This window comes from Apus apus, chromosome 4 (assembly GCF_020740795.1).
Source record: "Apus apus isolate bApuApu2 chromosome 4, bApuApu2.pri.cur, whole genome shotgun sequence".
NCBI lineage: Eukaryota > Metazoa > Chordata > Aves > Apodiformes > Apodidae > Apus > Apus apus.
Window position 1 is genome coordinate 34,439,160 of NC_067285.1, and position 69,566 is coordinate 34,508,725.

Sequence of the window (69,566 nt, forward strand, 5' to 3'; positions counted from 1 at the left end):
CACCCTCTGAACATCTCTTCAGCCCTGTTTGTACCCTTGGGGAGCTCCAGGGGAACCAGAGCAGAGGGAGGGCTGCACGGGTCCAACACTAAAACCAGCAGGAATGTGCTGGGGCCTCCACTCATTTGGATCCCAGCAGATACCATCCACAACCCCAGCCCCACCAGGCTGGCAGAGGGCTTGAAAAAGGAGGGCAAACCCTCTGAGATGCCCTCACCTCCAGTTTCTTGTAGATCCGCCCTGGTACCCACAAGCACTGGAAGCTCCAGGCTCCAACAGCAGCTCAAACACCTGAAGAACTTGGCTCCTAGAGATGCCTCAACCTGCTCCTGGGATGCCCAGGGAGTCTTCCTCCCCACCAACCCTCAGCCCACCACAAGGAGCCCACCTTCCCCTGCCCCCACATCCTCCAAGGAGCTGGAATGCCCTCAGCTGGGGGGGCTGCAACCCCTTTAAAGCATAAAAACCACAGCAGCCCCCTTGGGGACACCCCCTGGGGACACCCCCTGGGGACAGTGGGAGGCTGCCTGAGCCCCCCACATCCCCCCCCCCACTCCACCCCAGACCCCTAAAGTGCTGTGCATAGATTTAGTACTTGGCACAATCATATTTAACACACCCCCCCCCCCATCCCTGCGACCCCCTCCCAAACAGATCCATCACCCCTCTCACCTTCCCTTGGTCCCAGCCCCTAAAATCCATTCCTGGCTTCCCAGTCCACCCCAGTTTCCCCAGGGAAAGGGGTTGCTGCCCCACCAGCACTGCAGGGATCAGACTGGTGGTGGCTCCTGGGGGTGCTGGGCATGGGGATCAGCTCAAGGCTGGCCAAGAAGTCACCTCCAGGTGACAGACTTTTTTTTTTTTTAAAAACCCATCATTTTGGGGGCTCTGACCTTCTCTTTGCCCACCTGAGAGCTGCCTGGCCCAGCCCCTGCTGACCCTGCAATCCAAGACACCAGCTGCTCCCTGGTTTTCCTGCTCCATCCATCCCCCCCCCCACCCCAAGACACGCTTCCCAAAACCCTCCAACCCAAATGGGGACCACCCAGAGCAGCATTTTTTTACCCATTTCCCACCCTTCCCAACCTTCTCCCTCCATCTCTGCCACCTCTCCTTGCCCTGGGGCTCCCCAACATCCTCCCAGTCCTAACCCCAACCTCCAGGGCTGCAACCACAGAGCCAGGACCTTCCTCCTCTCCAGTACATCTTGTCTTGCTGCTTGGGGCAGGGAGGGAAGGGGGGGGGGGGGGGGAAAGCGACATGAACCCCCCACCCCCTTGACCTCTCTCCCCTCCCATCAATCTTTTTAGCACCTAGGAAGGCAGCAGCCCCACTGCAGGGTTCCCCACAACCAAGCTGCTGCTTTTTTTTTGGGGGGGGAGGGCTCCTTTTCACCTCTTTTCTTTCTGGGGTGGTGGCCAAAACAACCACACCAGGGTTGGGAGGGAGGGTGGGAGAGGTTTGTGGGGTTTGTTGGTGGTTTTTTTTTTTTGGGGGGGTGGGGTTAAATAAAAGCAAACCAAGTGGTTTTCCCCAGGAACTTCTGGGGGAGCCAGGTCATTTCCAAACCTGGCCAGCACCATCATCTGAAAACCACTGCTGAAAGTGGGAAGAGGAAAAAAGAGGGGAAGGAGGAGAGGGAAAGGGGGGGAGAGGTCTCGGCGGGAGGGGGTCCCCCCAGGGGGTTACCTGGCTGCCACCACCCTGCCCACCTCACTGGGGGCTGGTAGCTCCTCTGGGGAAGTTCCACCCTCTGGAAGCCCTCCCTTGGGGGTTGGCTCAGCTGGAGAAGCTGCTGTGGGGTCTCCAGGGGGTGTCCCTCCCCGGGCAGGGCCAGTGGGATGTGAGGGGAGTGATGGAGAGGAGCTGGGAGCAGCACTGGGGGAGGTTTTCCTGCCACAGGATTCACAGCAGAGCTTGTTGTAGCCAGGGATGGAGCAGTAACGGGCCAGGACCTCCATCTGGCAGAAGATGGACTTGTCCCCAAGGCAAGGCTCTCCTGGAGAGGGACAGAGCAAGAATCAGGCAAAGGTCCATCAGGCTCCCACCCCTTGCAACCCTCTTCCCAGGGGTCCCAAAAGGAACATGAGGGTGGTCCCCTCCCAGGGTGCTGCTCTTTCTCTCCACCTCAGGGCAAGGATTTTTGGCTACACGTGGGTGGGAATGGAGCTGGGAAGTGAAGCCAAAGCCCTGGAGGTTTCTAGGAACTGGAGGAGAAACCAAGAGGAAGGGATGCTCCAACCCAGCATCTCAAAAGCTGATCCTGATGGGTCTTGTTCCAGCTACGAAGAGGTCTAAGCAACCCTTGGCTTGGAATGAGGGGGGAAAGCCAGAAGCCATCTGCTCTCCTCTCTCAGGAGGTGGGGGGGGGTGGAAAAAAAGGCCCAGGGGCAAAGGCAAGGGCATCAACATCTGGGAATGCAGTGAGGTGCCCAGGCAAGGACTGCAAGATCTCCACGAGATGGCAACCAAGGAGCAGGCTGTGCAGGCAGAGCCAGCAGGGATGCAGCAGCAGAGGGTAAAGCTCCCCAGAAGCCCTGCTGGGTCTGCAGCCCCACTCTGACCCACCCCCAGCTCCCACCAGGAGCTGCAGGAGCCCTTGGGAGTGTCCCCTGCCCTTAGCCCAGCAGGGAGACTTACTGGAGGAGATCTTGCTGACAGGGTTTTTGGGTCCATCCTGGGGCACCCGCCGCCCCTCGGGTGTGCCGTGGTCACCCGTGGCGGTGGTGATGCCAGGGAGCTTCTCTGTGGAGGGAGCACCAGGATGTCATGGGGGCTTGGGTGCACTCAAAATACCTCAGGAGGGTGGGGTGGGGTGTTTGTTTGTTTTGTTTTTGGGGGGGGGGGTTGGAGTTTTCCTGCTTGAAGGGATCACCTTCAGAACAGGGAGTGCCTGGATGACCCAGCGCTTGAGCCACCCAAAACACCCCCGAGGTGGGTTTGGAGATGGCCAGGGTGCCCCCCTCAGCACTGTACCCTCAGCTCATCGCATCCCCAAACTGCCAGAAAACCCCCAAACCACCTCCAGCAAGTGTCAGAGAAGGGCAACACTTTGGGGGTCCTCGAACCCTTTCTCCGCCTGCAGCGCCAGCGACGACCTTCCCGTCCCACCCGCTTCGGGGCATCCCCCCCTGAAGCTGAGGTGGTGCCCTCTGGTGGGACCCCAACCCTGAGTGATACCACCACCACCACCTCGTAGAATCATTAAGGTTGGAAGGGACCTCGAAGACCATCCAGCTCCAACCCCCCTGCCATGAGCAGGGAACCACTAGACCAGGTTGAACAAATCCTCGTCCAACCTGCCCTGAAAAACCTCCAGGGATGGGGCATCAACAGCCTCCCTGGGCAACCCATCCCAGTTCCTCACCACCCTGAGAGTGAAGAATTTCTTCCGAATATCTCACCTCAATCTCCCCTCTCAGTTTAAAACCATCACCCCTTGTCCTACCACCATCTTCTCTGATGAAAAGCCCCTCCCCAGCTTTCCTGGAGCCCCTTCAGGCACTGGAAGGTGCTCTAAGGTCTCCCTGGAGCCTTCTCTTCTCCAGGCTGAACACCCCAGCTCTCCCAGCCTGGCTCCAGAGCAGAGCTGCACCAGCCCTTGGATCATCTTGGTGGCCCTTCTCTGGACCCTCTCCAACAGGTCTATATCTTGTGCTGAGGGCACCAGAGCTGGACACAACACTCCAGGTGGGGTCTGACCAGAGCAGAGGGGCAGCATCCCCTCCCTGGCCCTGCTGGCCACACTCCTTGTGATGCAGCCCAGGATGCAGTTGCTCTCTGGGCTCAAGGACACACCGGTGGCTCACGTCCAGCTTCTCATGTCCTTCTCCTCAGGGCTGCTGACAATCCATTCTCCCCCCCCAGCCTGGGGGTTGCACCAACCCAGGTGCAGGACCCTGCACTCCGCCTGGTTGAACTTCATGAGGTCGGCACTGGCCCTCCTCTCCAGCCTTGTCGAGGTCCCTCCGGATGGCCTCCCTGCTCTCTTGGGTGCCCACCTCACCCCCTCCTCCCTCCTCCTGCTCTCACCTGGGCAGGTGACCAGGTGGCAGCCCCTCACGGCCTCGGGCTTCTCGCCCTCGCAGCGCCCGCCGCTCTCGCTGCCCTTGCAGACCACCTGCCTCTGCTGGACACCTTCCCCACAGCTGGCCGAGCACTGGGCAGACAGACAGACAGACAGACAGACAGACACCAGTCTGGGGCAAGGGAGCCAGCACACGCTCGGGACGATACTGGTTTCTGAGCGCCAAACCCCCCATGCCCTCCAGCAGGATGAGATTCCCTCTCTGGTCTGGAGTTTCTGAAGGAAACTCGAGGAAAAACATCATGGAGTGATGGTTGGGAAAGACCTTTCAGATCATTTGAGTCCAAGCATGAAGCCAGCCCTGCCAAGGCCACCACTGCCCCATGTCCCTCAGCACCACATCTACAGGGCTTGGAAACCCCTCCAAGGATGGGGACACCCCCCCTGCCCTGGGCAGCCTGGGCCAGGGCCTGACAGCCCTTGCCAGGAAGGAATTGTTCCCAAGATCCCATCTAAACCTCCTCTGGTACAACTTGAGGCCCTTTCCTCTTGTTCTACCACTTGGTCCTTGGCAGAAGAGACCAACCTCCCCCTTGCTTCAGCCTCCTTCAGGGAGGTGCAGAGAACAAGAAGGTGTCCCCTCAGCCTCTTCTTCTCCAGGCTGAACATCCCCAGCTCCCATGGATCCAGCCTCTCCAGGTCCCTCTGCACAGCCCCAACCCATGGATCCAGCCTGTCCAGATCCCTCTGCACAGCCCCAACCCATGGATCCAGCCTCTCCAGATCCCTCTGCACAGCCCCAACCCATGGATCCAGCCTCTCCAGATCCCTCTGCACAGCCCCAACCCATGGATCCAGCCTGTCCTGATCCCTCTGCAGAGCCCCAACCCATGGATCCAGCCTGTCCAGATCCCTCTGCACAGCCCCAACCCATGGATCCAGCCTCTCCAGGTCCCTCTGCACAGCCCCAACCCATGGATCCAGCCTGTCCTGATCCCTCTGCAGAGCCCCAACCCATGGATCCAGCCTCTCCAGATCCCTCTGCACAGCCCCAACCCATGGATCCAGCCTGTCCTGATCCCTCTGCAGAGCCCCAACCCATGGATCCAGCCTGTCCAGATCCCTCTGCACAGCCCCAACCCATGGATCCAGCCTCTCCAGGTCCCTCTGCACAGCCCCAACCCATGGATCCAGCCTCTCCAGGTCCCTCTGCAGAGCCTCCCCACCCTCATGCAGACCCTCACTCCCTCCCACCTCGGTGCCACCTCCAAGCTGACCAGGGCTGCTCTCCATCCCCCTCACCCAGACCATTGAGCAAGACATGCCAAGACAACCCACCCCAACCCTGAGCCCTGGGGAACCCCGCTTGTGACCAGACCCCAACTGCCCCACCCCACCCCTTACCCACCCCCAAATCTCCACCCCTGGGTCCCTCCTACCCCCCTGGGAGGTCTCCAAGCCCCCTCCCCAGCTCACCTCAGACCAGGCACCCGTTCTCCACTGGGCAGGGCAGGGCAGGCGGCCGCAGGGCCGGCGGGTGTCGGGCCGGGGCCCGGGGCAGGATTTGGGGTGCAGGGTGCGGTTGGTACCGTCCTTCAGGTGCTGCAGGCACTGCACCCCACGGCTCTGCACCCCCAGCTTGCCGCAGGACCTGCTGCAGGCACCCCACTCCTCAGCCACCCAGCTGGGGTGGGATGGAAACAGGCGTTAGAGGAGATCAGGAGCACCGTGGAGACCCTCCCACACCCCACATCCTGGGGAGGGGATGGGAGCAGATGGGTGCCCAGGTCCTTCTGCAGAGCCCCAACCCATGGATCCAGCCTGTCCAGGTCCCTCTGCACAGCCCCAACCCATGGATCCAGCCTGTCCTGATCCCTCTGCACAGCCCCAACCCATGGATCCAGCCTGTCCAGGTCCCTCTGCAGAGCCCCAACCCATGGATCCAGCCTGTCCAGGTCCCTCTGCAGAGCCCCAACCCATGGATCCAGCCTGTCCTGATCCCTCTGCAGAGCCCCAACCCATGGATCCAGCCTCTCCAGGTCCCTCTGCACAGCCCCAACCCATGGATCCAGCCTGTCCAGGTCCCTCTGCACAGCCCCAATCCATGGATCCAGCCTGTCCTGATCCCTCTGCACAGCCCCAACCCATGGATCCAGCCTCTCCAGGTCCCTCTGCAGAGCCTCAGCCCATGGATCCAGCCTGTCCTGATCCCTCTGCAGAGCCCCAACCCATGGATCCAGCCTCTCCAGGTCCCTCTGCACAGCCCCAACCCATGGATCCAGCCTCTCCAGATCCCTCTGCACAGCCCCAACCCATGGATCCAGCCTCTCCAGGTCCCTCTGCACAGCCTCAGCCCATGGATCCAGCCTCTCCAGGTCCCCCTGCACAGCCCCAACCCATGGATCCAGCCTCTCCAGGTCCCTCTGCACAGCCCCAACCCATGGATCCAGCCTCTCCAGATCCCTCTGCACAGCCCCAACCCATGGATCCAGCCTGTCCAGGTCCCTCTGCAGAGCCTCAGCCCAGGGATCCAGCCCCAGAGGACCCACCTGGGCTGGGAGCACTCCTGGAGGTTGCAGCGCCGGCGGATGGGCTTGGGCTTCTTGGTGGTGTCACAGAAGCTCCTCTGCACCATCCGGCTGTCGCTCCTGCGCCGGCAGCCGTACTTGGTGTACTGGATGCCTGGGAAGGGGGGGTGGCAATGGGTGAGGTGGTCTCACTCAGTCCTTCTCCTGCAAGCCCCACCGGGTTCACCTGCCCTCGGGCATCACCGGCCGGAGGGGACCAAGCAGGTCCTTCATTCCTGAGGATGCTCAGGTGGGTGCTGGACACCCCCAGGCTCCTGGGGTCAGCCTGGCTGCCATGGGGTGCATGCAGCAAGAGGGGTGAAGGATGGAATCATGGGATCATCTCTGGCTGGAAAAGACCCGTGGTTTTGATGATCTGGAAGGTCTTTTCCAACCAGGGTGATTCTGTGACCTGTAAGATCATCGAGTCCAACCATTAACCCAGCCCTGCCAAGGCCACCACATACCTCAGCACCACATCTCCAGGGTCTGGAAATCCCTCCAGGGGTGGTGACTCCACCACTGCCCTGGGCAGCCTGGGCCAGGCCCTGACAACCTTTTCAGGAAAGACATTGTTCCCAAGATCCAACCTAAACCTCCCCTGGGAAACCTGAGGCCATTTCCTCTTGTTCCATCACTTGTTACTCAGGAGAAGAGCCTGTCCCCCCTTGGTTCAACCTCCTCTCAGGCAGTTGCAGAGCCAGGTGGTCTCCCCTCAGCCTCTTCTTCTCCAGGCTGGACACCCCCAGCTCCCTCACCCACTCCCCATCAGACTTGAGCTCCAGCCCCTTCCCCAGCTCTGTTGTCCTTCTCTGGACATGCTCCGTGTCCTTCTCATGAAGAGCCCAAAACTGACCCCAGAATTCCAGGTGTCCCCTCCCCAGTGCCCAGCACAGAGGGACAATCCCTCCTCTGGTCCTGCTGGCCACCACCAGTGCTGATATAAGCCAGGATGCTGGTGGCTTTCTTGGTCACCAGATTTCTCTTGGCTTTTTTTTTCTCCAGACAGGAGAAGGAAAAGCAGCAGATCCCAGGCCCAGCCAAAGCACCAGCGTGACCTGTCAAAACAAGGTGTCCTTGCCTGGGAGCAGACCAGATGATGGTCCAGGGAGCCAGCAAGGGTTGGTTTTCCAGCCCTGCAACTCCCACTTCTGGCCAACACAAGGTAGAAGCGTGAGGTCTTCTCCATCACTGGTAGGTTGGGTGACCTCTGGAGGTTGCAGGTCCAGCACTGGCTCAGAGCAGGGCCAGCTATGAAGTCACCCCCCCACCAGCCATACTGAGGGCCAAGGCTTTCTTCAGCAAACCCTTGACACCAGCATGAGGGCACACGTGCTTCCTCCCAGAGGGACAAACCCACCAGTGGCTCCACCAGGAGCTCACCCGTGCTACCTGCTCTCCAACACAGCACCTCCCAGTGTGTCCACACCTATCTCCAAGGCCAGCTTGAGGAGCAACCACCTGCCAGATCACTACTGCTTGGCTCCAACTGGGCTAAGAACACCCCATGGGCTCAAAACTCCCAGAAGGGAGCTGGGTGGACAGAGCAAGGTGTGCACCCTTGACCCAACAATGTCACCTAAAACTGCTCTGCAGCCATGGTCTGCAACACCCATATTCTCATGTGGTCAATCCCCTGATGGCAGAAACAGCAGAGAACAGGGGTGTGGGTGTGGAGAAGAAAGCCAGGGCACCACAAAGCACCAGCTCCAGCTCTAAAGCCTCATGATGTATGATCCTGGGGAGGAACCATCTCAAACAGCATCTCCACCTTTCCAAACCAGAGATGTCCCAAGGGGCTCAGGCACATCCAAGCATCCTCCCAAGCATCCAAGCACCCTCCCAAGCCTTCTATGAAGGGAAAGCTACCTCCACCACAGGCCTTGGAGCACTGAGACCAGCTCTTGAGGGCCCACTCATAGGAATCCATCTCCTCGAGCAGGACATTGTTGTTCCCAATCATGGGCAGCAGATCTTCGTGGATGATGTACCGGTACATCAGGCTGCTCCTCACCTCCTCCTCCCGAGGGATGACCTGCAGGCAGGAAGAGGACAACTGGAGAGGGGGAAGGAGAGGAAGGAGTGAAGCCCTGGGAGAGGGAAGGGAAGAAGAGACCATCAAAGAAAACCAGAAGGGAACACTGACCACACGGTACAGGAGACACAAGGGTAGGAGGAACAAACCCCATGACTACCTCCAAAATCATCAGGTGGGCTCTGAACACATTCCCTTCAGGAATGTACCTCTCCACTTGTGGAGAAAAGACCCTATCCAAGCATCCCACCTCAGATGGCATGCCCCTGGCCTCTCCTCTGAGCTGCAGGACCACAGTGTGCACCTAACGCCAGCACTGGCCACAGGGATGGACAGAAGTGAAGACACTGCCCTTCCCTGGTGCCTGGGGAACCCAGTCCCTAATTCCCACCACACCAGTGTAGGCCAAACAAGAGGTGGAGTCACAAACAACTGCTGCAAGGAGCAAAACACAGCTGGACTCAGAGGCCAGCACCCAAGGTCTGTGTCCTTCTGTCCTTCTGGCACACAGCTCATTGTCCCTTCCACCTGGCTACCTCGTTTCCCTGGGTTTCATGCCATGCCCTAACACCCTTTCTCTACCAAAGCCCTTCCATCACCTCCTCCATCCCATCCCAGGTCAACTCTGGGTGATGGTGGGACCCACCAGCCCCTGAGGAGGCATCAGCCAGGCTTACCAGAACGCTGATGGCCTCGTGCAGAGGACCACTGGTTTTCAGGCTCTCCTTGCCACGCTCAATGGTGTATTCCCACTCCAAGCCCATCTCAATGAACACTTGGCTTTTGGCTTCTTTGCCCTTGGCCTTCAGGATGAAGTCACCCGTGGCTTGGTTCTTAACAGCTGGAGGAGAAAGGAGGCGTTTCAACATCATTTCCTCTGGTCACTGCCCTCGAAGGATGGGAATGGCACAAGTAAGACACCTCTGGGTGGGAGCTGGGGTTGTTCAGCCTGGAGAAGCCTCCAGGGAGACCTTCTCATGGCCTTTCAATACTTCAAGGGGGCTTAGAAGAAAGATGGGGAAAGACTTTTTAGCAGGGTCTGAAGTGATAGGACAAGAAGTGATGGTTGGAAACTAAAAGAGGGGAGATTTAGACTAGATGTTAGGAAGAAATTCTCTACAGTGAAGGTGGTGAGAGAGTGGCACAGGTGGCCCAGAGAGGCAGCAGAAGCCCCATTCCTGGAGTCATTCCAGGTCAGGTTGGACAGGGCTCTGAGCAACCTGATCTAGTCGAAGATGTCCCTGCTCACTACAGAGAGGTGCAGAGAATCACAGAATTGCTAAAGAGTTGGAAGGGACCTCCAGAGATCATCTAGTCCAAGGACTAGGACTAGGTTCGACGAGATGACCTTTAAAAGGTCCCTTCCCACCCAAAGGTGACTCCACAAGTTGTCAGAACAGGGCTGAGGAAGAGGCAGTGGAGAAGGGAGAGGTGAACAGCAGCTCCCTCACCGATGCTGTGGGATGCTGGCTCCACCTCTTCTATCTGAAGGTGCCTTGCCCCAGCTGGGATCTCAAACATCTTCAGAACACCTGCTGAACGGGAGGGAGGGAGGGAAGGATGGAAGGAAGAGAAGGAGCAGGTTCACTCCACTTGGCCACACACCCAGGTGTGAATCCAGCTGACCCTGCCCAAACCCAGACTCCCGACCCCTCCAGCTCACCTGGCTGCTTGGGGGTCTTGGCCAACGTGCCCTTCACTGTCCGGCAGTGGGAGTTGTCCCCCCCACAGACCCCACACTTGTCATCCTGCTTCAGGGACCCGACCTCCTTGTCACAACCAACGTGCTGGCACCCGCGGGGGAGAGAAGACAAGCAGGGGGGTTACCACCCCCCCCCCCATGACCTTGCCATCCCCACCACCCACACGGGGTGGGCTAGAACATGTGTCCCCGAAGCGGGGGAGCAGCCCGAGGGGATGCAGGTGTCTCCTGGGTGGGCAGAGGGTGGGGACAGAGGGGTGACAGCTCCTCACCACGCACTCGCCCCGGACACAGATGCTGTAGGGGTCTCGGTAGCTGCAGCGGGTCCCATCGTGGACCACCTGGTTCATGAAGACCACGTCCCCTGTCCCCTCCGACCGGCAGATCAGCTCACACTTCTGAGCATCTGCAGGAGCAGGAAACAGCAGAGAGGGGTCAAAAAACAACAAAAAACCCAAAGCAAAAACCCCAGGGGGTGTTGTGGAAAGACCTCAGGGGGGCTGAAGAGAGAAAGCCACCCCAGCTCGCACCCAAAGCTGTTATGATGGGCCTCCTTGCTCTCTCTACAGCTCCCCAAAGGGAGATTGTAGGGAGGTGGGGGTTGGTCTCTTCTCCCGAGGAACTGGTGATAGAACAAGAGGGAATGGCTTCAAGTTGCTCCAGGGGAGGTTTAGATGGGATGTTAGGAACAATTTCCTCACTGAAAGAGTGGTCAAGCACTGGAACGGGCTGCCCGGGGCAGCGGTGGAGTCACCATCCCTGGAGGTGTTCAGGAAACATGGAGCTGTGGCACCTCGGGAGATGGTCTGGTGGGCATGGTGGTGTTGGGTTGGACTTGATGACCTTAGAGGTCTTTGCCAACCTATATGATTCTACGATTATTTTGCTGCTGAAGAGCCTGTGCTTTCACCCAAGCAGACTTGAAAGAGCCAAAGAGAAGGCAACTGGGAGGGACACACTACATGACACGGCCATGCCAGACACTTGGCCCCATGCTGGAGGAACACCAAGCCAGGCAGGTGGACCTGGCTCCCACCCAGCAAGAGGGCAGCTCCATCATCCCCACCATCTCCAAGGAAAACCTCTGCCTGCCAAAGCACCCAGAGAGCAAACTCATCTCCGGCTACCGTTACGAGGGGCTCTCCTCTCACAGGAGGGGGTTTCAACCTGGGCTGATCTTCTCAGCCCGCCTCTGCTGCACTTCAAGACAGCAGGAACCAGAGGGACCTCTGAGATTCCTCTACACCACACCTGAAGGCAAGCACAAGAGATTGATTTGCAAGCCCAGGCTGATGCTGGCCTTCTTTCAAGCCCAGTTCCCAGCTCAGGAGCCTCCCACGCCCCAAGGTCTGCGCAGCTGGCACCATCTCCACCCCACACCCGTGGCCACCAGCCTGGCCTCCTCTGGGAGAGGAGACCTGCAGCTCCTTGACCAGGACCCTGGGTGGCTCACCATCGTGATGCTCATAGGGCAGCCAGGAGTGCTTGCTGTTCTGGTGGGTGTAGTAGGAGTTGCGCTTGGAGCACTGCTGGGCACGGAAGTCCTGGTAGGGCCCTGGGCACTCCTCAGAGTTGCACACTTGGTACTCATAGGTGGCTCCTGGGCAGTGGTGCCCACTGTAGGCTGGCCTGGCAAAGAGAAAGGGTGGGAGAGGAGAAGGTTGAGGGGTGGGATGCTGCTCAAACAGGACACGGGCCGGCGCCCGAACGCAGGAGCAGATGTCCTCGTCCCTTCCCAAGAGAGAAGGAGAACTTGGTTGCTCTTTGGCCACCTGCAGGGTGACCTGGCTGAGGGCAGGGAGGTGGCCCCAGACGTACGGAGGGTTGTCACAGCTCCGGCTGCGCCAGCGAACGCCTCCCCCGCAGGTCCTGGAGCACGAGCCAAACTTGGACCAGGAGCTCCAGCCACCATCCTGGCTGTACGGCTGCTCCGACGTCTTCCAGATGCAGTGACCCTTAAAGCACCACTGGAAGGGAGGAGGAGAAGGTGGAGGAGCTCCATTGGCAAAGCACCAGAGGAAGGTGCTCTTCATGCTTTTAGAGGCACCAGGGTGATGAAGGGAGTGGAACATCTCCCTGATGAGGAAAGGCTGAGGGAGCTGGGTCTCTTGAGCTGGGAGAAGAGGAGGCTGAGGGGCGACCTCATCAGTGTTTACAAATATGTTCAGGGTGAGTGTCAGGAGGACAGAGCCAGGCTTTGTTCAGGGATGTCCAAGGACAGGACAAGGGGCAGTGGGTGCAAACTGGAGCAGAGGAGGTTCCACGTGAATATCAGGAAGAACTTCTTTCCTGTGAGAGTGACCTGGCAGGTCTTGTTTTCCAGACTCCTGCTCTCTCCATCTAAACCTTTTGTAACCAGCTGACCCAGAGGGTCCAGTTCGCAGAATCCTAGGGGTTGGAAGGGACCTGGAAAGACCACCCAGCCCAACCCCCCTGCCAGAGCAGGGGCACCCAGAGCACATCACACAGGAACGTGTCCAGGGGGGTTTGAATGTCTCCAGAGAAGGAGACTCCACAGCCTCTCTGGGCAGCCTGGCCCAGGGCTCTGTCACCCTCACAGGAAAGAAGTTCTTCCTGATATTCACATGGAACCTCCTCTGCTCCAGTTTGCACCCACTGCCCCTTGTCCTGTCCCTGGACATCACTGAACAAAGCCTGGCTCTGTCCTCCTGACACTCCCCCTGAACATATTTGTAAACACTGATGAGGTCGCCCCTCAGCCTCCTCTTCTCCCAGCTCAAGAGACCCAGCTCCCTCAGCCTCTCCTCATCAGGGAGATGTTCCACTCCCTTCAGCATCTCTGTGGCTCTGCCCTGGACTCTTTCCAGCAGTTCCCTGTCCTTCTGGAACTGAGGGGCCCAGAACTGGACACAACACTCCAGATGTGGCCTCCCCAAGGCAGAACAGAGGGGCAGGAGAACCTCCCTTGACCTACTAACCACCCCCTTTCTAGCCCACCCCAGGATCCATTGGCCTTCTTGGCCACAAGGGCACATTGCTGGTCATGGTCACCCTCCTGTCCAGCAGGACCCCCAGGTCCCTTTCTCCTACCCTGCTCTCCAGCAGCTCAACCCGCAACCTGTCCTGGCCCATGGGGTTGTTCTTCCCCAGATGCAAGACTCTGCACTTGCCCTTGTTGGATTTCATCAAGTTCTTCATCAAGAACCTCACCCAACTCTCCAGCCTGTCCAGGTCTCACTGAATGGCAGCACAGCCCTCTGGTGTGTCAGCCACTCCTCCCAGTTTAGTGTCTTCAGCAGAGGAGTAATGCCAGGTAAAAACCAGGCACCTGCTGCCCTCGTGGGTGTCCCCCCCCAAAAAAAAAAAAAAAAAAGGAGGGGACAGGCAGGACCAGCCCCTCACCTTGCCTGGAGAGCACTCAGTCCCATCCAGGGGTGGTCCCTTCTTGGTCTTGCAGAAGTAGGGGTTGTCCGGGTGGCTGCACCACAGCTGCTTGCAGGGGTCGAAGGTGCGGAACTGGGGAGCAGAGAGGAGCCGGGCTGGGACAGCAGTGGGGACGACCTGAGGGGGTGGTGGCACCTGGCCCCCTAGGGGTCCACCCTGCTGGGGTGGGAGGGCCACCAGTCTCAGCTCCGGACTCACGGCCGTGCAGGTTTTGTAGCCCACGCCGAAGTCGAAGCGGCACTGCTCGTCCATGGAGTAGTTAATGCCTGGCAGCTTGGGGAGGGTGGGCCACTGGTGCTCAAAGGGGTCGTCCAGCAGGCAGTCATAGGAGCTGCAGAGACACAGGGGTGGGGAGAAAGCAGAGGCAGATGTGGAGGATCCTCACCCTCCAGCCCTCGGGCCAGATTTCAAGAAAACAGTTCAGCCCGGAGAAGAGAAGGCTCCGGGGAGAGCTTAGAGCAGCTTCCAGTGCCTGAAGGGGCTCCAGGAAAGCTGGGGAGGGGCTTGGGACAAGGGCAGGGAGGGATGGGACGAGGGGATATTGAAATCACAGAACCACAGAATGTCAGGGGTTGGAAGGGACCTCCCAAGATGATGGAGTCCAACCCCCCCTGCCAGAGCAGGACCAAAAAAACGAAGGCAGGTCACTCAGAAATTCATCCAGACAGGTCTGGAAAGTCTCCAGAGAAGGAGACTCCACAGCCTCTCTGGACAGCCTGTCCCAGGGCTCTGTCACCCTCCCAGGAAAGGAGTTCTTCCTTATATTGAGGTGGCACTTCCTGGGCTGGAGTTTGAATCCATTGCCCCTCATCCTAGATGAGATATTAGGAAGAAATTCTTCCCTGTGAGGGTGGGGAGACCCTGGCCCAGGCTGCCCAGGGAAGCTGTGGCTGCCCCATCCCTGGCAGTGTTGAAGGGCAGGTTGGATGGGGCTTGGAGCAGCCTGGGCTGGTGGGAGGTGTCCCTGCCCATGCAGGGGGGTTGGAACTAGATGGTCTTTAAGGTCCCTTCTAAAACCAAACCATTCCATGACTCCATGAAATCTGAATTCTCCTGGCACTGATGCCAACTTCGCACTGCTGGAAAACATGTTTTCCAGCAAAAACTAACCACACTTTTTTTTTTTTTTACACTGAGGGTGGTGAAACACTGGCACAGGCTGCCCGGAGTGGTGGTTGATGCCCCATCCCTGGAAACACTCGTGGGCAGGTTGGTTGGAGCAACCTGATCTAGCTGAAGATGTCCCCTGCTCACTACAGGGAGGTGGGACTTGATGACCTCTCTATGTCCCTTCCAACCCAAAGTGTGTTATGATTCTATGGGGTTTGTGTGGCCAGGTGTTGGTAGCAGGGGGGGGGGTTACAGGTGTGGCTTCTGTGAGAAGCTGCTAGAAGCCTCCCCTATGTCCAACACAGCCAAAGCCACCAGCTCCAAGCAGCTTTCCTGCTACTCTCCTTGGCCCTGAGGCCCAGAAACCCACTGCCCTGCTCCTACACTTTCTTTTTCATGCAGCACCCACCGCTTCCTGGCCCAAAGGCTAAACCACCCAGGCTGCCCAAAAGCAGGTGGCAAGAACATGGAAGATCTAGATCTGGGCTTCACCAGCAAAGACCTTCAACAAACGATTGCTCTGTTGACATCTCCAGCTTTGATCAGGCTCCTAATTTGTCTCTGCAGCCCCAAACCAGCCCAGACCCGGGCAAGGAATCCAGCTGTGACACGAAAAAGGGAAAAAAAATCACCTTCCAAGGACTTTGGGTTTCGTTGTTCTGGCCAAAACGAGCAATTTGGGTTGGAAGGGACCTTCCAGATCATCTAGCTGCCCAGGTGAGCTGGGACAACCTCCCATTTTAGAGCAGGTTGCCTTCCAAAGAGGAGAACACCCCCTCCCTCCCAGGTGAGGAGGGACTTACTGGATGTAGCGGTTGAGCTCCTGCTTGCTGCAGCGGGACCAGTGGTAGCGGTGGAAGGCAGCCTGGACCAGGGGGGCCATGATGCTCCCCATGCTGGTCTCATCAGCACAACGGTTGCCCTGGCCATCGTGCTCCATGCCCAGCCTGTTGGGAGAAGCTGGTGTGAAAGCAGGTTCTCCAGGGAGGGGATGGATCGACACCAAGGAAGGGAAAGTCCCGTCTTTTGATAAGGGTCAAGGGGAACCACCACGTTGCTGGTGCCCCACCTCATGGGAAGGGGAAAAGGGGAAAAGCCCAAGGTTTGTTGTTTTTTTTTTTTGGGGGGGGGGACACTCACACGTGGCCAGTCTCGTGGGCGACGACGAAGGCAGAGGAGAAACCATCTTCATGGTTGAGGGTGCAGCTGCGCAGCGGGTGGCACATCCCGGTCACCGGCGCGTAGCCTGGGGCCAGAGAGTTGGGAGGGAAGGAGAAAGAACCTTTGAGAGAGATGGGGGGGGGGGGGGGGGGAAGGGAAAAATCCAGAAAATAACCCCCCAACCCCAACCCTGCAGCCTGGCTTGGGTGCAGCAAGAGGAGGAAACCAAGAGGATGGTGATGAAGAGGAGGAGCCCCCCCCAACCCCTCAGAATGGCCTCCCCCACATTCTCCTTTCTTAGGAAAATAAAAATCCAAGCAAGGAAGAGAGAGAGGAAGAGGGAGAAGGTGTCCCCCAGACCCCTGCCACAACTCCAGCCTCCCACCCCACAGGCTCTGGGGGGGCTCTGGCCATGCAGCCCCCCAGCCCTGGGCCCTCGATCAAGTGCAGTGGGGCAGAAGCCTTCCCCATCCTGTTCAGCCACCCCTCTTCTCCACCCCCACTTCTTCCCCCTCTTTTTCTCAATCATTGTTATCAACCCAATTAATTCCTTGGCACCTTCTAGAATTGACTTCCCAATTTTCCTATCTATCTATCTATCTATCTATCTATCTATCTATCTATCTATCTATCTATCTATCTATCTATCTATCTATCTATCTATCTAATCATGGAATCACTAAGGTTGGAAGGGACCTCAAAGACCATCCAGCTCCAACCCCCCTGCCATGAGCAGGGAACCACTAGACCAGGCTGCACAAAACCTCCTCCAACCTGCCCTGAAAAACCTCCAGGGATGGGGCATCAACAGCCTCCCTGGGCAACCCATCCCAGTTCCTCACCACCCTGAGACTGAAGAATTTCTTCCTAATATCTCACCTCAATCTCCCCTCTCAGTTTAAAACCATCACCCCTTGTCCTATCACCCTGGTAACAAGCCCCTCCCCAGCTTTCCTGGAGCCCCTTCAGGCACTGGAAGGTGCTCTAAGGTCTCCCTGGAGCCTTCTCTTCTCCAGGCTGAGAGTGGCCAGCAGGAATTTGCCATCACCACAGCAAGCTGCTTAGATACCATCAGTGAACATAGGCCATGAGGAAATACTGGAGGTGCTGTGGTCTTGGTCTGGTCCTTCATTTTGCTCAAGCTCTGAGCTGACCAGGGATGATGAGGAGCTGAAGGATGCTTGTGTGAGGAAAAGAGGCAGGAGTAAGCCCAGTGTCACTATTCCAGCAGCCAAACAAGAGGGCAGGCAAGGACACAGCAGCCATGGGGACTTCTGCAGAAAGCAAAGGTCCATCCTGGCCACGTGTGGGAAGCAGGGAGCCAGATCCACATGGAAAAGTGGAAGGAACTGGAAGGAGCATCCCTAGAGCAGTGCTACTCTATCAGTCTCACAGCTCCTTTCTACCAAAGGGGAGTCCAGCCAGTCTCCCTCTCCTGCCAACGTGCCACCAAAGGTCCTCTCACCAACGCTGCTGGACACAGTCACTTTGCCAGGAAGGGTCTAGAAAAAGGAAACCAAAACCTGGTATTTCACCCACATTGCCACCTGACCCAAGAGGAGGTGCCCAAGGCAGGTCAATGGCTCAGCAGGGAGGCTGTTGTCACGACCCAAGCTCTGCTCTTTGATGGCCAAGAGCACGCTGAAGAGGACACTTCCAGCTGGATGTCTCCTGTGGTTCACCCACTGCTGCAAGGAGAACCCTTCCAGGGAGGTAAAGGAGATGAGGACAGGATTTCTTCTCCATCTCTCCTTCCACCCATGTGCACCAGGACTAGTGCTACGAATCAGCCTGATGATCAGCACGTTCACACCATCAAAGGGAGCTTCCTGATGGGCAATTCAGACCTTGCCAGCAGTGTGGGAAGGAGGAGGTGGCAATTTGGAGGCAGAGGGCTCAGGAGAACTGGGAGAAGAAGCCACCTCTCATGATGACCCCAAAGCATCCACATTGCTGAAGGTGCCATGAAATACCAGAAGCTTCTCCTGCAATTTCTTCCTGTTTTCTTGCCTAGGTCTCTAACTTCTCAGACCACACCAGCACCAAGAAGGTGAGAAGCCTATTGCCCTCGTTCCTTCCAGCCTCCTCTTTGGCCCAGGCTTTACCCAACACTTCCACGTCCAAGTTCCAAGAGGGCCAAGAAACTAACCCATATAAAACCAGCTTTTAAAGGTTCTAAAGATCCTCCAGAGGACAAAAAGCATCAGCCTCACGAACCTCCTTGTGGGATTCCATCTTTTTTTACATGATTTTTAAACCGTTTAGGCCACTTTGGGACAAGGGGAGGGTTGGTGCATGAAACCAAGGTCAGGGCAGAATGAATAAAGGTGATTTTTAAAACAAATCTATATATATTTTAGGTTGATATCCCGGATTCATTCTTTCTTCTCCATATACATAAAATAATCCTAATTTTTATGACCTTTTCCTGGACCTTGCTGGCCAAGGAGCAGACTGGGCTTGCAAGCAATCCTCTCCCCTTGCTGGCTGCACATACCTGGTGGAGATAAATACAGTACCTTGCATACCTGCAGGACCAAAATCTTGCCTGGTGAGGAAGACAGCGTGGTCGTGGTACTCGGCGTGCGCCGGGTCGGAGCGCTGCTGCGAGTGCGCCCAGCGGCAGACCTGCTCCAAGCTCCGAGATGGGTTCCCTCTCTCTATCAGGCTGACTGACTGGGTAAGGAATTCCCAAAAAGAAAGGATAAAGGAAAGGATGGGGGAGCTGGAAGGGCTGAGGAAGGAGTTGGGGGGGGGGTCAGGAGGACACCTAAAGGGGCGGCGTCAGAAGCGTCGACTTCCCGCTCGGTGTCTGCGAAGCAACTCGCAGGGTTTTTTGCACTTAAAACCAGCAAGGGAATCAGTCCCACCAACGGGTGTGGTTTGGGACAGGAGGGTATGAGACACTTTTTGGTCAGACAAGTGCTGGAAGCAGCAGTAGATGAAAGAGGAGAGGAGCTGGGAGGCAAAGGGGATCGAGATTCCTCTTTGAGCCACCACAAGATGCGGATGCTCAGCAATGCTCCCCCTGTCAAACTTGACCCACAGAGACCAAAACCCCAGTGGAAAACTGGTGGAAGTGTCCAGGACTGATTTACAGCAGTTTGGGGTGGGTTTTTTTTTTATGGTTCAAGATTAGCATCTTGCAAAATGATGCTCTAGAACTTCATTCATACTCTAGTAAAAAATTCATGCTCTAGAAGACAGATGATGGTCTAGAATAGAAACGTGGTCTCAGGTACCTGCTGAGCTGCAGCCATGGGAAGAGCCCTGGTAACCCCTCTGGCTTGGCACCAGATGATCTTTTAAGGTCCCAAACCATTCAAGGGTTCTATGAAAGCAGCCAAAAAGCAGAGGCCAGTTTGAGCAGCACCCTCTCCTGGCCAGGTCCCAGTGCTGTACTTACCTGGCGATATCCCACCATGATCATCCTGACCAGCACAATGTTGATGTGAACCCCCAGGGACTCGTCGTGGTAAATTTCATCCACCTGAAGAGAGGAGGGAAATAAAACAGAGAAGCTGAGACCATCCCATTCTCCACGCTCAGCACCTTAACCCACTTTCCAAGACCGCACAGGATGCAAAGATCTCACCTTCCTCCTCCAACCTCCAGCTTTTGGGGTTGGTTGGGTGTTTGGGTTTTTTTTTATACTTTCCCACTGTGTAAAAGCCACAAAGTCAAAAAGCCAAGCTGGAATGAGCCACATTTTCCCAGGATGGGTGGTTTGGATGGTCCATGACATCACCCAGCCCATCAAGGTTGTGGGAGGAGGGCTGTGCTTCCCACCAAACATCTCTCAACGAGCCATTGCTCCCTTTGGAGCAGGAATTCCTCAGATGGAAGGAAACACTTGGGAGTCCAGCATCTTTGTGATTGGTGGAAGAACAAAGGGCTTTTTGGGGAGAGGCAAGAGAACATATCAAAGCAAGGGATTACTCAGATAAACCAGTGAGTCAAAGCTGACCTACTGCTTCAGAAACCCCAGGAGAAGACAAGACCATGAGAAGAAGAGGGAGGGCTTGTGAGTCAATAAGTATCCAGCAACGTTGGCTACTAAAAATGCCTTTGGAAATCACGAGCTATAATCTTTTCCTTCTGTGTTTCTAGGAAGAATAAACAAATTCTGCTCCCAGGAGAAGAAGACATCCAGATGAGGAAGGCCCCACCAAGCTGAGCCACCAAGAGAGGCACAGAGAGCCACAAACCCAGGCAAAAACAGGAGATCCTGCACCAGCCTTCACCCCCCTGCACAGCATGTGTGAAAATACAGCTCAGACACACCAAACAGCCCTGGTTTTTAGAGCACAGGACCTTCCTCTTTCCCAAAGGCCCTCCCAAATGAGCAGTGCCACAAATGGGGGGTTCAGCCCAGAAGTTCAAGAAGTCAAATTAAAACCATATTTCATATTGACTAGAATGAATGTTTGAATTAAAACATGCTTTTTTAAACTCTGTCCAAGGGAGAAATGTTTTGCCTTTGTTCTATCATACCTTGCCAGACTAGATGAATATTATAAAGCCAGGTTTCTGGAGCTTTTCTCCTCCCCTTCTTTTTAAGGCTAACATTTGAACTTGAGGCCTGGGGGACAGTTCAAGGGAACAAGGGGAAAACCATGGGGTTGGGGTCCCCAACACCAGAAGGACATGGAGCTGTTGGAGTGAGTTCAGAGGAGGCCACAGAGATGATCCAGGGGCTGGAGCAGCTCTGCTCTGGAGACAGGCTGGGAGAGTTGGGGTGTTCAGCCTGGAGAAGAGAAGGCTCCAGGGAGACCTTAGAGCACCTTCCAGGGCCTGAAGGGGCTCCAGGAAAGCTGGGGAGGGGCTTGGGACAAGGGCAGGAAGGGATGGGACAAGGGCTGATGGATCAAAACTGGAGGAGGGGAGATTTAGGTTGGACATGAGGAGGAAATTGTTCCCTGTGAGGGTGATGAGACCCTGGCCCAGGTTGCCCAGAGAAGCTGTGGCTGCCCCATCCCTGGCAGTGTTGAAGGGCAGGTTGGATGGGGCTTGGAGCAACCTGGGCTGCTGGGAGGTGTCCCTGCTCGTGGCAGGGGGGTTGGAACTGGATGTTCTTTAAAGGTCTCCTCCAACCCAAACCATCTGATGATTCTATGAATATGTTCCATGGACAACTCAACCCCTCAGCACCCTCCCAGCACTGCACACTCTTCCTCAGCCTTCCTAGGGAAGTGACTATGGACATCAGCAGATTCACCAGCACCTTCAAAACAGGTCATCAAGGGACTAAGACACGACAAGGTGCGTTACTCCAAGATGGGATTTCATCCCCTAACTCTGCCTTCTCGAGGAGTGCTACATCCCCCTCTCCCCCAGCTCACAGGAACTCCCCCAAGGCAAGGGGGTAGCCCCAAACCCAGGTTCCATCTAGCAGGGTCTGTACCTAAGAGATGCCTGCTCAGCAATGACCTTTGTGGTTCACTCAGAAAGCAGACGTGGAACCAGACTGCCCACGGCTACAGCCTCCCCTTAACAGCCAGATAGAAATGATTGATTGAGAGGGGCGGGGGGGGAAATAAAAGGATTTGCTTGCCTGTCAGCCACCCTGGAGCTGGTTCAAGCTGGCAGAGGGGATGGAAACAGGCCCAGAGAGCAGTTTGCAGCTTGGCACAACTCCCTCTGCGGATGCCGTTAAGCGAGTCGAAGTCTTCAAAGAACACCCCTCCAGAAAACCCCAGGGCACCCCCCATCCCCAGAGACAGCTGGGATAAAGACCATCTCATCCCTCCTTGCAGATGCCCAGCCTGTTTCACACCACCACCTGGCAAGCGCCACGCTCTCCTGTTTCATTTAAAAGAGGATCTTTTTATCCCCCCCCCTCCCCTCCTAAAACCAGCCCAGCTCTTCAGGGCAAGAACAACTCCAAAGCCCCCCACGGGGATGATGCTGAGAGAGCCCGAGAGGAGCATGCCCCTCTCCAAAAAAAAGCCTGATGGATTTGCCAACGGCACGGGTGACCCCCCCCAACCCCCCCAAACAAAAAAAAAAAGCCCCTCACCAGGCTGCCTACCCAAATCCCTGCCAGTCTGGCCAGCCCCGAATCCGCCGCCCCAGACGCCAGATCCCGACAGTCAAACCGCACCGGCCACGTCTAGACCTCGCTGTTCTTCAGGGAAAGGAAAACAAAAGAGAGAGACACGAGAAGAATTTGCCAAACCAGCAGAATAGCTGACATTTCAAAACCCCAGATCGCTGGCTCCCAACAGACCAAGTCATCACTGAAGCTCCTTCTCTTTTGATTCCCCTCGTTTTCCTGCGGGCGGATTCACCCCAAGGCCCTTCTCTGGGGCTGAGGGGGTGGAGAGGGAGGCAGAAAGTCCCCCCTGACCACTTCATGGGGCTACACCCTCTTGGATCTCCTGCAGGGACACACACACACTGCTGGGAACACCTGCACGAGGGCTGACCCACATCATCTACATCTTCCCTAGAGGGGAATGGAGGAAAGGAGAGGTTTGCTCTGCAGGGCAAAGCTCTCAGTTTTATCCCAGCCCTCCCTACAACAGGCTGTGTTGTCCCAAAACCAAACACCTCTGAGCAACAAGCACATGAATCTCCCCTGGTGGGGGTGGGAAAAAGTGCTTAGAGCCATAGAATCATTTGGGTTGGAAGAGACCTTGGAGATCAGCAAGTTCAACCATTCATCCAGCACGCTGCCAAGGCCACCACTAATCCATGTGCGTGCAGAGAAGTGCAAGTGTGTGCATGGAGGTGCCCAAATCTGTAAGGGAGACACCAGAGGTCATTTTTGTTATTATCAGCCACAAGGAGATGGCTCATGAACCACCCCAAAACAAACCCAACCACCAGAAGGACTGTAATTTGCCCATTATTTCACCCTGACCACCCTCCTGAAATGCCACCAAATCAGTCTCTCAAGCAATCCACGCTCCAGTTTGGCTTTTTGGATAAACACAGGATCATTCTGGTTGGAAAAGACCTTTAAAATCATCAAGTCCAACCACAACCTAACTCTACAAACCATCACCTACCTCTACAAACCACAACCTACCTCTACCAAGTCCAGCACTTAAACCGTGTCCCTCAGCACCACATCTACATGACTTTCCAACACCTCCAGGGATGGTGATTCAACCATAATCCCAGGTTCAAAATAAAGCCAGAGGCTTGATTTTTTTTCTTGCCCTAAACCTCTCCCTCATGGGGTTTCTTTGTCCCAGGGGAACAATAATTCAGCAGATGTGCTGGAGAGGAGTCAGGCAAGTCCCAGCCTGGGCTGAGCTCCGACTCACAGGGCTTCCCTAGTAACCTGAAACAGTGAGAGAACACAGTGTACCTTTGCATCCTGACTCAAACCACGGGCAATAAATCCTACAACAACCCCAGCAAACCCGTTGATGACACCAGGGCTTGGGTCTCCTCTGAGCAGGGCCAGCCCCAGGCTTGAGAACATCAGGGACGAGCGGTGGGAAGCTGTGGCTGCCCCATCCCTGGCAGTGTTGAAGGGCAGGTTGGATGGGGCTTGGAGCAACCTGGGCTGCTGGGAGGTGTCCCTGCCCAGGCAGGGGTTTGGGACTGGATGAGCTTTAAGGTGCTCTCCAACCCAAACTAGTCTGTGATTCTGTGGTTCTATGCTCAGACGCATCTTCTCCCGCAAGCAATGGCAAAGGGGTTTGGTGAGCCAAACTGCTGATTCTTGGTGCTGAGGCTGGCAAGCAACTCAAATCTAAGGAGGTCAAGCCCCCACCAAGCCTACCCTCAGCAGACCACAAGGGAACAAGCAGAAAGCAGGAAGATACTGATGTCAGGACACGTTCCCCGAGCCTGCGATCCACCTAGTGCCACTCGCCTCAACCTGCCCCTGAATCCTGGTGCATCCCCAGAGCCAAGGAGGGAACGACAGGCTGGGAACGTGGGCCAGGAGCCCACAAGGGGCTGGCAGCCTGCAGGGAAGCTCTCTGGTGCACAAAAGAAGCAGTCATCTTCCCAGCAGCTCCCCAGGACGGACGCGGCGCCTGCCGCCCGATGAAAAGCTTGGCAGCCACATTTCTGGTGACAAAAACAGGGGTTGGGGTTTTTTCTTTGTGGTTGGTTTTGGTTGGGTTTTTTTTTAAAAAAAAGTTCCCCATGACAAATCATTTCTCACTGAGCTTCAGCTGACCCTGAGCTCCTTAAAAAAAGGGGTTGTCTGGGGAGAGCCCCAGCACCTGACCTGCAGCTGCATGAAGTTCAGCTGAACCCCGGGAATAAGAGAGTGTCCCACCACCCCCTCAGCACCCAACAGGGACCCCAGGGAAGGGGAAAGGAAAGTTTCTAAAGAACTTCCAAGCTGGCTGCCCTTGGGATATATCTTGAGAGGAAAATTGGCTCCCATCTCCCCCAGGGCATACTCCAGCCCAGCTCATTAAGTCCTCTCCTCCTCAGAGGGCTGGCCAAGCCTCTCCTCCTTCCCCTCACCTCCAACTAATGAGATTAGTGCTCAACTGGGTGGTCCCAGCACCTTCCTCTCTCTCCCCTCTGCCATCCAGGCCTGAAAGCTTTTTTAATTTCTTAATTCTTCTTTTTTTCCTGCTGAATCAGGTATTTGAAGGCAACCTGAGCCAGGAAGGAAACGAGGCGGCGCCGAGGGAAGAGGAGGCGGACGGAGGTGGAAAGCGAAGGCACCAAAAACCAGACAGAAAGAAGGGGAAAAGGGGGTGGGGGAAGAATGCTTAGAAGGAAATAATACTTGGGAGAAGTATTTGCTGTGTGCATTATCCCTAAGGTTTATTGATGCTGCTTTTTCCCCCCCACCACCACCACTCTTTGGATTTAATTCATTAAAGTCTCCGCCTGGATTTGAATAGACAAGGGTGCTGCCTTCTCCCAGCCCAGCATCCCCTCAAAAGTCCTGCCCGTGGGGGCAGAAATCATGAAATGCTCCTGAAAACCACCTTTTTGATTAGAGCTGACCAGGCCCTCCCCCCAAGAATGAGAAAGGAAAAGAAATGTTTAAAAGATTACATCATCTGCCAGTCCCGTAAGGTGGGAAGAGCTTCGGGTTGGAATGGGGAACCCTGGGGTTCCTACCATGGGCATCAGGATGATGCAAAGTGGAATTAAATCAAATAAAATAAAAATATGAAGCCATTTGCTGTTTAAAACCAACTTCTTGGCTTACTCGGGGCTGGCCACACTGGCCTCTGATCCCACAAATCCTCACTCCTTCGGGTGATAATTTCCCCCGTTACCAGCTCTGAGCCCACCTGCCAGGCCAGAAATAACACCCAAACAAGCCACCAAAAAACAAGAGCATCTTTAAATCAGGGTTATTCCTGAGCTGGAGGTGCTTTTCAAACACTTCCCATCACTATGCAAAAAAAAAAAAAGAACTTGAATAAAACCAAATAAATAGAGGAGAGGATAAAGGCTGGAAAAGCAAACACAAATTGGGAGAGGGCACGAAGAGAGATCTTTGAAGGTGGACCCTGTTTGCAGACATCCAGGTGCTGGCAGAGCAAACCTCCTGCAAGATGGATAGCTGAATAAATATTAATCCTTCCACGTCTCTCCAGGCTTGGGGAATATGGAGGTTTTTCTCTTCCAAAGGAAAGAGAAGCAGAGTAGGGAATCAGAGCAGGTTGCCCCGTGCCAAGGGTTTTCCAAGGAACGTGAAGGAACTTCTGAAAAGCTACCCCAAGTCTTCCTCCCTCTATCAACAGATGTTCCTCAAAATGAATAATAACCATCTACTACAAAATAAAACAGCTCATATCCTCGTTTCAAACAAAATCAACAGCAACCATCCTAGAGCTCACTGAGATTGCAGCCATGAGGAGGAGGTGGCCTTGGCCAGAAGCAGAAGAGGCGCTTGGACTCGGGTGACAGAAAGTGACAGTGACCAACACTGGGCAGGGAATGTCACAGAGATGAACATAAAAGGGCTCTGCTCTCCATCACTCTGATGACCACAGCTATGAAATCCCAGAGCCAGCTGTCCCAGGGGAGAAACAGCCCTTCCTGCAACACTTCTCCCTCCTCGAACCCACTGTTTTTCCCCAGGATGAGGGATTTGCAGCGCCAGGAGAGCAGTCAAACCAGGGAGGGGTGGGAGCCACGGCCCCCCCCCCTGAGCCAAGCCTTACTATGTTCATGAGAGTGAGGACGTAGTTCTGGACGTGCTCCTTCCCATGGAATCGTACCACCGAGTCATCCACTGCCAGCAAGACCTCAATGTTGTAGTCATCCTTCCTGGTGTGACGCCTCTTGCGCTCGGCGTCCCCCCCGAGTCGCCCCGTCACCATCTCCAGGGAGTTGGGGAGGTCACCCACCTGCACACCGGGCACTGGGCAGGAAAAGAAACAGCCATCTGAGGTGACCTGACCCCTGTGGTGCCACTCCGAAGACGACAGGAAAGTGAGCAGGGAAAAAAGACACATCTAGGTGACAACGGACCTGCACTGTCTGTAGGGTGGTGGTGGGACAGGTGGGGAGGTGGTGGGAAGCTGGGGACGACATGGGAGAAGTGGGGGGCTGCTCCTGGAGAGCAGAGAGCTGCACTCTGAGCATCCCCCACCCTTCAGAGCATCCCCCACCCTCCACCCTTACGAACGCTGGGACAAGGAAGGGCTTCCATCAGCTGTTAAAGTGTCAAATCAGTGCCACATGTCACAACAGAGAGGTGACTAAAACAAGGCTGCAGCAGCCACACCTCCAAGCCACAGCCAGCAGCCAAGCTGGACCAAGTCTGGCTCCTCCTGACCCTTCTGCTCCTGAACCCCAACTCCGCTTCCCATCCCCAAGGCCGACGTGATCATCCATGGGCTGATCACACCCGTCTCAGAGACTGAGAGAATCACAGAGCAGCCAGTTGGAAGGGACCTGAAGGATCATCTGCTCCAACCATTCTTGGCAAAAGCAGATTCCTCCTCTGAAGAAGAGGAAGAGTAACCCAGAAAGTTCGTGGAGTCTCCTTCTCTGGAGACGTTCAAAACCCACCTGGATGCAACGCTGTGTGATGTGCTCTAGGCAATCCTGCTTTTGCAGGGTGGTTGGACTGGGTGATCTCTAGAGGTCCCCTCTAGACCCTGACAACTCTGAGATACATAACTCCTCTCATTTTAACCAAATCTGGAAGGATTTCAGAGTTCCCACCAAAAGCCCAGTGGTTTCTTCCACTTCCTCCTCGCCCACCAGGCAGAGAGGGTGAGGTGGTACCAGCCAGGAGGGCAGGTGGAAGGGAGAAATCCTCCCGCCCCCCCCCCCCCCAGGGGACACAGTTCTTATTTGCTGGGAAAGGCTGGATTTGAGGAGCCCCTACCTTGGGGGTGAAGGTCTTGGTGGGGTTGGGCAGCATCCTGCCGGATGGCCGAGCGCCGATACACCACGTGGGCCCTCCCGTGCTCCTCTGTCTCCTGCTGCCCCCTCTCCAGGGGCTCGATGAAGAACTCGTTGCTGTCTGTCCGAATCAGGCCAGCCTGGACTCCACAAAGACATAAAGGTGGGGGGTGAAAAAAAAAAAAATGGGGGTGTTTTTATGTCCACACACGGGTTGATCCCGAGTCATTAACGGCTGATGGGAGAAACGTGCAAGGGGAAAGAGCATCCCAAATCAAGCAGGGGTCTTGTTGCTACTCCATGCATGATACTGAGATGGTTCCATTTCCATGATGACCCTCAGTTTCTCCTGTAGGTGGAGAAAACATAAAAAAGAAGAGGGGAAAAAAAACAACCAATCCAAAAAAAAAACAACACCAACAAAACCCAACCTGGCCACGATTCAAGTCACCTCTTTATATGGGCAGGAAACTCTGCTCCTTCTCATCAGTGATGAGTTTGTCTGCCCAACCTGGAGTATCAGGGGATACAGGGGCTCCCCATCCTGCCTCCCCAGCCCAATCCTCACCCCCCCAGTGCTGGGAAGAAAACCAGCAGGTTCACCAACACTAAGGTGATGTCACGGTGAGAAGGATGGAAAAAAAAACCCCTGTGGTCTTCACCCCGTGAAGTTCTTGGGAATTAAGGCAGGGGAATCCCTTTGGAGGAGAAGCTGGAAAGCCTTACAACTCCACCTCCCAAAGGAGGAGAAGATGGCAAACAGCCCTGGATGTGTTGTCCTGGCTGCTGACCTGCTCCTCATTGCTCCCACCAAATCCCCCTTGACATCAGCCTGAGCACTGGTACCCTGCAACACTGGCCAACTAGGACCTTGGGCAAGGAAAAGGGTAGTCAGGATTTGGCTCCCATCATATGGTCAATGCCCCCCATCAATCCCAGGATTTTCCATAGCTCCTTTCTCCTGTCATTGCCTGGAAAGCACAGGCAGAACATATGGATCTGCTCTTATGGCAAAGCCTTCAGCAGCAGGTACCCACTGGAGTCCTCATCAAGGCTGGGGGATTGGAACTGCTCTTCTCAAACGAAATCAAATCAAATCTATATATAAATCTATCTATCTATCTATATATATATTGCACAGAGTGGTACAGAGACGTGAGCTGGGCTCTGTACACAGCCAGGCCAAGCTGGGGCTCTTCCAAACCTGCCTGGGCCATTGGATCCCTTCACGTTCACGTTCATCGTGGCACCAGCCAACCTGGCTCTGTTAGACTTCATCAAATTTCCTGCTCCACTTGCGTTTTATTAGCTGCTGAACTTCTCTGGAAAGCAGGTTTTTGGCTGGTTTTGCTTCATCTCCTTCCTGAGGAATCCAAGGAGGGGCAGCTGTGCTAGGATCAACTTGGCTGACACACGTATCTCAGGTCCTTCCTGCAGGAGACGTCCAGATCCCCAGGGAAGGACCTCTCCACCACCCCCCAGCCAAAGGAAATGAAGCTCACAGACAGGTCCAACCAAGAATCTGGAGCACCAGGCAAGGCGGCAGTGACCAGGCAGAGATCATACCCAGGGAATCAACCCACAGGTCAGGTCTACTGATGGCTGGGCAAGTCCCCGACGATGGACCAAGCCTCTGCTCTTGATCACAAACAAAGAATCCCAGACTTGGTTTGGGTTGGAAGGGACCTGCAAGATCGTCTAGTTCCAAACCCCCTGCGTGGGCAGGGACACCTCCCACTAGGTGGGGCAGCCATAGGGTTCCTGGGCATCCTGGGCCAGCATCTCACCACCCTTAGATGCTAAGAGAAGGTGGGCATCCATTCCTGAACACAAAACAGAGCAGCAGAGCCCTGGGCGTTGGACAACAGACCTCACCAACGCTCTCGGATCCCTAAGAGCTAATTACCCTGACGATTCCCCACCAGCTAACGAGCTTCCAGCTTGCATCCTCCTTCAGCCCAGCCACCCCTGCCCCAGGAGGTCTGCTGGGACACCCTTCCTACGAGGCTTTTCCCACAGGACCAGACACCCCAAAGCCGCTTGATGGGTTTAGGGCGAAAGCCGGAGCCTGCTGAGTCAGGAGAAAAGGCTGGATTAAAGTATGAAAGAGGCTGGTCCTGAGCCACCAACCTGCTTGGGTTTGCACTGCTCTGCAGCTCGTGATTAATTAGGGGTGGCTCAAGAAATAAAGAGGCCCAGACTTGCCTGCCCGTGGCGTTTCTCCTGAAGGAGGGAAGCGACGGGGCCGCTGGCTCCAGCCAGGGCTGAGGGGGGAAGGACCTCAAAGCCTCGTGTGCTCAGGACCTCAAGGACCTCAAGACCTCAGGGGAGCAAGACCCCACCTGCTTCCCACTCCACAATTTTAGAACCATAAACTGGTTTGGGTGGGAAGGAACCTTAAAGATCATCTATATCCAAACCCCTGCACGGGCAGGGACACCTCCCACCAGCCCAGGCTGCTCCAAGCCCCATCCAACCTGCCCTTCAACACTGCCAGGGATGGGGCAGCCACAGCTTCCCTGGGCAGCCTGGGCCAGGGTCTCACCACCCTCACAGCCAAGAATTTCTTCCTAATGTCTCACCTAAATCTCCTCTCCTCCAGTTTTGATCCATCCCCGCTTTTCCTCTCCCTCCCTGCCCTTGTCCCAAGTCCCTCCCCAGCTTTCCTGGAGCCCCTTCAGGCACTTTCCACAGCTTTCCTGGGCAACCTGGGCCAGGGTGTCACCACTCTCATGGTGACAAACTTCTTTCTAACACCTAATCTGAACCTACTCACCTCTAGTTTTGATCCATTCCTCCTAGTCCTACCACTACCCCACCTCCTAAAAAGTCCCTCACCAGCTTTCTTGTAGACCCCCTTAAGATACTGGAAGGCCACATTTTATTCAGCTTAATCAATCAAATGAAGTCTGGGACTGTCCCTACTGACAGCTCTAACATGAGATGCTGACTGCACCTCTTGGAGAAGATACTTCCCAAACTAGAAAACAGCCCTTTGAAGACAATTCCACCAGGAAGAGGAGGAAACAGACTTTCTTTTAAGAAAATCACCAAACTCACTTCCTGCCAGAGGGAGAAGTCCCTGTTTCTGCATCTCCCCAGGTTATGGGACAGATGAATTGGCTTGGTAACAGCCTTGCTAAGAGGGGACACCCCCCCAGCACCCCAGGTAAGTGCCTCCTCCATCACTCCTGGGCAAAAGATCTCCAACTCCCACAGGAATCCAGGAAATTCTGATACATCCAGGCAGCTGAAACATGGCAAAAATCATCAAGCTGCTCCACTCAGCCAGAGAAGCAAAGAGCACCGAGGAGGGGGACATCCAGCTGTGTCCAGGAGGTCTTTCTTTTTCCTACACGACTCACACTTCATTTGGACAAAGAAAAAGTCCCAGAAAGTTGGGCTGAGTGAACGTTGGCACCATCACCAGCCCCTGCTCCTCTTTCATCCAGAGATTCCCTAGGGAGGGTGGGGGGGTGAGGAGAAGGACACATCCAGCCTGGATGGCACCAGGTCACTGCCAGCAGCAGCACCGTGTGCGTGGCACTGGGGCATGGTCACTGGTTTGGTGACCTCTCCATCTGCAAGGTCACTGGCATCACGGGGGAAGAGGGAATTAAGCAGGATAATTACTGAGGCTTGGGCTCCAGGCTCGTTACCAGGCACGTGGCTGAGTGCTGCAAGATGCTAAGCAGGACACAGAATCATGGAATGGTTTGGGTTGGAAGGGACCTTCAAGATCATCTAGATCCAACCCCCTGCCATGGGCAGGGACACCTCCCACCAGCCCAGGTTGCTCCAAGCCCCATCCAACCTGCCCTTCAACACTGCCAGGGATGGGGCAGCCACAGCTTCCCTGGGCAACCTGGGCCAGGCTCTCACCACCCTCACAGCCAAGAATTTCTTCCAATGTCCAATCTAAATCTCCAGAGAGAGCTTTCCACCAGTGAATCTGGGGGGGCACAATACCACCTTCAGCCATATTTGCTCCATTCCTATTGAGAGCAACATCTGGAGGCATCTCAACCTCCAACCACTTCAACCAGCGTCTCCTTTCCTTCCTGAAATTAACCCTCCAGTCCATATGAGCTGCAGGGAAAATCCTGGAAGACAAAGCCACGCTTTTTGCCCTGGGGCACCATTCCAGGGACTGTTTCTCCTTTCATTCCCCATTAATGACAGCTCCTGAGGGCTTTTGTGCTCTGCTTATCTGCTTATCACCCATCTGAAGCAGGCCAGGGATGCAAAACGCTGGCTCCACACTTTGCAGCACAGTTGGTGTCAGCTGCAAATCACCCCAGAGAGCAACAGGGGAAAGTCAGCCATGGAAAGCTAACACCAAACACGGTGCCTACAAGATGATAACTCTCCACCCATCAGGTCACCACCAGCAAGGTCAACCACACGCTGCTAAAGCCAGCACAGAAAGACAGGATGTCTTTGCTGCTTTGTCTGTCCACCACGGGAGATTTCTGCCTAATGCTACTTGACCAGTTAGGAATTTGGTGGCTTGGATCAGCTTTGAAATGATGCTCTGGACAACAGGATCATCCCAACCCTGATACAAAACACCCTCCCAAAATTCAAAGAAGGGATTCTCACGTGTGGATCCTTGCAGCAAATAACCCGTGGTCATGGAAGGTCCCACAGGTTTGGCATCTTGTGCAAAAAAAAAAAATCAGCTCACTTCCATGACTAAATATGGATTTAAAACTGAATGTCTACTCTTTTTAAAAAAAAAAAAACGGAGGGGTTTTTTTCTTCCCCCCCTTATTTATAATCTCAGCCTCTGTTTATACACAGTGTCATCTCTTTGTGTACACAGCCTTCATCCGCAGCATCCCGGGATTGCTTCCTCCAGCCAGAAACCAGGGTGAGGTCCTGAGCCTCCCACGCACCCTATCCTGGGATGCAAAAGCCACCAGCCCCTTTTGGAAGCTCCTGGATAACTTCCAGAAGAAGTCCAACCACAATTCCAGGGTACATCCTACCTCCAGCTGGAGCTCCCCACGGGACGTCAGGCCTTCTCTAGCACGACGCTAACAACAGTCCCAACCACACACACCCCCCTTTGCTGCTTCTCCTGCTGGAAGGTACAGCACAGTCAGAAATACCATCCTCCCACCTCACCCCCACCCATCTCCACTGTTTCCTGCTCCGTTGGCTAAACTGAGCTCTTTTTCACTGCTTTTTGGGGGTGCTCTTGCTCTCACCACTCCTCCTGAGCGGACAGAAGCTGTCGAGCTCACTGAAGCCAGAGCACCACACAGCAGTGACACCATCCAGGGAAACAAAACAAATAAAACAAACACAGAAGAGATAAACCAACTGCTCCCTTGGATGTAGCACAAAACCCTTTTCACGGGAGCAGAGCCCCAGCTCAAGGCTCAGTCCTCCTGACCTCTTCCCCCAGCCACATGTGCTTCACCAGATGATGGGAAATTGCTGCTCGAGGCCAGGGCATTTGTTTCTTGGCCAGGGAGCAGTAAATGCATTGCAGGAAGAGAAGGAAAAGGAGAAAAAAAAAATAATAATAAAAGTTGTTGGGTGGTTTTTTTTTTTCCTTTCTCTTCCCTAGTGCTGCTTGGACCTCAACATGAAGAAATAAACCATCTGTAAGACAAGGCAGCAGCAACCACGACGCACGTGAGCACTTGGGGATCAAGCCTAGAAAACCTTGGGGAAGGAGCTCCAGGAAAGAGAAAATCCCTAAAACCATCCTCACTGGACACGGATTCAGCTGCTGACTGCTTCCAGCATCCCTTCACTTGCTGGAATTCTATCCACACTGCAACCCCCCGTGCTTAAAAACCCTAAGTTTTCATTCCAGGGGCAGCGCTACTAGTTATAGGAAATAACCTTCAGAGCTTTCCAGCCCCAGCACAACCCCAGAAACTTCTGCAAACTCACAACTCCATCCCTATCCAAAAAAAAGAAAAAAAAAAAAAAAAAAAAAGGTGCTTCAAGAAGGTGTGGAGCATGTGCTAAAATTGCTGGCAACAAAAAAAATACGAAGCACTACACGTAGGCAAAATAGGTATTTCTAGCTGGGCTGCTCTATCATTTCTGCTCATCCAGCAACACCAGGAGCTGTATAAAAAGAAAGGAATGCCAAATTGTTTGTGCTAGCAACCAAAAGCGGCTCAAGGAACTCCCAGAATAAACCAACCAAAAAAAGAAATACAGATAAATTTAAAAAAAAAGGCAAAATAAGATGTCTCTTCCAACCCAGGAGTAACTTAAGTGGTGGCGGGAGGGGAGAAAAAGCAAAGGCTGGCACCTAAACCAGGAATTAAATTGGCTGAAAGGAAATCTGAAGGGCAGGAGGCCAAAGGTATCCAAACCCAAAAATAAATAAGAGGCATATCAAAGGCTGGAGAGCCACGGGCAGCCCAGGAGCTGGGGACGAGGAGGTAACAGAGCCACGAAATGAATTCAAGCGCCGCAGGCGAAAGGCTCTGAGCACGTCAGCTCCCGGGGGGAAAAAAGAGGTCCTCCCCCTGAGAGATGCTGAGCAGAGGTGAGACTGCACGCCAGCGGGGTTTTTGGGAGACACTCGAGCGCCCTTCGAAGAGATTCAAACTTCCCGAAGCAATCCCAAGGGGAAACAATGGGTGGGTGAGGACGCGGAAGCATCAGGGTGGGTAAAGGGGAGATGTGTGGAGCAGCCACCCAATGGATAGAATCACAGAACCATGCCAGCTGGAAAAGCCCTTTGGGATCAACCATCAGCCCTGCTCTACCAAAGTCCCCCCCTAAACCATATCCACCACCACCACCACGTCCACCAGCACCACCACATCCACTACCACCACCAGCACCATATCCACCAGCACCACGACATCCACCACCATGTCCACCACCACCACCACCATCCCGTCCACATCCACCACCATGTCCACCAGCACCACGACATCCACTACCACCACCAGCACCATATCCACCAGCACCACGACATCCACCACCACCACCAGCACCATCCTGTCCACATCCACCACCATGTCCACCAGCACCACGACATCCACTACCACCAGCAGCACCATGTCCACCAGCACCACGACATCCACCACCATGTCCACCACCACCACCATCCCGTCCACGTCCACCACCACCACGTCCACGTCCCACGTCCACATCCACCACCACGTCTACCACCACATCCACATCATCCACCACGTCCATGACATCCACCACCACGTCCACCACCATCCCGTCCACATCCACCACCACCTCCACCACCATCCCATCCACGTCCACCACCACCACCATGTCCACCACCACATCCAAGCCACCCTTACAACCACACCCGGGCATGGCGACCCCACCAACCCCCCTGGGAAAAATCCCCAAGTTCCAGGACACCCCCAGCCCCCTCTTCAGCACAAACCCCCCCGGACAACCAGGGGCCAGCAGCCACCCCCCGAGCTCACCAGTCCGTCGCAGTTGCTGATGGCCACGGTGGCACCGGGCATGCCGGAGATGTCTCCGGTGAAGAGGCAGCGCCGTCGGAGGGGTTCCCGGAAAAACACCTCGAAATCCTCCTGCCACTCGGCCACGGCCCCCGGGGGCACCAGCCGCCGGTTGGGCCTGAGCCGGAGGTGCAGCTCCTTCCCAAAAACCGTCACGTTGAAGAAGAGGAGCAAGCGGCTCTGAGAAGACCCCGCCGAGGGGCTGCGGGGGAAGCGGCGACGGGGCGGGCGAAGGGTTGAGGGACAAGCTGCCTCCCCCAGACCCACCGCAGCCTGTCCGGACACTACGTGCGAGAGGAACCGACCCCGACAATCGGCGCTGAAGGGGACGATCACCCCATATTCCCGCAGTTTGCCAGCCAGGAGGAGCTCTGCCAAAAAAAAACAGAGCCACAGAGAGGGGAAGGGGGCTTGGCCACGGCACCACACAGCATCCCAACTCCGGGAGCCTTTTTGGCGAGCCCAGCCTGGACCGGGGTGGGGGGGGGAAAGCAGCTCCATGATCCCAACCACTGCTTTATTTTATTTTTCTCCCTCCTTTCCACCCCCCCCCCTCCCTCTCAGGGCTTTGTCGTTTCAAGCGGGCGAGCCCAACGGAGCAGAACAAACCCGGCCCGACGTGCCCCCTTCTCCCACCGAGCACGCCAACTATTTCTCACCCAACCTCCATCTCCCCCCCAAAAAAAAAACAACAAAAAAAAACCCAAACACACACATACACACCCCCCAACCTCCATCTCCCCCCCCCACCCCCAAAAAAAAACCCCAAACACACACACACACACCCCCCCCCCCCCATCCGAAACCCACCCGCTTCTCTCCCCACACCCTCCAGGATCCAACCCTCTCTCCCCTTCAGGCTCCAAACCCCCTTGGGGAACCCCCTGCTTGGTGTTTCCCCCCCCCCCCAACAACAACACCACCACCCCCCCGGGGGGGTAAAAAAGGAGAAGAAAAAAAGGGGGTGCCCGTTACCTGGGGCACTGCCGGCGGCCAGGCAGCCGTGTAAGGGGACGAGGCAAGAGAGAACCAGCCGCAGATAATCCATTTGGGGCTTGGCGGGGGGCTTGGCGGGGCGGGCAGGGCCCCCCCCGGCCACCGCCTTCCCCCCCACCCCGAGCCCTGAGCTCCCCGGGGGCCGGGGCCGCTCCCGGGGCCGCTGCCACCGCCTCCGGGGGTGGGGGAGGATGAGGAGGAGGAGGGAGAAGTTTAAGGGGGGGGGGGGGGGTGGAAATTGGGGTGGGAAACGGGGAATTTGGGGGCGGTGCTGTATGGGGGGGGGCGGGGCGGGAGGGCAGGGTCTGTTGGGTGGGGGGGGGGAGGGGGGGCGGGGGGTGGGAGGGAAAAGGAGGGAGGGGGAAGGGGAGGGTTGGTAAAGGGGGGGGGGGGGATTGGGTTTCTTGCTTTTTAAAAAAAAAAAAGTGGAAAAGTTTCTTATTGAAAAAAAGGAAAGAAATTAAAAAAAAAAAAAAAAGTTCTCGGGTTGCTGTTTTTTCAATGAAAAAGGGGAAAGATGACAGGGAAAAGCCCCCCCACACACACACACCTTGACGAGCAGCCTGCCCGGCCCCAACAAAACCGGGAAGCACCGGGAGCCGGAGACAACCCCCTGTTCTGCCCCTTGTTCTCCCCCTTTCCCTCATATTCTGCCCCTTTTTCCCCCTTTTCTGCCCCTTTTCCCTCATATTCTTTCCCTTTTTCCTCTTTTCTGCCCCTTTTCCCTCATATTCTTCCCCTTTTCCCCCCCTTTATGCCCCTTTTCCCTCATATTCATCCCCTTTCCCCCCCTTTCTGCCCCTTTTCCCTCATATTCTTCCCCTTTTCCGCCCCTTTTCCCTCATATTCTACCCCTCTTCCCCCCTTTCTGCCCCTTTTCCCTCATATTCTACCCCTCTTCCCCCTTTACCCTCATATTCTGCCCCTTTTCCACCCCTTTTCCCCTCATATTCTTTCCCTTTTTCCTCTTTTCTGCCCCTTTTCCCTCATATTCTTCCCCTTTTTCCCCCTTTCTGCCCCTTTTCCCTCATATTCTTCCCCTTTTCCCCCCTTTCTGCCCCTTTTCCCTCATATTCATCCCCTTTTCCCCCCTTTCTGCCCCTTTTCCCTCATATTCTTCCCCTTTTCCTCCCTTTATGCCCCTTTCCCCCCCTTTCTGCCCCTTTTCCCTCATATTCTTCCCCTTTTCCGCCCCGTTTCCCCCCCCTTTCCCCTCATATTCTTCCCCTTTTCCCCCCCTTTCTGCCCCTTTTCCCTCATATTCTTCCCCTTTTCCCCCCTTTATGCCCCTTTTCCCCCCCTTTATGCCCCTTTTCCCCCCCTTTCTGCCCCTTTTCCCTCATATTCTTCCCCTCTTCCCCCCTTTCTGCCCCTTTTCCCTCATATTCTGCCCCTTTTCCCCCATATTCTGCCCCTTTTCCCCCCCTCTTCTCCCCTGAAAACCTCCCCCAGGGAGCGGGAAAAGCGCTCAGGCCGCCACCGCCCCCTGAGGGGTCAGTCCAAGCCTGTTTAGAAAGGTCTTCAGAAAGGCAAGAAGGAGATGGAGATGTTGGGGCAAGTCCAGGGGAGGCCACAAAGGTGATCTGAGAAGGCTCCGGGGAGACCTTAGAGCACCTTCCAGTGCCTGGAGGGGCTCCAGGAAAGCTGGGGAGGGGCTTGGGACAAGGGCAGGGAGGGAGGGGATGAGGGGGATGGATGAAAACTGGATGAGGGGAGATTTAGGTTGGACATGAGGAGGAAATTCTTGGGTGTGAGTGTGGTGAGACCCTGGCCCAGGTTGCCCAGGGAAGCTGTGGCTGCCCCATCCCTGGCAGTGTTGAAGGGCAGGTTGGATGGGGCTTGGAGCAGCCTGGGCTGGTGGGAGGTGTCCCTGCCCGTGCAAGAGAGCTGGATCTAGATGATCTTTCAGGTCCTTTCCAACCCAAATTAATCTAGGATTTATGACCTGGGATGATTTTTTTCTCTGTTGTTTTTTTTTTATTCCAGAAGACACCCACCACCTGAATGCCTAAAGGCCAGAGGACGAGGGGCTAGCAGAGCCCTCTCAGCACCTCCTGCCCAAACCTCCCCTCCACCAGCACCTCCTGATGTTGGTGGCTGTTGCTGCGTCCAGCTCTTTTTGTTCTCTCCTGCATGTCGTTCTGGACAGGACCCCAGGGCCAGCTTCTTGGAGTGGGCTGTGCTGAGGCACTGGTAATACCAGTTGTGCTGGTTGTGGGTGGATTAGTTTTACCTGGGGCCTCAGGGATGGTTCAGTCACACTCAGAGACCCAAAGCCTGTCCCAAGAGGTAAATCCCTGCCTTGAAGACCTTGTCATCTAGGCCACCACAGCAGCCAGGGCAAGAAAGGAAAACAACATGCCAGGCTGCAAACTTCACCTCCAGCTCTACTGCTAAGATTCTTATTTTGGATCTCCTTGGTAGGACTTCAGTTGGAGCTTTGCTCCCAGCCCGGTGGTGCTGGGAGTGACAGGAGAGGACCACCATTTGAGAAAAGCCACCTTTGGAAAGCCCTGCTGACCTCCAGACATGGGGGGACGTTGAGTGCTGGAGGAGGGAATCGACAGACGGGGATGGGAAACCCCTTGGGGATGGTTCTGCTGGGACCCTCGCTGGTGAGGCACTGAGGGGAAGAGGCACATTCAGGTTAGGCAGAACAGATGCTGCCAGAGCACCACCCTGGAGGCTGCAGCTGAGGGTGAAGGACCTTGCAGGCTGATTGGGTTGGGTATTTGGGGGGAGAGCAGGGGAGACTGAGGTCTCTTGGTGCTCAACATCCACCCGAAAAACCCAATCCATAAAGCCACAAGGTCCCTCCAGCAAAGGAGATGGAGAAGCTTACTTCAGCTGGAGAAATTCAAGTGGGGAAAGCAGGTTTCATTTCCCCACTAGGTCTTTGCGTGCCTGTTGCTGAGAACCAAGGTATCATTAGACATGAGCAGGGAAATGCAAGAGGTTCTTTGGATGAAAGGCAGAGATGGAGCATTGAAGCTGGAACAAGCCCTTATTGGGACTAAATAGATGGATGATGAAACAAGTCATAAAGAGCATCCTTCCCTTGTGAAGAGCAGCTCCACAAAACATCATCTGATTACTTCTTTGCAGGGGGCAGAAACTGCTTCTTCACCCCCCAGATCCAAGTCCCTCTAGACCACGAACAAGTGTTCTGGTAACACCCTGACGTTCCCAAAGCAGTGGTGGTGGGAACAAGACCCTTCAAGTGGACCTCATTAGCTGAGATGTTGATTTGTCACCCCAGCAGGGACATCAGCCTCACCTGTTGGCCTCACCTGCCTGAAATACTCAGACGATCAACCCCAAGTGGATCTGTGTGTCGTCTCTACCCATCCACCAGCATGGAAAAAGAAGAGTTGCTCTTCTTTCCAGCCTTCTTCCTCCCGATTCCCAGCATAACAAGAGGATGAGAGGGATGAAGAAGCTTCCTTTCCCCACCAACACCTTCCCTCTTGCCCCCAAAACACTCTTCTCAGCTGCAGCTGAGGAGAAGCAACCGCTGCAGTGACCCCCCCTGCTTTCTCCTTGGCTTCCCTTCCTCCTTTCTTCCCCTTTCCTTCTTCATTCTCCTCTTTGTCTCCTAGCTCAGCCTTTCCCCTCCCGGCCTTCACCTCTGCCCCGACCTTTCCCCTTGACTTTAGGCTTAACCTTTTCCTTCCCATTTTGGAGTTCAAATGGAGCCTTTTCCTCTTTTCCCCTTCCCTGGCTGCTGTTTTATCTCCAGCCCCTTTTTCCTCCATCTCTACCACACTTGGTGGTTCTGCTTTCTGACTCAAACACTCTCTCTTCAGCCCCGAGGCTTGCCAGGAACACCTTTTGGGGGGGGCTTTCCCTTTTTCCTAGGTCACCTCTTCATTCCAGCTGCCAAACCTTGTCTTCCCAAAGCCTGACTTTTATCCAGTGGTACCAAAGCTCTGCCTATCCTGGCCAGGTACCACCCAGCCCTGGAGCCCAAGCACCTTCCTCCAAACCATCAGCTGGGGACGGTCCCTCACCCACCAGCTCTAGAGGTGACTCTTTGCCCCTAAATCCAAAGAATCCTCAATCTGAGGGGTGGGAAAACCATCCCACCAGGCTGGAAGGATTTCTTTGTTCAAGTCAATACTGAAGTGAGTCTTATTTTTTTTTGGTGCTTCCTGGGCATGGGTTGTTTTGCTCAGCTGTGCCAGCCTCCTGGAGGGCAGGGAATTAGGTCTCAGAAAATCACAACCATGACCAGCAATTACCTAAACTGCCTTTTCTACCCATCAGATCATGAGTTTTTAGGAGCCAGGAGCTTGGGAATCAACCAGAGCGAGAAGCCAGGGCTGTATTTCCAGCCATCAATCACTACATTTCTTCTTCCCAGAGATTTAAAGCTTCACAATGGGCTGATTTCTGGCAAGAAATGGTGAAAGTGGGAAGGGGAGGGGGGGGGGAAATGAAAGAAAGAAAAGGAGAAAGGGGGAAAAAAAAAAAAAGAGCATTTTTCCAGCTGGTTGGGTTTGTGGTTTGAAAAGCAGCTGCAAGAAGAAAGCAGGAGCCCTGGGAGAGATGGATTTAATACCCTGGGTGAGATGGATTTAATACCCTGGGTGAGATGGACCTGGGCATGGATAAGATGGTCAGGAGGGGCAGCTGGGTCGTTTCTGTCCTCATGCCTGGTGCAACAGCCACCCACGCGTGGAGAAGGATGAGGGTCTTGGTGGTGGAGGGAGACATCCCAAAAAGCCCCAGGGCAGGCACCAGGGCCTCCAGAGGGAGAGCAATTCCTCCTATCCCTGCTTCCCAAAGTAGAGGAGGAAAAGCCAGCCGTGGGGGAGCTGGCATGACCTCATCTCCCAACCATGCAGAGCTGCCATCACATTCAACCAGCAAATCATTCCTGCTGCAGGGACAGGCAGGGAGAAAAGCCCACCACCCCCCCCAATCAAAGCCAAGGGAAAACATCCCTTTCTCCAGGATCCCAGCTCCATCCAGGAGGGTTGTCTCGAAGCGCGCTGCTAGGAGATCACCAGGGAGGCTCAGAAAGGTGCTGAGATCCTCCAGGAGAAGAGGAGGAGAAGCCCAAGCCCTGCTTTTAGAGGCAAGAGATCTGGCAGGCACATCACCTGCTCTCTGGCTGCCCCGAGGGCAGGATCATTCCTGCTGGATCTCTCCCCAATCTGCCCTTCCAGACCTTCAAAGATGGATGGAGCCTCCAGGACTTTTTCCTTCCCCCTCCCCCCCTGCACTTCTCTTACCTTGGGAAGTTTTTCCTCCTGTTTCACCCAAAGGTGTCTGGCACCTTCTGACACCCAGGAGTTTTGGGGCCATTTCCTTGGATTTTTCTTGCCTTTCCCAACAGCCCTTTCCCTACAGGAATGCCCATCACCATTGTTGAAGGTGAGATTGGGCTGCAGGTGGAACCCCGAGTTCTTGGTATGGATTTAGCACCTAGGAAGCAAGTAACACATGATGCTGGAGGTTTTGGGGAGCAGTCCATGCTTTTTTCCAAGACCCAGGAGGCAGAGTTGGGGTCTCCAGGGAGGCTGAGCCAGCTAGGATGGGAAACCACAGCGGACTCCTGAGGTGCAAGGTCCTAACCCTCGAGGTTGCCATCTGTGGAACACATCTCCAAAGGCCTCTTTGCTTCCTTGGTGAGGCCAGCATCCCACAAGCACATGGCCTGAGACCCAGTTATCCCAGGGAAATGGGGATAACACATGAAGGACAACAGCAAGAACCCTCTGGAGAGAGACCAGCTCCCCTTAGAGGTGCACACCCTTGAACCAAGAGGGGGGGCAAACACCAACCCTAGGTCCTCCTGATGGCACATCTGCTGAGATCAGAGCCCAGCACCCAGCCCCATCCGAGGAGAAGCATTTCCCACTCTTCCCACCTACCCACATGGAATCACAGAATGGTTTTGGTTGGAAAAGACCTTGAAGATCATCCAGTCCAACCATTAAACCCAGCCCAGCCAAGGCCACCACTAAGCCCATGTCCCTCAGCACCACATCTACACGGCTTTTAAACACCTCCATGGTTGGTGACCCCCACCACTGCCCCAGGCAGCCTGTGCCAGGGCCTGACAACCTTGTTGAGGAAGAAATTGTTCCCAAGATCCAACCTAAACCTTTCCCAGACACAACCTGAGGCCCTTTCCTCCTTGTTCCACCACTTCACCTCCAGGCATCGCTTCCCCCGCCCCAACTCAGGCTCATCCCTACCACACATCAGCTCCTCGCAGAGCACTTGATCCCTACAAGATATTTTCCTTGGCAACCTCACAGGGACAAACCCAGGGGAGGTTCTGAGGGGCCAGGAGCCCCCACCACTCGTTCCCCTGCCCACCCAGGGAGGAGCAGAAGCAGCTCAGGAACTTAAACCATCAAGGAATAAATGAGCCAGAAAGTGGAAGTCAACGCCGGCCCCGGCTGATGGGAGATGCCGAGCTGCAAGTTCAGGGATGGTGAAATGAGGTCAGTGAGATTTATACCCACAACCTTGGAGGGCTTCCAACCCTTAGCTGGGAAGGCCTGGAAAAAAAAGAGGGGAAATAAAAAAAAACAACAAACCAACAAACCAACACAACAACTTGCTCTCCTTCTAGGAACCGCGCCGCAAGCTCTGCCGAGAGAGAGCGCTCCCGCCGCGGGGAGAGCACAAAATCAACCCCAACACTGGCTGCTGGGTGGGAAACACCCACCCCTGCCCAACCCTTCAGCATCCCCAGCCCTTCCCTGGCTTCACAGCAAGATTTTTCCACCCCCCCACCCCCCCCCCCCGTGGAAGCCCGACACAAACCAGCTTGGCTTTCCCTTCTCTTCACCATCATGAATTTTTAACCGTCCTCCAGCTAAAAATCCAGCTTTGCTGGAGTGTAAAACCCAAATCTATGTCTTTTTTTTCTCCTCTTGTGCTTTTTCCAACCAGCTCCTGAGCATTTCCAGCTCCCCCAGGGCCTCCCTCATCTCTTCAGCTGATGGTTATCGTTCCAGCATGACCCCTGCTTTCCATGAGTGAAGCTCATTGAGCTCTTCTTGCAGCCTGAGCTGGGGAAAATTAACTTTTCATTTGCTTGAGGACAGAAACACCCCCAAGGGGGTGGGAAGAAGACAAATAACATAAAATCAATCCCTTGCAATATGCCCAGGTCAAACATGAGAAAGAGAAAGGAACGAAAAGAAGTCATTTCAAGCCTGGGGGATAGTGGCTTTGCTGTGAGAAAAGATGCTCTGCCTGATGCTCCACATTTTTGAGGCTTTGGAAAACCTCCCCTTGCTGCCTGCAGGGATGTTTTCCCCTCCAGGCAGGACAGTACTTCCATTGCTCCTCTGCTTTTAGCCAAAAACCCCCCTCTCTCAGCCCACAATTCATTCCTGCCCCTCCACTACACCCCCAGACCCACAAACCACTGTGGAGGGGAGGGGAGACTTGGCCCCAAAAATCAGCTGTGCTGATGGGGTGAGGGTGGGGAGGGAAAGGAAAGTTGAAGGGGCCTGGTTTTGTGCCTGGATGGCTTTTATTTTTAGTTTTCCAAGGTCTGGCTCTGTGAAAGCATCATAATTACTATTCTTCAGCTCTAAAATGAAACACAGATGCTCTCCCTTTGCAGAGAGGTCCAAGGGTTTTGTTGGGGGGGGGGGGGGTTCTGCTAAAGAGAGAGGTAGATCACAGAAAGGAACCAAAAAGGATGAAAGAATAAGTATCATTATTCTTCATCATCATCACATTAGGGCTCTTCAAATCATATGATCAGAGCTATTTTGTGGTGGCCCCTGTGCCAGCTCGTGGCCCCCCACCAGCACTGTTTTCACCCCCAGAGCTCAGGTTCTTCCCATCCCCCCCCCACCCCTGCTTCAAGAACTCAAAATATCACCCCCCCAGCCCCAAAACATGCTCTGTTTTCACCAACACTCAAGAAATATTCCCCAAAAGCCAATGGCCATGGGACGTGGGGTATATCTGACAGTACAGATGAAGCAGAGCTGCCACAGCTGGGTGGAGAAAATAGGGGAAAAAAAAGGGGGGGTTGTGATAAAAAAACACCCACCCAAACATAACCCAGCCCAGAAGGCCCTGATAGCAGCAGGGATTATCTGAGGCTGCAGCAGGTTTCCCCTTCCAGCCCCACGTGCCAGTGGAATATTGGCTCCTGGGTGTATTTTCCCCTCTCACAGTTTGAAAAGACACCAAGACCTGTGAACTGAAGCTTCCAAGGATTTCTACTCACCCAGAAAAGGAGTTGGGGGGGGGGGTGAAAAAACCCTGGTGGAGGCAAGAGATGCCCCTTTCCTTTCACCCCTCTGAAGCCCAAACAGGGTCTCTTTGGCCAGGGCTGATGGAAAGATGCAGAAAGGGAGGATCTGGCAGGGAACAACTGGGTATTTTTCCATATTTTTTGAATCCAAGAGAATCAAGCTTATCAATCAACTTCCTAAAATCAAGGTGGGTGGTCCCACAGGCTGGTTTATTCCAGGGTTTGTTCCACAGGAGGATGATGGAGCTGGGATGTGGTTCCCAGCCACCTCCTCGCCCCACCGTGCAGCGACTGACTTCTCCATTGGGTTTGCCCAGATTTATTAAGTGTATTATTACCCTGCCAGGAATTCTTTCTGTTTTCAGGAATGATTAGGTAGCTGATCCTCAGGGTACCCAGGGATGACCCAAGGGTGCAACTTGCCACCAAAATACTCCTCCCAACAAATCCAAACTCCACCCAAACGCACAACCCGGTCTCATCACACAGACAAGGAATTCACCTGGGTTGGACCCTGAACTTCCCTCAGATCAAGTTTTGAATCCATTCTGAAAGTTTTCCTCTTTTTTATGTGTTTTAATATAAAAATGTTTGAATAGGGCCTTAAAACTCTATGGGGAGCAAACACCATCTAGCACTGCCAATGGTTACAGGTTCATCGTGTCTTATGTACGTATAAAAGATATATTTAATTATACCCTTATTTGTGACCTTTCCTAGAAGAAAAGACAGAGAAAAAGCTGGGAAGGGGAGAGCAGCTTATCCCAAACCCTCAAGGATGGGAGGAGGCAAACAGGAGCAGTAATAATGACAACATGTTAAAAACCAAGCTCGTTACCCAGTAGCAGGACAGAAGCTCCCGAAGCTGCCGTTGCCACGTTACCCCCACCCTGCAGCCAGAAAAGAAGGACCAAAAAAACGTCCAGAAGTCATAAAATCACTCACTTGCTTTTTCCAATGGAGCTGGGCTTCCAAACCAGCCAAAAAAAATTATTATCATTCCTTCTTAGATGATGCTCCAGGGTGGTTTGGCCTGTGGGAACAAGTGTCCCTCCTTCCCTCCGGGTTCCCGAGCACCGGGGAAATGCAACCCCTGCAGAAACATTCTGGTGCCCAGGCTGTAAGGCAGGTGCCACTTGGGGCCAATTTGCCTTTCCCAAGTCCTTTTTTTCTCCATACTCCAGCCCTGCAGCTGCTAAGAGGGTGTGATGTCTAATAAAACCCCAGACATCCCCACCCAGCAAGAAAATCAAGCCAGAAAATGAAAAAAAAAAGGTTGGGATGCCCCGTGTTCCCTCCCCCTGCAGAACCAGGATCATGAGCACTGAGATGTTGGAAACCTGGTGAAAAGCAGCTTGGGAGGGGGGGGGGGGAGGAAAAAATAACCAGCTGGGTGAAATCCATGAGTTCTCCTTCCATGGGATTTGCCTGAAAGAAACCAGGAGCCATCCAGAGGCAAAATAAATACGGGGTGGGGGAGACAAACAGAGACTTGTTTCACTCTCTGAGCCTGATGTTCAGGGATTGCCAGTGGAAAAGGGCAACTAACAGGCCCAGCCAATGGAAAATATTTCAAAATATATATATAAAAAACACCCTCTGTGGTTATTTTTGTCCACAGACCCCCTTGCTGGTACCTCCTTGGAGGGGAAAAGCTGCTCCCAGCAGCAGGGAACACACAGCAGCTCATTAACCCCTCCTGACTAATTGCAGCTCTGGAAAGACAAGAGTGTTATCTGCATTTATAGATTCTATAGAATAGATATTATACACCATGGAGGATATAGAATATCACATATTTAGCAGATATTGTCTAGACCTTATATTCTATCTTTATTTTGTGTGTGTATTGTATATTAAATATTACTGTGTGTTATATATTATATACTGTGTATTATATGGTCTAGAGATGCTATATAATATATAAATTATATAATATATACATTATATCATATATAAATTATATAATATATACATTATATCATATATAAATTATATAATATATAAATTATATAATATATAAATTATATAAACTATATATTGTATATAAATTATATATTATACATACACACAAATGTGTGCATAGATATGCATATATGTGTATATAACAATAATCTAACATGCAATCATAATATAATGATAATATAGTCTAGAATTGTTCTAGATAACTCTAATATACTCTATATTATATTCCATATTATATGTAACATATGTAATATTGTATATATAGTGTTGCTATGATACGTTGTGTGTTATAGACTATATATTAGATGGATTTTTTGGGGGTATATTCCATCTAAAAAACAATTCTACAGTCATGAATAATAGACATTCTATATAATCCTGCATCTGAATTTGCAGAAAAAATCCCTTTACTGCAGCAACCAGGGTGGGAGGACAGGGAATGGGGTCACCCAGCCCCTTGGGAACACTGTGTCCCATCTCCCAGCCATCCCCCCCCACACCAGGAACCCCTCCAAGACCCCCCCACCACCCTGCTTTGCACCAGGAGCAAACCCCTCTGAAACCCAGCCCAGAGCCAAGCTCCAACATTCCTTCCTGGATTCAAGGAGCTGGCAATTCCTAAGCAATTAACCCCCCCTGTCTAATTAAGTCAGGGCTGTTAGGGCAGGACTTCCCCAGGGTGGCTGCTGGGGGGGGGGGACAGGAGAAGGGGATGGTTCTGCAGCCTGGCATGGGGTAATTCCTTAGGAAGACCAAAAGAAATGGAGATGTAGGGCAGTGGGAAGCACCAAAAAAAAATAGAAGGGAAAAAATAGCATAACATGAAAAATCAATAATAAAACAGCAGAAAATCAAAACAGCATCCAAAAAAAAAAAGCATCAACAACCTCCTGCAAACAGCAAAGTCAACTGTGATTGAATGATTCTGAGATACCCAAACACTGAGATACCAAGTAGGGGGGAAATAATTATCAGGCAGGTGATTTTCTGCATGAATTAAAAAAGGAAACCCAAAAAATCTGTGGTTAAGTGAAGCCCCAGGACCCTCCTGGCAAACAAAAGGCAGGTCTGGGGGGACAACAGGGACCCCCAAGGCTGGGGGTGCTTCTCCCCCAACCACTTCCAGCAGTGACCCAACTTGGGAAGAACCAAGAAAGATGCCCCAAGTACCCAGGTCTGCAGGGAATGGGATCTTTGGAGTCCTAATCCAGGCTCCAAGTGTTTATGGCTCCAGGCATCCATAGAAATGCACAGATGGAGCCATAAATATGCAAGTGTGTGTATATATATATTTTTATGTATGTATAGATATCTTATGTATGTATAGATATTTTTAGGTCAATATATAGACAATTTGATACATATCTGTGTATCTTTACATACACACACCTGTATATAAAGATCTATATTCTCCATGGAACTAAATGATCTTGAAGGTCCCTTCCAACCGTCACCGACCTACGGTTCTACACTTGCCTGTTGATGCTGCCTGGCTTGAGGGACAAAGCGAGGCCGGGCCCACCAAATCCCACCCCCCACACACAATTCCCTGCATCCCCCCAGATCCCACCACCAGCATCCCCAAGCATTTCAGCCCCACTTTTTTCACACAGCCCACACACACACACACACACACACCCCCCCCGGTCACCACGCGACGCCCATTTCACGTACAACCGTTTTTATTGTCTCCGAAAAGAACCCCAGAAACTCTTCCCCCCCCTCCTAAGGCAGCTGAGGGGGGCTTTGCCCCCTCCCACCCCCACCCTTGGGGGTTTTTTGGGGGGGGAAACAGTCTTTTTTTTGCTTCTTTCCCCCCCCTTACCCGAAGTCCCCGCGGAAGGGGCGGGAGGTGACCCCCTGTGCCTGCCACCGGCCCCGCAGGGTGCACAGGGACTTGCCCTCCAGGCTCTCCAGCTCTGGGAAGCCCAGCTGGTTCAGGATCTCATAGATCCCAGCCACTGCTGCCACCTGAAAGCAGAGGGAGAAAGGAGGTTGAATTCCCCAAACCTTCCCCCCCCCTTCCAGGAATGCGTTTGTCATCTCCCAGGGGAAGGATCCCAACATCCAAACCCACCACCCCTCTTAGTTCTCCTCCAGTTGACACGGTTCCCAAGGTTCTTCCTTGCTGCTGGATACAGTAATCCCAAGGTTTTTTGGTGGCTTTGGCACCAAAAGGGCTCCAACAGCACCTTGGGGTTGGCTAAAACCCTTGGGATGAGACCAGGAAGGGGCATGTTGGGGATGAAGGGATCCTTGGGTCCACAGCTTGGGTGTATCAACCCCACCACCATCTCCAGCAAACAGGGGGGCAGGATGTCAAGCCAGGCAGCTTTGAGGGGGCAGCAGCACTCAGGGTGCTCCACTGAAGATGCAACAGCATCTTGGGATGCAGCATTTCAAATCCAGGGTTTGGGATGCACCACTCAGGGTGCAGGAGTTGGGATGCACCATTCAAGATGCACCGTTTTGGGATGCTCCGTTCAAACCAGTCCCCCCCCTGCTCCCAGCACACACATCTCCCACTAAAAACCAGCTCAACCTGTTCCAGCGTCCCAAGGAGCTCTCCAGGGAGCTCTCTGGGAGAGAAGGAACCAGATTTGATGTCCCAACAACCATCCAAAGCTCACATAGACAATCAAAACAAGGTTCTGCTTCCCAGAGCCCTGCAAAGAGGAGGTGGAGTGAGGGGGTTTTTTTGGGGTGGCTCAGGGCAGGACAGGCCTCACCTCACGCATCCAGAGGCTGAAGGGCCTCTGCCAGGAGTCCTTCTTCTCCAGGTGCAGGTAGGAGTTGAAGAGGATCAGGTAGATGTAGCGCTCCAGGTACTGCAGGCTCCTCAGCTGCAGTGTCCACCTCTCCTTCTCATCCTTGCCTGACTTCCCCTGGAAGGAGGAACAATCAGATTGAAGTGGCACCTGCCTTGGGGAGAACATCCCAGTGGCATCCTCCAGGGTCACTGCTCCTCATCCCACGAGGGGAAGTTCTCATGATCTTCTGCTCCCCATCGCCGTGCAGACCTCAAAGATAAATGAGGGGCTGCTAAACGTGTGGTGGGAAAGTGCCCAGGAGCCAGGAACAGGTGCCCAGGAGCCAGGAATAAGGTGCCCAGGTACAAACCATACCCCAAACCACAAGTTCCTGGACTGCAAAGCATTTCCCAGGGGAAAAAAACAACACATCCCCTTCCAGCATCTCCTTCAGAGATCTCCACCAGCATCTCCACCAGAGAAGCCACCCAGCACCCTGCTCCAAGGCTGCTGGCCACCAAACCTCCTGTTATTGCATGATTATCTCTATTATTATAATCTACATTTTCTTATCAGAGCTGTTCTTTTAAGACCAGGTGAGCCCTGCAGTGATGCCCCTTCCAGGAATCCAGAAACAAACAGGGAATAAACAACCAACCAGCAGAAGAACCCAAATCCCACAGCCAAGCCCACCACGTGGACCATCCCAATGTCCAGCAGTTCCAGGCTCCAGCAGCAGCACCAACCTGCCCTCAGGTCCAACCCCACTCTCCTTCCTCCAGCTTCTGCTCCCTCTTTTTTTTTTACTAAAAAAAAAATGCTATTTTTTTGGTATGTGACCCTGTTTTTTCTCATTTTATTATATTAATCTATTTAATTTTTATGCTATGGTCCTCTTGTCATTTATTTATCCCATCACCCCTTCCCCTTCATCCCATCAACACTTTCTCCTCCATCCCACCATCCCTTCCCCTCCATCCCCTCATCCCGTTCTCCTCCATCCCCTCATCCCTTCCCCTCCATCCCACCACCCCTTCTCCTCCATCCCCTCACCCATTTCTCCTCCATCCCCTCATCCCTTCTCCTCCATCCCCTCATCCCTTCTCCTCCATCCCCTCATCCCTTCCCCTTCATCCCAGCATCCCTTCCCCTTCATCCCCTCACCCCTTCTCCTCCTCCATCCCCTCATCCCACCATCCCTTCTCCTCCTCCATCCCCTCACCCCTTCTCCTCCACCCCTTCCCCTTCTCCACCCCCTCACCCCTTCCCCTTCATCCCACCATCCCTTCCCCTTCATCCCACCATCCCTTTCTCCTTCATCCCACCATCCCTTTCTCCTCCATCCCCTCACCCTTTCCCCTTCATCCCATCACCCCTTCTCCTCCATCCCCTCATCCCTTCCCCTTCATCCCAGCATCCCTCCTCCTCCACCCTCTCATCCCTCCTCCTCCATCCCCTCAGCCTTTCCCCTTCATCCCATCCCCTTCAGCCCATCATCCCTTCCCTTCCATTCCACCATCCTTCTCGATCCCCTCACCCCTTCTCCTCCTCCATCCCCTCACCCCTTCTCCTCCTCCATCCCCTCACCCCTTCTCCTCCTCCATCCCCTCACCCCTTCTCCTCCTCCATCCCCTCACCCCTTCTCCTCCTCCATCCCCTCACCCCTTCTCCTCCTCCATCCCCTCACCCCTTCTCCTCCTCCATCCCCTCACCCCTTCTCCTCCTCCATCCCCTCACCCCTTCTCCTCCTCCATCCCCTCACCCCTTCTCCTCCTCCATCCCCTCACCCCTTCTCCTCCTCCATCCCCTCATCCCTTCTCCTCCTCCATCCCCTCACCCCTTCTCCTCCTCCATCCCCTCATCCCTTCTCCTCCTCCATCCCCTCACCCCTTCTCCTCCTCCATCCCCTCATCCCTTCTCCTCCTCCATCCCCTCATCCTTTCTCCTTCATCCCATTATTTTTCATGGATTTCTATTCTATTTTTTCCCCTCCCAATTAGGGGTGGGAATAACCTTTTCCCTTCCCTCCTGCTTCTCCTAACCCCTCCAAATCATCTCCTGGTAAGATCCACAGCAACATCCACCCCCCCCCCCCCACCACCACCACCCTCTTGCTCTAAACGCTAATTACAGCTTAATTAAAAGCCCATCAGGGTCATGCCCAGATGATAACATTCCCACTATTCCCTTCTTCAACTTGTCCATCTTTTAGGGAACACGAATCAAAATGAAAGTGTTTGCCACGTGGAACGGGTGAAAGGAGGGGGGGGAGAATAAAATAAAATGGAATTCCTTATTCCCAAAAGAATTCCCAGGAAAAAAAAAGTCCCTCCCAGGGGCTCACCCCCCAAAAAAATGCAGAGGAAGCCACAAAAAGAGGGATTTCTCCCCAGTCAGTGGTTCCCAGCCCTTCATTACCACCAGGGGTCCCAGCTGGGGACACACACGGGTCAGTCCCACCCGGGGTGGGGACAATTCCCGGGACCAAGATCCAGGCTTCCCATGGTCCCAGGAAATGGTTGCACGGCTGCAAAAACCGTGGAACACATCTTGAACCAACCAGCGTTTCCTCTCGCAGCAGCTGCCAAGAAATCCCTGCATCAAGCTGTGCGGGGGGATGGGTGGGTGGCTCTCCTGCCCTGGGAATGGGTGCTCCTCCTGCCCTGGGAATGGGAGCGAGGAGGAGCCTCCAGGGCTGGGAGGGAAGAGGATGGAGCAGCCCTGCCCTCTGCCGGCTGCACCGCAGCCATGGGCCGGGGGCTGGGATGCGGGATGGGCTGGGATCCGGTGGGATAATGGGCTGGCAGGATGCTGGGTGGGATGGTGAGGGATATGGGGTGGTAGGATGCTGGGTGGGATGTGGGGGATATGGGGTGGCAGGATGCTGGGTGGGATGTGGGGGATATGGGGTGGCAGGATGCTGGGTGGGATGTGGGGGATATGGGGTGGCAGGATGCTGGGTGGGATGCAGGAGGGTGGGGGACATGGTGTGGCAGGATGATGGGTAGGATGGTGAGGGATACAGTGGGATACAGGGTGGCAGGATGATGGGTGGGATGCAGGAGGGTGGGGGATACGGGGAGGAAGGATGATGGGTGGGATGCAGGAGAGCAAGGGATACAGTGGGATATAAGTTGGCAGGATGATGGGTGGGATGTGAGATGGTGAGGGATATGGGGAGGAAGGATGATGGGTGGGATGTGGGATGGTGTGGGATACAGGGAGGAAGGATGATGGCTGGGATGTGAGATGGTGTGGGATACAGGGAGGAAGGATGATGGGCGGGATGTGGGGGGTATGGGGTGGCAGGATGATGGGTGGAATGCAGGAGGGTGGGGGATATGGGGAGGAAGGATGATGGGTGGGATGGTGAGGGATATGGGGAGGAAGGATGATGGGTGGGATGTGGGGGATATGGGGTGGCAGGATGATGGGTGGGATGGTGAAGGATATGGGGAGGAAGGATGATGGGTGGGATATGGGGTGGCTGGATGATGGGTGGGATGGTGAGGGATATAGGGAGAAAGGATGATGGGTGGGATGCAGGATGATGGGGATACAGTGGGATATGGGGTGGCAGGATGATGGGTGGGATGGTGAGGGATATGGGGAGGAAGGATGATGGGTGGGATGGTGGGGGATACAGTGGGATACAGGGTGGCAGGATGCTGGGTGGGATGCAGAAGGGTGGGGGATATGGGGTGGCAGGATGATGGGTGGGATGTGAGGGATATTGGGTGGCAGGATTATGGGTGGGATGGTGAGGGATATGGGGAGGCAGGATGCTGGGTGGGATGCAGGAGGGCAAGGGATACAGTGGGATATGGGGTGGCAGGATGATGGGTGGGATGTGAGATGGTGTGGGATACAGGGAGGAAGGATGATGGGCGGGATGGTGGGGGATACACTGGGATACGGGGTGGCAGGATGATGGGTGGGATGCAGGAGGGATATGAGGAGGAAGGATGATGGGTGGGATGGTGAGGGATACAGGGAGGAAGGATGATGAGTGGGATGCAGGATGATGGGGGATACAGTGGGATATGGGGTGACAGGATGATGGGGGATACAGGATGGCAGGATGATGGGTGGGATGTGGGGGATATGGGGAGGAAGGATGATGGGTGGGATGGTGGGGGAATACAGGGAGGAAGGATGTTGGGTGGGATGCAGGAGGGTGGGGGATCCAGTGGGATACAGGGTGGCAGGATGCTGGGCGGGATGTAGGATGCTGGGCGGGATGTAGGATGGCACCAGACGGGTGGGATGTGGAATGATGTGGGATGCAGGATGGCAGGACACTGGGTGGGATGCAGGATGGCACTGGGCAGGTGGAAGGTGGGATGGCAGCAGATGGATGGGCTGGGGGGCTTGGGCTGGGGTGTAGGATGCTACCAGAGGGGGTGGGATGCAGGATGTGGGATGGCACCAGACGGGCAGGATGTTGGTGAGGATGCAGGACAACCCTGGGTGACCATGCCCAGTAGAGCCTGGGCACCTCTCTGGTGACGTGTCAGAGAGCTTCCTCCCAAGAACCCAGCCAGCTGGAGCAGCCCCCGAGCCCACCCTGCCCTCTCCAGAGGCAGGTGTCTCCCTGCTGAGGGGCAGGAGGTGCAGCTCACCTGCCGGAAGGTGCAGATGATGATCTCCCTCAGGTGATAGTGCATGGGGGTCATGGTCTCACTGACTGTGTCCAGGGCCATGTCCACTTCCTTCTTCATCCTGTGACCATCAGGCAGGAGCTGGACCACCTTCATCACCACCTGGAGCGTGGGTAGATGCAGCAAGGAGCTTCACCTCCTCACCTGGACCTGATCGCTACGTCCACGTCCAGGAGAGGACCACGTCCAGGACTCACCTCAAACTCCCCTTTGGTGTACTTGGCATCAGGAACACTCACAATCTCCTCCTCACTCATCTCAGGCATGCCCTGGGGTGGCCAGAAAGGACCAGGGCATTAGGGACTGCACCAAGAACTGAGGAGAACGTGCAGACCCCCCCCCCCCAACTCAACCCACCAGGACCTCAGTTGTCCTCCACCTCCCCTCTGCACGGGCAGAGAAGCCCGAAACTGAGCCCCCATCTGCCCTGAAAGGGGTGGAGGAGCCACATCCCTCCTGCCCTCAACCCTTCATCCTGGGGTGGGAGCTCTCAGGAACGGGGTCAAGACTCACCAGGGATGCACTTCTCCTGGAGCTCCAAACAGGCTCCAACAAACAGGTCCTCCAACCCTTCCCAGCCCACCCCGTGGGGGTCCCTGTGTGCTGCAGCACCCCCCCTTGCTCCAGCCCAGCCACCCCTGGGGAGAGCCCAGGACCCACGTTGAAGTGCCAGAGGGTGAGGACAGCAATGACCATGGCTGTGGTGGTCCTGCCCCGGCCACTGGAGCAGTTGAAGACAAAAGCTGCCTGCGAGTCCTCAGCCAGGGTGCTCTTCATCACCTCCAGCAACCGGTCAAAGTCCTGCCAGGAGCAGAGCCAAGGGTTTGTTGTGGTGGGGTTTCTTCTCAAATGGGTGCAGCCCACCTCTCTTCCCCCACCACAAGATCCCCCCCTCCTTGTCCAGCAGGCTAAATAAAATTCCCAGCTCCTCCAGCCCAAGAGCTTCTCCTCCATCACCAGCTGGATGAAGGCACACAAGGGCTCCATGTGGCATCTCCCAGGGGATCCCTCCCTACCCCAGCTGGCACCCTAACACCAAGCCTGAGCACACCACCCTAGTCCTGGGGCTGGTGGTGGCTCAGGAAGGAGGTGGTGGCACCAACCAACCCCCAGGTACCTGCTCCTTGGGAGAGCAGAAGTCAGGGATGGGGATGCGACGGTAGGTCAGCCCCTGGTAGGTGTTCTTCTGCTGGCTGAATATCTCCTGGGTGGTCAGGCAACTCTTGAACATCTTCATCTGCTTCTCTGCCTCCAGGTAGACCTCCAGCCACTTCTGGCACTTCAGCAGGTCACCCTTTAGGGTAGCTTCCAGCTTCTGTAGGGGATGGAGACACTCTCACCATCAGAGCTGCTCCTCTTCAGTTTTTCCAGGGTTATCATCAGCTCTTCGAGATGCAGCCCAATGTCCCTCTCAACCACCCCACACCAGGTCCCAGCCACTCCTTCTGCCCAGAACCACAGTCCCCACCACACTTGCATCACCTCCCACACCACTCTGGGCATCTCCTCCACATGACCACGCTGCAGCCCAGCTCCTCTGCTGCCCATCTCCTCTGGAAACCCCCCCCACTTGGGACCATCCCTTCCCAGCCTGGCTTTCCAGGGCGAGGGACCAGCAAAGCTGGTGGAACATCATCCCCAAGAGGGGCTGCTGCTGGGAGAGGGGATGGGCAGGAGCTCACCTCCAGCTGCTGGGGCGAGGTGGTGGGCACAGGGATCAGCTCCTCCAGGTGCCCAGGTTCCCTCAGGGTGTAGATCTGCTCGTTCCCTTCCAGGACCACTTCCTCCCGGAGGTTGATCCAGGCGATGCGGGCGTGTTTCCTCTTGGCGTCCGTCAGGTACCTCAGGACGCTCCCCAGGGTCTTCAGGGAGGAAAAAGTGGGGGGGTCAAAAGGGTGAAAGGAGGTCTGGAGGCCACCCTGCCCCACCCCCTCGGAGCTGGTGCCCCTCACCTTGGAGCTGGGCTGTGCTGTCCCATAGACGGGCATCTTGGGCACCCGTCGGAAGTTGGCCACGCTCATCTCCTTGGCCGTGCTCAGCACATCAGGGCAGAAGAAGTCATCTGCCACCTGCAGAGGAGCAGAACCCTGGGCGAGGGGTGTCCCACCACCCCCAGCACTGGCAGCTGCCCCTTTCCCACCCCGGGAGGGGGGGGCTTTGCAGAGAAAAGGGGGTTCTCCCAGCACGTCGTAACCTCTGGAGGAGAAGCTTCCAAACCCACCAGCAGGTTGGGGTTGAAAGCCACGTTTCCAGGGTGGGAGGTGGTCTTCTGCAGAGCCAAAGGAGCAGCAAGCCACCAGCAGTTCTGGCCTCCTTCATCCCACCAAGGAAGGTGAAGCTGCTGCTAGGCTACCAGCTTAGACCCACATAACGGGGTGCTCCAGCATCCCAGTATCTGAGGTCTCCAGGACTGGACACATCTATGGGCACAGGGGGTCTCTGGCCACACGCCCATGCTTGTCAAGGATTACAGCAGGACACAGACCTGTAGACCTCAACATGGACCTGGGGACCACAGCACAGTGCTGGAGACCCCAAGATAGAATGGAGACCTCAACTGGGATCTGGAGACCCCAACATGGACCTAAGACCACAAAGATGGACCTGGAGACCCCAAGATGGACCTGGAGACCCCAAAGATGGACCTGGAGACCCCAAAGATGGACCTGGAGACCCCAAGATGGACCTAAAACCCCAAAGATGGACCTGGAGACCCCAAGATGGACCTGGAGACCCCAAGATGGACCTAAAACCCCAAAGATGGACCTGGAGACCCCAAGATGGACCTGGAGACCCCAAGATGGACCTGGAGACCCCAAGATGGACCTGGAGACCCCAAGACTCGTGACAAGGACCCATCTCTTGAGGGTTCCCTTTGCCGAACCTCTTTCAGGGTGAGCACCCCATGAAGACGCCAATCCCAGAGGATGAGGAGGAGCCACCAGCCCCATCACCTGGGTGGCAGGATGGTTCCTCACCAGCACCCGTGTCCCCTTGGTGAGGATCTCTCCGGTGAGGGTGAGCTCCGAGGAGTTCATCTCCGCCTGCAGCCGGTAAAGCTCCGGGTGCCGACACATCCACCTGCTGAAGCTGAGGGCAAAGCCCAGGGGGTACTGCCGGGGTGGGGGGGGGTGGGGGGAATGTCCCATCAGCCTGGGCACCCCCTGCCCAGGCACAACCCATCATCCCACCCCCCCAAAAAAATAAAGCCACCCTACGTTTGCTTGAGAACCTCCCAGGTGGACGTCCCTTCCCTCCCACCGCGACCAAAGAAAGAGCCAAAAAAAACCCAAACAACAACAAAAAGGGAGGGGGAGGGGGGGAATGTTGGTTTTGGGGTGTTTGGGTTTTTTTTTTTGGGGGGGTGGTGGTGTCGGTGGGTGGGTTGGGTTCTTTACCTGCTCGTGAAGGTAGTAGTTGAAGGCAATCAAGTAGAAGTAGCGTTGGAGGCTCTGCAAAGTCCTCTGGAGGAAATACTCCTTGGTGCTGCTGCCCTGAAAGCAGAGGCAGGTGGGACCCCGATGAGATGTTTGGGTGAGGGTGGGAAAAACCCCAACAAAACCCCCACCTGGAACAGGTTTTTTTTTTGGATGTTCTTCTTCTTTTGTCAAGGAAAGATTCCGAGTTTTCCGTATTGACGTCGATTTGCGTTGCAGCTCGAACCAAACCTTCCCCTCTGGGCCAAGGACACACCAGGAGAGGTTCCATGTGGACCAAGTGGGAGGGTGTTGCTATCCCAGAGGGATACACTGTCCAGATGCTTAATGGGTGGCTGGACTCAAGGGGGTTGGTTAAATGCAAGGTCCTGCCCCAACCCAAGCCACCTGAGATGCTCAAGCAGCTTCATCCCTGGGGGGAGAGATCCCAGAGATGCCACCTAAAACCACAAAGATGGACCTGGAGACCCAAACATTGACCTAAGACCCCAAATATTGACCTAAGACCCCAAAGATGGACCTGGAGAACCCAAAGATGGACCTGGAGAACCCAAAGATGGACCTGGAGACCCAAACATTGACTTAAAACCTCAAAGATGGAACGGGAGACTTCAACACAGACCTAAAACCTGGAGACCCCAAAGATGGACCACCTCACAGGTGGGATGCAGGGAGCCTGCTGGAGATATCCCCACCCATCCCCATGTTCTGTGAAACACAAGGGATGCCCAGGGACCTCTTGGAGACCTCCTACCTGTCTTCAGAGCCCAGCAGGACCCCCAGGAGCTGCCCTGGGGTCAGCAACTCAAGTGGGGTGGCAAGACCCCAAAACAAAGGGTGACACTAAACGAACTTAAGAGCAAGATGAGCTTATTCATTAGAGACAGAAGCCATGTGCCCTGGAACATTCTCCAACCCCAAGTGTCTCCTCCTCCCCTTCATCCCCAGGAGCACCCTGATGCCTGTGGAGATGCCTTCAAGTCCTCATCTTCACTACTACCCTCCAATCCCAAGTGTCTCCTCCTCCCCTTCATCCCCAGAAGCAGCCTGATGCCTGTGGAGATGCCTTCAAGTCCTCATCTTCCTCATTACCCAAAGCAGGTAGGAAAACCCCATCAGATGGACGGGCTCCCACCTGAGGTTCATCTCTTGATTTTCCCATTTCTCAGGAGGCTTTGGATGGAAAGCAGGATGACCCCCCTGAGGTTGCACCTACCCCTGCCATCCCTACCACTCGAGTTGACCACTTCAACCTCCACTTTCCCCCACCCCAAAAAACACCAACAAAAACAGGGCAGAAACCCCCAGGCCAGTGCAAAAATCATTCCCACCTGGTTCTTCATCCAACATCAAGCCCCTCTTCCTCATCCCTCCTCATCCCTCTCCACCAATTCCAGCCCTTTTTCCTGGCCCATCTCCATTGTTTCAACCTTCTCTTGCTCTGTGCAGACCTTCCAATAAACAATCCCTGGGGACAATTTACAGCAACCCCCCCCCCAACACCCCCTCTCGGGTCACTCATTCCCTCGGGATCAAGGATGACACAAGGGGAAAAAGATTCCAGGCAGCAGGAAAACCCCCTGCCCCGTGTCCAAGCTCCCCTCCCTCCCATTACAGCAGAAAACCTCAACCTTCACATCAGAGGCACCAAATGTACCCAAATCCACCCTAAAAAAGGGTGGAAATTTGGGATTTTCCACTCAAATTGCCCCAAAGTGGCAGGAAATGTTCCCTCCCCACTCAAGAATTTTCCTGGTGTTTTCCTGCTCCAGGTTATTTTTTTGGGGGATGGCTTTTACAGCTGGTTCAGGGTGTCCATGGGGAAAGTGTTCTCCAAAAAAAAACAAACAGCTGGGATCAGGGAAGAGTTTCCATCTGAGCATCATCCATCCATCCCCATCCATCCATCCCCATCCCATCTGTCCATCCATCCCTATCCCCATCCCATCCATCCCCATCCCCATCCATCCCCATCCCTCTCATCCCCATCCCTCTCATCCCCATCCCTCTCATCCCCATCCATCCATCCCATCCCCATCCATCCATCTTATCCTTCCCCATCCATCCCCATCCCCATCCATCCCCATCCCCATCCATCCCCATCCCCATCCATCCCCATCCCCATCCCATCTGTCCATCCATCCCCATCCCCATCCCATCCATCCCCATCCCATCCCCATCCCCATCCATCCCCATCCCCATCCATCCCCATCCCCATCCCTCTCATCCCCATCCCTCTCATCCCCATCCCTCTCATCCCCATCCCTCTCATCCCCATCCCTCTCATCCCCATCCCTCTCATCCCCATCCATCCCATCCATCTCATCCCCATCCATCCATCCCATCCATCCATCCCATCCCCATCCATCCATCCTATCCTTCCCCATCCACCTCATCCCCATCCCCATCCACCTCATCCCCATCCACCCATCCTATCCTTCCCCATCCACCTCATCCCCATCCCATCCCTCCATCCCTCCTTCCCATCCACCCATCCTACCCACCCCATCCATCCCCGGGCAAGAAGCCCCCTCCACAAGTCAGGCAGGGAAGCCCTTGATTTTCCAGCATGGAAAAACATCTCAATGGCTTTTTCAAAAAACCCTTCATCTACAGGTGGGAAAACTTGACCTTGAGGGACCAAACCTGTGGGAAAACCTGTAAGCAAGGATCCCTCCCAGATCCTGAGGACCTTTACTAGGATGTTATGGATTCTCCAGTTTTAGAGCTGATGGGACCAGGATATGGGGTATTATTTGGCGTCCCCTCAAATCCCAACCTGCTCTTAACTCATTTTTGGGAGAACCAAAAGCAAGCTCCACAACCTTCCAGGTTTCAGGTCCCTGGGAAATTTCCAGCTCACGGGAAGCTTCAGATTCCCAGAATTCACGTTCTCCATCAGGGAGAAGTTACCCTCAATAAATGAGCCCAGGGCAGGTGGCTCACAGCCCAAGTGGGCTTCTGATTGACCAACCTGGATCTGATAGTCCTCCCCAATCCCTTCCAGCTTCTTCTTGTCCTCGTAGATGGCTTCTTTCATGTCGTGCATCTCCGAGCAGGAGGCGATGGCACCATCCACCTTGCCCAGGAGCAAGCAGAAAAGCCCAGGGTGAGGAGGAACAACCTCTTTCCACACCCCACCCCACCACCCCCCCCCCGCCAGGGGTCTTGCTGACACACCCCCCCATCCCCTTTACCTCCTCAACGATCTGCTGGCCTTTGGGGACCATCTCGATGAAGGTCTGGATGACCCGAAGCCTGTCCCTGGGGGAGGTTTTTGGCAGGTGGGGGAGGCTGGTGGGGGAGAAGAGGGGACATCAAACCAACCCTGGGGGGGGGTATGGACATCCCCCCTCACCCCAGCCCTGGATGGTGGGTGGGCTTGCTCCCACTTACTCAGGCTTCTGGGAGGCTCCTCGGTGGTGGTGGTGATGGTGGTGGTGGAGAAGGAGGGTCCCCATGGCCATGGCCAGGTTGGTCCTGCCCACACCAGTCTGGCAGCCAAAGAGCAGGGCTGGAGGGGGTCTGCTGGGGTCCCGCAGCAACAGGCTGGGGCTCTCCTAGGAGGGAGGGACAGAGGGATGGGGGCCCACGGGGACATCCAGAAGAACCAGCTGGGCTGGCCCTGCCCAGGCACGGAGAGGTGGGCAGCACCTCCTCTTTGCTCAGGGGATGGCACCACACAAGGGGCCACCTGTCCCCTATGTCCCCCTGCCCTCCTTGGCTGGCCTGTCCAACCCACCAGAGATGACCCCACCAGAGATGACCCCACCAGAGATGACCCCAAGTCCTGCAGATGAAAGCTCCCAGGACAGAACTCAGACCGAACCCAGATCCCTTCTCCCAAACCCCTTTAGGGAAGAGGTGCAGGGGTGCTGGGAGGTGGAGACAGATGGGCACCTCCAGCCAGGGAGGGGTAGGGACAAGCAGCTGGACAACATGGACTTCTCTACCCCAACCACAGGCACCCTCTGACTGGCAGCATCAAGCCAAAAGCAGGAGAAGATGCTCCCAGGGGGTCCCCGCTCCTCGAGGCGACGAACCCCAACCCAAGCTGGCCCCGTGGCCCGGGTGCTTCTGCTCAGCTCACCCTGAGGAACTGGATGAACGCATCAAACTGCTCCTCCAAAGGGGCTCCCTCGGCGGGCAGGGGCAGCCGGTGGTACCTGGTGAGGACAGGGTGATGGAGGGAAGGCTTGGTCCTCCTCACCCCGCGGCGGAGGACACGTGGCTTAGGAGGGGACGAAGAGGAAAGGCAGCCCGGCTGCGAGGAGGAGCAGGGTGAAGAGGAGGAGGAGGAGGAGGAGGAGGAAGGGCATCACCTGTAGGAGGGCAGGAGGAAGATGGGCCTGCAGTAGACCTCCTCCATCACCTGGATGTCCTCCTCGCTCTGCACCCGCACGGCGTGGGGCTCGTCCCGCAGCCGCTCGAGGTCGTTGTAGACGTAGTAGACGCTGTCGCTCAGCTGGGCGAAGTCGTAGATCTGGGGGGGGGGGGCGGGAGGGGAGAGATGGGGACCACCCTCGACACCTGCTGGGTGCCCACCCAGCTCCCCGACAAGCCCTGTGGAGCTGGGGACGCACAGGCAGGTGGGGACCCCCCCCGTGTCACCGCACCTCCTTACGGATGGCCAGCTCCAGCCTCTCCGCCCGCAGCCCCTGCTGCAGGTTCTCGTGCAGGTTCTCCTTGCCCCGGGGGGTGTAGGACACAAAGTCCCCCTCCACCCTCAGGAAGACCACGGGCTCCTCGCGGACGCAGAAGAAGACACACTCCTGCGAAGGAAGGAAGGAAGGGAGAGGTTGCCCAGGAGCTCCCCTACCCCTTTGTCCTCCCGCCTTGATCCTCCCAAACCCGACCAACCAACCTTGTGGCCCTCTCTCTGGAGCTTCTGCAGGAGCAGCTGGAAGCCGTTGAGGCTGGGTTGTCCCATCCCAAACACGGGGTAACCTCCTTTGGCCTGTCGGAAGTTGGGAGCCCCGCAGCTGCTGGTGGTGTTCAAGACATCCAGCTTGCCATACACATCCCTGACCAGGAAATATTTCCCCTGTGAAAACCAGGTGGGCCAGGGAGAAGACGGGGAGGAGTAAGCGGGGGGGCTCGGGAGCCAAGTAGGTTCCTCTTGGAGGTCTCGAAAATCAGCCACCCACCTGCACCAGGTAGTGTTCCAGGGTGGCCTCAGAAATACGTCCCACCGTGTAGTTGGCCTTCAGCAGGTCATCATGGATCTGGAATTCCTCCCTGCAGTTGTACCTGAAGGGGGGGGAAAACAACCCCCAGAAAAGGTCAGAAGGTGGAGGAGAAACAGAGAGAGGGTCCGGAGCCCCGTGGGTTGCCCAGGACGTACGTGATGACCACGGGTGCCACTTTGTTGGTGATGATGGACTTGGCCTTGCTGTTGTGGAGCCCCAAGGTCTGGAAGGAGTGGATGCTGAGGGAATGCTGGTCTTCCATGGCTCCTGGTGCCCCAGTCTCCGGGGAGGACGCCGAGAGTCCCTGCTGCGCCGCGCTGGCCGTCGTACCCATCATCCGCAGGCGGCTGCGGGACAGCCAGGGGTGAGGGAGGAGGAGGAGGAATTCTTCCCCATCTGCTTCCCCACCAGCTGTCGAGAACCAGTTTGGGAACCACCATCAAGCCAGTCCCTTCCCCTGCAGCTCCTACAAAGGGGTTTTTTCCCTCCTCCCTGCCTGGTCCCTCCCTCCGGAGGGATCCAAACCTTGAAGAAGCCTTGAAGAAGAAACCAAGAAGGGCAAAACATGGGATCTGACACAACCGACCCCGAAAAGAAAAGCATCATGATCTGCTGAGCCAGCAGATGGCATCCCAGATGGCATCCAAAGGGTTTTTTGCCTCCTCCCTGCCTGGTCCCTCCCTCCGGAGGGATCCAAACCTTGAAGCAGCCTTGAAGAAGAAACCAAGAAGGGCAAAACGTGGGATCTGACACAACCGACCCCGAAAAGAAAGTCACCCTGATCTGCTGAGCCAGCAGATGGCATCCCAGAGGGACCCAGCAGCACAACCTCAGCCCCTGCTGCCCCAGGTCTCCAGGGTCCCTCCCCAGGTAGAAAACCAGGGAATAAATGCCAGGAAGGTCATTAGGAAGGTAGGTGCAGGTGTAGAGGACGATCCCCGGGAAGGTGGGGTCATGAAGTGCCCACGTGTTTCTTTTGAGGCCTCAGCAGGAAGAAAAGTGCCCCTCTCCCCAGCAAGGAATCATCCCACCATGCCAAGGAACCCCCCTGACTGCACCAGAGAAGCCTGGAAGCAGAGGGACAAGGCTCCCCCAGCTGTTAATGAGCTGCAGCTCCTTAATAAGCAAAGCAGAAAAGCTGCTTTTGAAGCAGGTGGTGATTCCCATAGCAGAGGTTTGGTCACCCCCCCCCCAGGTAGGTGGGGGACCCCAAAAGAAGACACACAACTCCCCATCTCCCATCCACAGGGATGGGGCTTCAAGAAGGATCTGGAGGTGCTGGAGCAGGTGCAGAGGAGACAATGAGGCTGGTGAAGGGACCAGAGGGAAAGTCTTATAGGGATGGGCTGAGGGAGCTGGGGTTGTTTGGCCTGGAGAAGAGAAGGCTCAGGGGGGACCTTCTCACTCTCTTCAACCACCTGAAGGGAGGTTTAGTCAAGTAGGGGCTGGGCTCTTTCTCCAGGCAACCAGCAACAAGACAAGAGGGCTTGGCCTGAAGCTGCTCCAGGGGAGGTTTAGGTTGGATATCAGGAAGCACTTCCTCAGAATGGACTCCCCAGGGAAGTGGTGGAGGCACCATCCCTGGAGGTCTTCAAGGAAAGGCTGGAGGTGGCACTTGGTGCCCTGGTCTGGCTGATGTGGTGGTGTTGGTCATGGACTGGATGCTCTTCAAGGTCTTTTCCAGCCTTGGGGATTGTGTGGAGCTCATCCCTGGTTAAAAAGCAGGAAGCTGGCAGCAGCCAGGAGCACCCTGCCACATTCCAGGACAAAGCTCCAACTGCCTGCACCAGCCAGGGCCAGATCCTGGGAACCAAACGAGAGGTGGCAAAGGGGGTCAAGGGAAAAACAAAAAAAAAAAGAAAGAAGCCACAAACCCTGGGAATAAAATGCATTTAAAAAGCTGGAAAGCCAACCAAAAAAAAACCCCAATCTCTGTCCACCCCTTCCCCTCATCCAAGCTGCTGGGTGAATATCCCTGGCAGCATCCCAAGGGAGACAGGACCTGCTTGGCAATGATGGAAAAATCCAAATTCCAACCCCCCCACCCCCCACAAACACCACCCCCCCCCCCCCCTCCTTTTTTCTTGTTGGCTCCTGCTTCTTTGGGAGCTGCAAAGGATCAGGCCCCTTGCTGCAATTCCAGGGAATGCTGTGCCCCCCAGCAGCTGCAAATGCTTTCCAGGGAGGTGGGGGGGTGGGGGGGGGGAAAGAAAAGCCTCTGGAAAATGTGCTATTTTGAGCCAGTGCAGCTGCTTGGGTTTTTTTTTTTTCCCCTCCTCCCCATCTTCTCTCCCTGCTCCACAGCAAACTTGTTGCTCCAGCAGGAATTTTCTGCCCCATTAGGTTTCTTTTCCATCAAAGAAGAGCAGGAGAAGGGGGGGGGGGGAGGAACCAAACCACCACCGAAACAAACACCAAGAACAACTCAGGCCCCTTTCTCCTAAGGATCCTCACACTTTGCTTTCACATCAACTGTTGTGCCAAAAGGAAAGTGAAAAAATAATCATGAATAGATCTAGATATGGGGGGAGTTGGGGTGTTTCAACCTCCAAATCCCTCTGGTTTTGCTCCAGGGATGGAGACTCCCCCCTAAATTTGCAGCTCCTCTTGTTTCCTTCACCCTCAAATCCCCCTGGGCTGTTTTCTTGTCTTTTTCTTGCCCCCACAAACCCCAGTGAGAAGGAAGAGACATCCAAAGAGGTCGGGGGGCAGATTTGGAAATGGGTCACAGGATCATAAATCACAAATCATAGGATCCTAGGGGTTAGAAGGGACCTGGAAAGATCACCCAGCCCAACCCCCCTGCCAGAGCAGGGGCACCCAGAGCACATCACACAGGAACGTGTCCAGGGGGGTTTGAATGTCTCCAGAGAAGGAGACTCCACAGCCTCTCTGGGCAGCCTGTCCCAGGGCTCTGTCACCCTCACAGGAAAGAAGTTCTTCCTGATATTCACATGGAACCTCCTCTGCTCCAGTTTGCACCCACTGCCCCTTGTCCTGTCCCTGGACATCCCTGAACAAAGCCTGGCTCTGTCCTCCTGACACTTCGTTCCGACCACCAAAGGAACGGAGAGAGGAAATCCCAGCTCAGCTTCTTTCCCCTCCCCAGGCTGGGCAAGCAAAAGGAACCATCTACAAAGTACCCCAAGTCCCCAAAAGGGGCACTTCAAAAACCCCAAGGAGAGGGAAGTGCTGGTGTTCACCCTTCCAGGAGCAGCTAAGGACCGGTGTCGCTGCATCCCGTGGGATTTTTACCCCCTCCTGGAGCCCAACCTGCAAGCTGGGGTGCAGAAGGGGATGGGTGGGGGGAAGAAAAACCTAACCCAGCCCACCAAAAAAAGGTCTGGATTAGCCTCAACATCAGGTTTTCCTCCCCCTCTTCCCCAGAGTTGAAATCCCATCGCCCAGCAGGGAATTGCACCTCAGCGACCAGCAAGGAATGACAAGCAGCTTCCTCATCTGCTGTGGACTTTTTTTTTGAGAAGCCCAACATCTCAGCCTGTTGCGTGACAATCTGAGGGATTCTGAGGAGGAGAAAAAGCAACGAAAAGCCCCAAGCTGGTGGAGCTCTCCAGGAAGAGATCCAGGTGGATTCGACGACGGCATCTGCCGCCAGCCGGGACGAGGGGGCTTTGAACATCCCTCTCCTCGCAGCACCACTTGTTTAGGGGGTTCCTTCCTAGGAAAAAAAAAGGGGTGCAGAGCTCCCCACCCTCACCTCCTGCCTGCAACCTCCTCCCCAGGGCACGGGAACAAAGTCCCCACGTACTCACCCCACCAGCTCCTCCAGCACTGGGAACATGACCTGTCAGGGACCTAAACGCCCAACCCGAGAGGAAACTCGAGAGGAATCCCGAGTGGGGCTGGGTGAACAAAGAGCCCCTTTCTCCTCCCCTGGCCTCCAAAAGGACCACCACCCTGCAAGGGGACATCCCACCCCAACAAACCCTCCCCTGTTCCTTTCTCCAGGTGCTTTGCCTAAATGCAAAGCTCCGGCGGGTTAATTATTCCTAAGGAGGGGGCAGAGCCCAGGGGTGTGCAAGGGAGAGGTGGTTCCCTTCCCAACCCTCTCCCAACCCCACCAACCCCAGGCTGGAAGGGAGAGGTGGTTCCCTTCCCAACCCTCTCCCAGTCCCACCAACCCCAGGCTGGAAGGGAGAGCTGGTTCCCTTCCCAACCCTCTCCCAGCCCCACCAAGCCCAGGCTGGAAGGGAGAGCTGGTTCCCTTCCCAACCCTCTCCCAGCCCCACCAACCCCAGGCTGGATGGAGAACACCACGATGCTACTGGAAGATCCCAGAACAAAAACACCCAACAAACCATCCCACAACCTTCTCCCACATCCGTCACGACCACCAACAGTTCTCAGCCTCCCTCACCTCGACCTGCTCCTTTCCCACATGGCTCCACACGGGGGGTTCTTCCCCTGCCCCAGGAACTTGGCCAGGACTCCAAGCTGGAGCAAACAATGGACTAGAGCTTGGAGGGGGGGGGGGGTGGCTGGGCTGCAGCTGCAGGATGCATCTGCCCCGTCAGGAGGAAGCCTGCACTTGCCCAACCACCTCCTTGTCAGCAGGAAATCCATCCAATCCATCTCCCTCCCTGCATCTCCAGCTTCTTCTGGAGGTTTCTTTATTTTTTTTTGGGGGGTGGGGGGTGTTTCCTTTTGCCTTTAAACCCCCCCCCAACCCTGCCAAGCCACGTGGGCAAGGGGCAGCACCCTCCTCATCGCACCCAAATCCCCACCCTGGCAAAAAAAAAAACCACAAATAAGTCCCAGCATCTTTTCCCCCACCGGGAAAATTGGGAACACCAGGAGTGGTTGAGCTGAGCAAGGAGGCAGGAAACAAGGGCAGCAGGAAACGCCCCCCCCCCCAGGGGGGGCATCACCGGATCCCGGAGGAAGCTTTGGAGCAGACCCCACCCCCATTCCCTGCCCCTGCTCTTTGCCCTGCTTTTTAAAAACACAAAACAACTCCCCCCCCAAAAAAAAAACCAACCAAAAAACCCAACATAAAAGCGTGAAAAGGGCAGGACAGCAGCAAAACCCTCTCCTGGTGCAACCTGGGGCTGGTCCCAGAGTGGAGGCTGCATGAGAAGAGGAGCTCCTGGTGTGCCAGGTGATGTGGGATGGAAGCAGCTTGGCTGGTGAAAAACAAAAACCAACCAAAAAAAACAAGACAAAACACCCCCCCAAAAAAAAACCCATGAGGAAGCAGAAAGGAAAGGTGAGGAACCACATCTCTTAAGGCCTGGTTTCTGTGCTGCAGGGCAAGGTGAGGAAGCAACACCACCCGAAATGGGTTCAGGCAACCCAAAAGTGCTTTGGAAGGGGGAGGAGAAGACCACCTGAGGAGCACAGAGCTCTGGTGTGACAGGCCTTGCCCATTTGATGGTGATGGGGTTTTATTGATTTGGTTTTCCAAGCAGCAGCAGCAAGTGCCTTCCATTCTCACAGAGTCACTGAACGTCAGGGGTTGGAAGGGACCTCTGGAGATCATCGAGTCCTGCTGGAGCAGGACTGCAAAAATTGGGGCAGATCCCTCAGAAATTCATCCAGGCAGGTCTGGAAAGTCTCCAGAGAAGGAGACTCCACAGCCTCTCTGGGCAGCCTGTCCCAGGGCTCTGTCACCCTCCCAGGAAAGAAGTTCTTCCTCACCTTGAGGTGGAACTTCCTGGGCTGGAGTTTGAATCCATTGCCCCTCGTCCTGTCCCAGTGACAAGAGCTTGTCCCTGCCTTCTTGGTGAAGGCTCTCCTGGGAGAGCCAGAGCCCACGGCCAAAATCCTCACTAAATAAGCAGCATTCCCTAGAAAGTCCAAAGGTCTTTCCCAACCAGGCTGAGGTGGGTGCTGCTGACCCCCCTCACGCCCTGTGCTCCACCACCAGCAGCTGCCAAAGGGGAGGGGGGGAAAAGCACCAAGGGGGTGATGATGTCTTCCCCCAGATCCCAGTGGGAACACCAGAATAACATGGAGTCCTTCCCCCACACACCTTTTTCTGGCAGGAAACCCCACGTCACATCCATGTCCTTCACCTGACCCACCCACCTTGAAGCTACTGATGTTTCAAAAGTCCTGCCCCAAGGCAGGGAAAGCTGTGCAGGGTGGGGAGGAGGGAGGTGAAGCCAGCAGCTGGACATGTGGCTCCAGAAAAAGCAGCTGTGGCTCCACATCCCACCACGGGGTGGGGAGGGTGCTGGGACCTGCTGGGAGATACTGGGAGCAGTGATCCTGCCTGCTGCCAGACCTGCCCCACAGGGAGTTCATGGCATGGCTTGGGTTGGAGGGGACATCACAGATCATCTAATCCCAACCCCCTGCATGGGCAGGGACACCTCCCACCAGCCCAGGTTGCTCCAAGCCCCATCCAACCTGCCCTTCAACACTGCCAGGGATGGGGCAGCCACAGCTTCCCTGGGCAGCCTGTTCCAGTGTCTCACCACCCTCACAGGGAAGGATTTCTTCCTTATGTCCAACCTAAATCTCCCCTCATCCAGTTTTGATCCATCCCCCCTTGTCCTCTCCCTCCCTGCCCTTGTCCCAAGCCCCTCCCCAGCTTTCCTGGAGCCCCTTCAGGCACTGGAAGGTGCTCTAAGGTCTCCCTGGAGCCTTCTCTTCTCCAGGCTGAACACCCCAACTCTCCCAGCCTGGCTCCACAGCAGAGCTGCTCCAGCCCTTGGATCATCTCCGTGGCCTCCTCTGGACTCTCCCCAGGAGCTCCATCTCCTTCCTATGCCAGGGACTCCAGAATGGGACACTCCTCCAGGTGGGGGGGTCTCACGAGAGCCACAGCATCAAACCCTCCTTGCTCAGCCAAGCCCAGGTGATGCACGGGAGGAGTGAAGCCCAGAAAAAGGTCTCAGCAGCAGGGGCCGTGGCTTTTTGTTTTTGGCTGAGCAACAGGTCCCACCTGCACCAGCAGCCCAGGGGCAGGACGAGCAGCCACCACACACACCCTCTCCCCTCCCCAAAATAGGGAAAACCCATTCTGAAAGACCCCCCCACCACCACCACCAGACCAATCCCTGGGCTGCTCCTTCACCCTGCCCGGGCCAGGCAGGAGATGCTGGCTGAAGTGAGGAGCTTTTCTCTCTCTCTCTGCAAAGAGGAACAAAGCCCTAATTTGCAAGCCCTGCCGGTTGGAAGGCTGCGAGCACGCCTGCTGGGGACTTGCCTTTCAGCAGCTCCGAGAAGAGAGGGGGGGGGGGGAAACCCCAAACACAACAAAAAACCAGCCAGGATGGAGATAAAGGCCGGGGACATCTCCACAGGGACACTCCTACACCTAAACCCTCCCTGCCAAACTTTTCCCCCAACAGGGTTTTGGGGATGGTGAGGGCAGCAGGAAAGGAGGGAGGGGAGGGGGGGGTTCCCCAAAAGCTGTGGACCCCAGGGTGGGAGCAGCATCCCAAGGCGGGTTCCTCCGGGTGGCTCAGCTCCACGAGGAGCATTTCGGGCAGGCCAGGGCTGTGATTTTGGTGCTATTCATAGCAAAACCACCAGCTTCTCCCCTCCCGGCCAGGGAAGGCTGGAGGGAGCATGTGGGAACAGTTCC

At 55.2% G+C, this 69,566-nt stretch overlaps 2 protein-coding genes across 2 annotated transcripts in view; both read right to left on the reverse strand.

Moving 5' to 3' along the window:
- Positions 1-1,550: 1,550 nt before the first annotated feature.
- Positions 1,551-35,822, reverse strand: ADAMTS14 (ADAM metallopeptidase with thrombospondin type 1 motif 14). The gene is made up of 22 exons (XM_051618249.1): positions 35,750-35,822; positions 34,736-35,145; positions 27,289-27,445; positions 26,114-26,313; positions 19,414-19,497; positions 18,527-18,683; positions 15,987-16,092; positions 15,650-15,793; positions 13,935-14,067; positions 13,695-13,808; positions 12,150-12,298; positions 11,785-11,960; positions 10,604-10,737; positions 10,293-10,416; positions 10,081-10,161; positions 9,307-9,470; positions 8,464-8,629; positions 6,577-6,709; positions 5,504-5,711; positions 4,033-4,159; positions 2,641-2,745; positions 1,551-1,999 (listed from the first exon to the last, which is right to left on the reverse strand). The coding sequence occupies exons 1-22, from the start codon at positions 35,820-35,822 to the stop codon at positions 1,686-1,688; spliced, it is 3,459 nt and encodes a 1,152-aa protein (XP_051474209.1). The 3' UTR covers positions 1,551-1,685.
- An 11,847-nt stretch (positions 35,823-47,669) lies between these two features.
- Positions 47,670-69,566, reverse strand: part of PALD1 (phosphatase domain containing paladin 1) — a 23,761-nt gene continuing 1,864 nt past the window's right edge. The window contains exons 2-20 of the mRNA XM_051618049.1: positions 62,167-62,358; positions 61,970-62,072; positions 61,687-61,866; positions 61,439-61,594; positions 61,145-61,305; positions 60,913-60,988; positions 60,219-60,382; positions 60,020-60,116; positions 59,797-59,901; positions 56,784-56,879; positions 56,364-56,498; positions 55,338-55,454; positions 55,068-55,247; positions 54,503-54,700; positions 54,046-54,186; positions 53,583-53,654; positions 53,347-53,487; positions 48,704-48,859; positions 47,670-47,945 (exon numbers count right to left, since the gene is read on the reverse strand). Coding sequence (XP_051474009.1) covers positions 47,796-47,945; positions 48,704-48,859; positions 53,347-53,487; positions 53,583-53,654; positions 54,046-54,186; positions 54,503-54,700; positions 55,068-55,247; positions 55,338-55,454; positions 56,364-56,498; positions 56,784-56,879; positions 59,797-59,901; positions 60,020-60,116; positions 60,219-60,382; positions 60,913-60,988; positions 61,145-61,305; positions 61,439-61,594; positions 61,687-61,866; positions 61,970-62,072; positions 62,167-62,348 — 2,610 coding nt within the window. The 5' untranslated portion in view covers positions 62,349-62,358 and the 3' untranslated portion in view covers positions 47,670-47,795. The remainder of the gene's footprint in view (positions 47,946-48,703; positions 48,860-53,346; positions 53,488-53,582; positions 53,655-54,045; positions 54,187-54,502; positions 54,701-55,067; positions 55,248-55,337; positions 55,455-56,363; positions 56,499-56,783; positions 56,880-59,796; positions 59,902-60,019; positions 60,117-60,218; positions 60,383-60,912; positions 60,989-61,144; positions 61,306-61,438; positions 61,595-61,686; positions 61,867-61,969; positions 62,073-62,166; positions 62,359-69,566) is intronic.

What these genes read in the sequence shown, in the direction of transcription:
- ADAMTS14 (XM_051618249.1), bottom strand. Translation starts at nt 35,822, where the DNA reads ATGGATTATCTGCGGCTGGTTCTCTCTTGCCTCGTCCCCTTACACGGC. An exon ending in TCCTCACTCTCATGAACATA is followed by an intron (nt 19,498 to 26,113) that starts GTAAGGCTTGGC and finishes TCCTCTCTTCAG; the next exon opens with GTGGATGAAATTTACCACGA. An exon ending in CAAGACCCCCAAGCAGCCAG is followed by an intron (nt 10,162 to 10,292) that starts GTGAGCTGGAGG and finishes CCCGTTCAGCAG; the next exon opens with GTGTTCTGAAGATGTTTGAG.